Here is a 64807-nt window from a genome sequence, read left to right as displayed (position 1 = left end):
AAAAATATGAAATTATTAAAAAAAGTTTTCTTACCAAGCAGTAACAAAAATTTCTTTAATTCGTGAATACGAAAACGCGAGAAAAATGTAATATTTTGAGTTACGTTTTTCAAAGATCATTATGGTGATGATAAATATGTGGAATTTAAATTGTTATCAAACTTGGTCTCGTTTAATTGTAAATAATAAGAAAAAAACTCAACGAAAATTGTATATCCAATTATGTTTATATTATTGTACAAATTGTTAATAAAAAGAAAAAAAAATTCTTAAAGAAACAATAATGATAAGAAAAAAGAATTTTTTTTTTAGCGATCAAATAAGCATTAAGCATTATGAGCCGTGTATTTTTGAATTTTACAAATTTTTTTTAATTTTTAATAAATAGTTACTCACCCAGAATCGCCCTAAATACCTGTGGGTCTATTCCAACATTTTTGTTCAACCGAGTGCCTTTTGCAGAAAAATTAGTGATTTCTGATTGATATATTTCCAGTAGTGCTTCTTTCACCAGTGCCTTCCAATCTGATATATCCGGAGATATGGAGGATTTTCTTTCGATATAAGAAATCACGTTTTTTGGAAAATAGATGTTGTAACTTTCCCAGATTTTAGTCTGTCAAATTATTGAATAAAATAAATAATTGTGTTTAATTTTACATAACCTCAGAAAATATGCAATTTAATCATAAGGTCGTTTGTTAGATGTATAATAAAACATAAAGTGAAGCTTACCTTACTCGGACCAGGTTCCAGGAGATGATGCACTGACTAGAAAAAGAAGAAAATGAAAACGAGAAATCAAAATCAAAGTTTCCAATTATTACCTTATCTTGGGATTCAGAATCACCCTGCCAGGTAATGTTCTTCTTTAGAGCAATCACAATTTTTTTGAAAAATTTGAGATTTTCTTCAGAAACTATAAAAAAAAAATACCCGTTACAAATTTATAAAATTTCATTAAAAAAAAACATCCTTACTTTCATCAGGAGCAACGGCGGTTTCTTTTGTTCTTTTCTTCCAAGCTATGTTATTAATTACTGTCGTGTAATTTTGTCTAGTTATTTTTTCGGTGGCGAACCTTGATTGAACCCATTCTATAAAATAAAATGTAACATTATTAATTATCTCATTTAATATAATACTTCAAACAAACTTACTTAATAGCGTCACATAGAAATTAGAATCAATGCCTGGATAATCACAGCTTCGTTTACCGTTGGCTGAATAATGCCCAATCGTATCACCATAGACTTCTTGGATCACTAACGCAACGAATTTTTTCCAGCTAGGATTTCCTACTTTGTCGACAGAATTATTAATGATATAAGTAATTCTGTCTTGAAGTAAGAACACTCCAGAACCGGTCAATATTTCAACCTGTAAATTAATAATAAATTAAATTTACTTCAACAATTATTAAAAACAATTTTAGTAAATTAAAAAATAAAAGGATATCTTTTTCGATAAATTTAATATAAAGATATGTTAAATAAAACCTTGTTATCTCCGGGCGCAGAAAAATCATTTGGTATCTGTAAAACGTATTTTTGTCATTAGTTATAAAAATAGTGATTATTTTTTTCTATTGAAAAAAATTACATAATGCGATTTCGAATAAAAACATTGAATTCAAGAGATAAGTATGTTATCATTACATACTAACTTTTACTACTATGAATTAAATTTTTTATTAATAATTATTAAACTCTAACATAGAAACAATATTAAAGACAAATTTTTAATGCAGTAGTATTATAATATAAAATAATATTGGTTTGAAATTGTATTATTGTTTATTTAGAAATCATTTTTTTCCATCTTAATTAATAAATTATTACCTGAGTAGTTACACATAACTTGGCATTATTTTTACTTTGGTACTTATGTGCATCTTCAAGACCAGCGTAAACTTTAAGAAAACTCCGAACATCATCTTCAGTAACTAAAAAAATCAAAGAAAACCCGTGCAAAAAAATACATTCAATTTGAGTTAATTATTATTATAAAAAATAATTTACAATCATTAGGCATAAATGTATGCAGTGCTCCAATACTAATATCATGCGCCTCAATATCTTCAATTCTCTTCACTTCGATTCCATCATTCATAATTGTTTCTCCAGAAAAGGTAGATGCTGCGCCAGTTATATCTTCTTGTGTAGATTGTAAACCAGTTGTTTTTTCAAGAAGAGATTGTTCATCAGTTATTTTTTCAGGAGTACCTGGTGTACCAGATTTCTCAATTGTTGAATTATTATCAGCAGTTGTAGTTGAAAATACAGTTTCATTGGCTTTTGAAAAATCAAGTGGTTCTATAGTTGACACGTCATAGTTTACTTTAGAATAGTCAATCAACTGAAATTCCCGATTGTTCGAAGAAGAGCTCACTTTGCTTTGAGTATTGCGTAATGATTGAGACTCATCCAAAATCATAGAATTACCAATCACTTCAACGTTTGTAACAACCGGACCAGCACTTACTTTCGAAACTGGCAATTTAGATGATTTTATGTTTGACTGAAGTCTTTCAAACAAAGATGGAGTAGTTGATAATTCATCTTCAAGACTATTTATTCTTTGAACTTTAGATTTTTTTATATTTTTATTGTCTTCAGTATTTTTTCTTTTAAGCTCTAGTACTTCTTTTGAGAATAATTTATCGTTAAAGTTACGAATATTGCCTTTATCATCGAGTAATATATTATTTAACTTCTCATAATTAGCTGTAAAAAAATCAAATTATTAATATGAGCATTGGTTAAGAGAAAAAAAAAAAAAATCCAAAAAAAATTCCCACAAAAAAATAGGAAATATAAATTTACTAATTAAAAAATTTCATGTCACAAAATTATAATTACAGAAAATATTCAAAGTCTGACGTAAATTTCATAAAAATTCATTTGATATTTTAGAGGTTAGAAATATCAATACCTAAATTTTGTAACAAAAATTAATTTAAAAAGAACATAACTTACTGTCAAATGCAATAATTTTTGCATCATGTAATTCTACTTTTTTTTTTTGGAAAGTTTCCCACTTCAATTTTACTATAGAACCGATTGTACGGTTTTTACGGGGTAACTTTGATGCTGGTATTATGTCTTTACTTCCTTCTTCAACCCACCATATCAAAGTGAAAGATTTTTTAGACACATTATTTTCGCCAGTACGTTTTTTGGGGGGCATTTTTAATAAATTTAATTATGAATAATTTATATTTATATTATAATTTATAATAAAATCTGAATATAAACGTAAGATGATGAGCGTCACCAACGATTGCTTACAGAAAAATTGACGCCATATTTGCCTAACAAATACTATATATTTTATGGTAAATAAATATCGAGAGTTATCGACTATCGATGTTTCGGTAGATAATGCAGTGTTGCGCCGGCGCATACAGCAAATTTTTCTTATGTTGTCATGGCCGAACAGAATCTTGTTTATATTAATAATTAATATACAACTGTTGTTGAGTAATTAATTTACTAAATTAAAAATTTACAAAAACTTAAATCATTTCACGATGAATAATCGAGTCCCAATTCCGCGAAAATCTTTCTACCAACTTACAGCAAAACAAAAACAGAGAAATTTACAGTTGATGATTAATAACGGTCAGCAGGAAAATTTAAGGTTAAATATAAATCCGCCAAGAGTAGAAATGTTAATGCAGGTAAGAATATTTATATTAGTACATTACTAAATCAATTATTAACAAAGCAATTTCTATATCAGATAACTGGAATTCTAGCAATCATTCATTTATTTTTTTAATAAAAAAAAAAATCCAAAAAAATATAAGTAAATTTGAAATAAAAAAAATGCACACTTACAAAAATAAAAGTATTCTTATCTCAATTATTCCGGAGTTCAACTTTTTCCATTGTTAATTTATTTGTTTATCTTTCGAAAATTTTTTATGACATTAAAGTCAGCAGTCACTTGACCATTTTTTAATTTTTTTTAATAAATAAATTTGCTCCAAAAAATTATTTCTAAAAAATTTGATTTTTTATTTTGTTAATCTTCTAAATGTCAATTTTTTTTCTCATTTTCTTTGACTTAATTTATTTATTAAAAAAATTCTTAAAATTATAAAATATCTGCTAAATTAATTTTCATAAATTTTTTTGTCTTTTCCATTCACTCTATCGTGAAGTTAAAAAAAAATTCGGAGTGTAGACAAATTTTAAAAATATATAGATAAATAAACTTTCATTTACGATTACTAAAATTGTCGTTAACTTTTTTTACAATAACATTAATGTGAAACTTGATCTCTCAATATAAACGAAAGGCATCAGTTTAAAAGAAAATAAAATTAACCAACTATCTAAACAAATTCTCTTTCAGTACAAATAATAATTAAAAATAATAAAAATATAATGAAAATAATAATAATTAATTAATAATAATAAATAATAAATAATATAAAAAAATAATAACCTGTACTATAAAGATTTTTTAGTCATTTACAAAATTTGATTGTTAGTTAAGAAGAAGCTTGTAAAGAGTCTATTAAAAGAGTTTTATAACATTTGGTAAGATTTGTGGAATTCGAAAAAATACTTAAAAATTTGATGCCTAAACTATTGTCATTAGATAAAAAATCTCAATAGTACAATGAGTGAAATAATAAATAGTAAAATAAAAAACCCATTTTGCTAAGTTCTTATATTAAGATTTACTTTACATTTATATTGCAAAAATAATTTTCATTTGTGTATATTTTCTTATGAATATTGTATTTTTTCAGAATGAATTTGTTGAACACATGGATGATGAAGAACAAGATAATTTATTTGAAGAAGAAAGAGTTGAAGATATGGAAGAAAGACTTCATGAACCAGAAGAAGATGAAAATGAACGTATGGCAGAGCAGATAATTAATGAAAATGAAGAAGAAGAGCAAGCAGAAGAAGAGGAACCAGAAGAACATGAGGAACCAGTAGAACAAGAAGAACGTGCAGAACAAGAGGAAGAAGCAAGAGTCTTCGACAACGATGACGAAGATGATGAGGATGATGATGAAGATGATAATAATATAAACAATAACCGTCGTAACGTAGAAAATGACTACGATCCACCACTGTATACAAACTCTCCATTAACTTTGAGTCAAAGTATGTTGTTGATTTTGACTGTGTTTCTTAATCATAATATTTCTCAATCATGCTTATCAGATATTATTACAATTATTAATATGCATTGTATAGGAGAAAACTTACGGCGTAATAGTTTGTATAAATTAAAAAAATTTTTTATGTTCAAAAATAATCGAGCACAAACAGTGATAAAACATTATTATTGTTCGCTGTGTTTAAATAGTTTGATTTCTGCTCGTGATGCATGTGCTGATTGTCAAGGAATGAAAGGTTATAAAACTTTGTATTTCATCGAACTTTCGATCATTGAACAATTGGCGGAACTTCTAAAACGGCCTAATTTTTACAATAATTTACAATTACGCTTTCAAAGAAATGAACTCCAACCTAATACAATAAGTGATATCTACGATGGAAACTTATACAAAGAATGGAGAACTGGTGAATTTTTGGCTAATCCAAATAATTTGTCATTCATGTGGTATACAGACGGTGTACCAGTGTTTAAGTCTTCAGGTGTTAGCATATGTCCACTTTATTTAACAATCAACGAGTTACCATACAAAGAAAGAATGAAGAAGGAAAATATGATACTAGCTGGGTTATCATTTGGAAAAGTGAAACCGAACATGAACAGTTTTGTTTTCAAATTACGTTCACAGTTTGAAACACTCGCGAACGGCCATCAATTTATGCTACCTGATGATCAAATAATTGATGTCAAAGCCATTTTATTGATAGGAACATGTGATATGGTCGCTAAATGCCAGATGTTAAATATTATTCAGTTTAATGGAGAGTTTGGTTGTCCTGTCTGTAAGGTACCAGGTGAATCTTTTCAATTAGAGTCTGGTGGAACGACGCATGTATATCCTTACACCATCGATTTACCTCTCCGAACATCTCAAGAAGCTGAAGAATATGGAAGAATAGCATTGGAATCGGGTATACCAGTGATGGGCGTAAAAGGGCCGTGTGCGTTATCGAAGTTTATGCCAGATTTTATTGTTGGGACAGCAATCGACCGAATGCATTGCATAGATGGTGGAGTTGTTAAGAAGCTATTAACACTTTGGTTCGATAGTACTTACAGTGCTTTTCCTTTTTCCTTATATCACGTAAAAGATATAATTAACGAGCGTCTTTTGGCTATTAAACCACCCAAATTCATTCATCGTATGCCTCGTTCGACAGAAGAGCTTACTCACTGGAAAGCTTCGGAACTGAAAGCATGGTTTTTTTATTATTCAGTTCCCGTATTACATGAAGTAATGAGAAATGATTTTTTTAATCATTTATTACTATTGGTTTGCGGCATATCATTTTTAAGTGCAGATTCTATCTCTGAAAACATGCTGGAGCTTGCTCGAATTTTTCTTGACAAATTCGTTAGACAATTCCAGGAACTGTACGGACAGCAATTCTGCTCGATTAATATACATCTAGTACAGCATCTTCATGAATGTGTCCGAAACTTAGGACCTTTATGGGGATATCAATGCTATCAATATGAAGATTTGAATGGATGAATTTTGGCAATTATTAATGGAACAACCCATATTGATTCACAGATCGTTACTGCTCATTTTCAGTTACTCAAAATGGAGAAATATAAAAATCAACTCCCGGATGGTGATGTTCGTGACTTTTGTTTTGGTCAAAAGAAAAAATTAAAAATAAACGAACGAATATTGAATAATTGTTATAGTGTCGGAGCTTATGAAACGATTATTCATACTGGTTTGCCTGATTTTGTGCAAGAAGCAATAAGATTTTTATTACCAGCACGACGCATTCGCAAATATTTACGATTATTGAAAAATAGTAAAGTCTACGTTTCAAAGGAATATTCAAGAAGTCTAAAAACTGAATCTTCATATATTACTTATCAAAACAATGATGGTATCATGCATTATGGGTCCGTTTTTTGTTTTATTCAAATAATTAATTGTGAGTGTGAACCTATTAATGATTGCATCTGCAATAACTTACACTATGCGATTGTCAAAAAAATCAGACTTGTTGATCATTTTCAAGTAAATAGTGATAGTGACATCAATTGTATTCTTCCTTACCTTCACAGATGTGAAGAATCAGATGATTACATCACTATCCCTGTTTCTTCTTTAGAACACGTTTGTTTCTATATTTTAGTTAACAATTATATTTATTTAAGTCAGCCAATAAATGAAAAAGAGTTGGAGTAAAAATTTTTTCATTGTTTTATTTTTTTGCCTGTTTGTCAAGCTTAGCAAAATAAAAATTTCTAAGTTTTAAACTCTGTCTCAACCTGGACGGTCTAAACCTGTAATAATCACACTAAACCCTAGCTCAACCTGATTTTGGACGTATAAGGTTGAAACGGAGTTTAAGAATCCAAACTAAATTTCGCTCCACCCTGACTCCAGGCAAGTTAGGTTGAAACAGAGACTTAATATTCAGATTAAACTCCAGTTCACTCTACTTCACCCTTATTTCAGACTAGTTAGGCTGAGACTGGTTTTTAAATCAAAGCGGCAAACGTCCAGATCAAAGGAATCAGTGTCTACAAGGATCAGCTAGGGTTTTAAAATTTCGACTCGGGTAGCGTTGATATTGTTAGCTATATCGTTCTAGTAATTTTATATGGATTTGAGATCAAGTTTGTTAATTAAGTTTACGGTTTATTGAATAAATACCGATTTTGTTTTAATGATAAATTTCTAGTGTTGCGTATAAAATTATTACAATTATGGATCCTCTCTACCCGAACCACCCCCTCTCTCCACAAACCAGCACACTGAGCGACCCCGAGGTATTCCGTTGCCATTCTGATTTTTGGTCTTTATTTTGTTGTTTTCTGTATTTTCGACTTAGTTTACGTTTTAGCTAGTTTGATAATTTCTAGCGAATAAAAATTATCTAATTACGTTTGAGTTTAAGTTTGAGTTCTGATATTGTTTGAGTTTGCGTTTAAGTTTAGCTAGTTTGAGAATTCCTAGCGAATAAAAATTTTTTACGTTCCGTGTCCACTAGTTTGGTAATTCTAGTGATTAAAAATTACCTGGCGCCCTATTTTATCGAGACTAGAGACCAAGAATCGGAAAGATAACGAAGTATAATCCAGATTTTACTTTTAGAATTAAGTTTAGTTAAGTTCCCGTATACCCCCCTTGAAAATTTGGTTATAATATATATATATATATACGATATAACGCGGCTTGTCACCACGATAGCGTCGTCAATTTATAATGGATCTTTACCAAACTCAACATACTTATCCTACAGATAGATACTGAAGTCAAGTTCGAAGATGAGCTTAATCGGTCAAGTAATTTAGAAATGCCATGATTTCAAAATTTTCAAAATCATAAAAATTCATATTTCTTCACTTTCTTACTCGAATAACTTTTGAATGGGATAACTTATTGAAATTCTGTAAAATACATCTGAAAGCTCTTTAAATAAGCTTCAATTTGAGTACTCTATCATATGTGTAGTCTCAAAATTATGTCCTATTCCGCTATGCCAATTATGAAATTTTTAGTAGATTTCATAGAAATCTAACTATTGCAATGGTCCTTATGACAAAACTTTTGAAAAATTTTGCTATATTCCGACTTAACTCGACGAGCTGAGTCAGAAAATACATATGGTTCAAAAGTTTATATATGTATGTATATATATATATATACCCGTGAAAAAATATACTGATCAAGCTTGATATGAGCTGATAAGGCCATATAAAATTTTTTGATATGTTCATATCTGGCCTGATATGATCTGATATGTCCATATTTAATTTTTGATATGCCCTGATATGGCCTGATATGAAAATTGGCCATATCAGGCCTGATCAAGCCTTATCAATTTGATATGTCTATATCAGACTTGATATAGCTTGATATGCTCATATCTAATTTTACATTATTTTTTAATAGGTCCAGATATGCCCTGATATAACCTTATAAAGTTATATATACTTTAATAAACTTGAAAAAAAAATCCCTGATCAGGGTTGATATAACTTGATATGGATTCATATGGTCTGATATACTCATACCCTTACCAGCACATAAGCAGTCTTATGTACTCATATAAAGGCATACCCGAATAAAAAAAACTATTTATCATTATATATGATTCATATCTAATTATATAGAAGCATATGTAATTCATTTATAATTATATAGATGTGTATATAATTCATATAAAATTATATATGAATCATGTAGAATTCTATAGAATTTTTTTTACTCCATTGAGTATTTTGTGATTACCATAAAACATCCTCTTTTTCTATCTAAGAGTCTGTTACTCCAATGATTAACAATCTTTTAATATATAGTATTTTTCGGATGAAATAATAGGAATTAAAAAAAAATTTAATTTCACAAAAATTATTAGTTTTGTCAAGTTCAAAAATTGTTAGCCAGGCCCTCCAGCAATATAAAGTTCCATATACTGAACAAATAATTCCATTAAAATTCAAGCTTTCAATTCTCATTTTACCTCGATTATTTTTTTAATTTCAAAGAAATTATAAATTTTAAAGCAACAAAGTACCTGAACAATATATCGTCGAATCATTTTTGCGATTTCATGTATACATAGATAATTTTATAAATTTACATATAGATACCATTATTATATATAAATATTGACAGTTAATAATTAATAAATTAGATAAAAAATTTTGTTCACTACGAATCGATCACGTATACGATTCGTATTACATGTAGTTATAATAAACTCTGTTCTCCAAGTAAGTCTCTTAGGTAAACGGGTAGTGAATTAGTCTTTCAAGCGGTAGGTCTCCGGTTCGATTCCCACTCGCGCCGATTTTTTTTTCCTATGGAAATAATTATATATAATTATACCTAATTATACATAATTATATAGGGCCATTTTTCATTTATAATTATGTAATATAATGATATATAATTTTTTTACCGGGGCGGGTACATAGTCTGATATACTTATATCAAGGCATATATAGTCTGATATGGCCAATTTCCATATCAGGCCTGATATGGACGATTTATATCAGGCCTGATATAGTCTGATCAGAAAATTTTTTCACGGGTATATATTAGGCTTTTTAAATTCCTTACTGTTTACAGGAAAAAATTTAGGTGTGAAATACAACAGCTAGAGCACATCCAAGCAAGCATTTTTGAATTTAAAAATAAAATAATACAAGATCATGGATATTCTTATAAATAATTTTCTTGATTCAAGGATAATTTTCTTGAACAAAGTTTATTTTTATTTTCATATGAACAAACTATTTTCAATAAAGTTAATAATATTTAATAATGAATTGTATAATTTTTATTTTTTACAATTAATGTCTCTGTAATTTTTAATTAAAAGAAAGAAAATTTTTGGAACAAGTCATCGAAAAAGGTAATGTTTCCTCATTAAAAAAATATTGTAATTATTCAGTAAATTATGACAGAATACTTTGTCTGTAAATGTCACATTCTTTCTTAATTACATCTCAGTGAAACAAATATTTTATTAAAAAATTGTTATCAATGAAATATCATAATTGTCAATGAAGTATGTTAAGTTTGAAAAATCATGGCATTTCTAAATTACTTGACCGATTAAGCTCATCTTCGAACTTGACCTCGGTATCTATCTGTAGAATAAGTATGTTGAGTTTGATAAAGATCCATTGTTAATTGGCGACGCTATCGTGGTGACAAGCCGCGGTCGTTTCCGATCGCAGTAATTTTTGGATTTTCACACTTATTATGAAATCTACTTCCGTTTCGACTGCCGAATGGTCTTTTTGTAGTTGCGATAGTTGTAAATTTAAATTTAATACTTTAATACTTAATAATTTAAAAACAATATCAATGATAATAATAATAATAAATCGTATTATCAATTTATTTTTACCATTATAAATATTTTTAGTATTATCCATATTGTCATTGATAATATTTTCGTTATTATAATTATTATTATTTTCATTATTATTTAGTGTCAATATCGTATTGTTGTTAGTAAATATCACAGTTCGTAAACTTATAAATAATATTCGTATTATGTAAGAAATATCATCGTTTTAAACTTCGCTTAATTAACAAGTAGTGCCACCTACAGGCTACAATCATCAAGACGTTTGTAGTATCTGTACAGTGCTCGAATAGAATTACTCAGATCTTGATCAGCTGACTTTTCCGAAGAAAGAAAAATCAAACAATTCTAGCTCTTTTAAGTATTGACTCTAGTTACTAAATGCAATTGAATTAGAAGAAAATATATTTAGAAAAATACATATGGAAAGTTATTCACTAATTAATTCTAGGGATTTTATATTAAAAAAAATTTTTAACATTATTTGTTATTAAAAAAATTTTCAATTCAAAGTTTGTATTTTTCCCGCAGAAATTGAATGTTTATAAAGTTTCAATATAAATCAATGAAAGTATCACTTATCGTACAATATTTAGCAGCATTAATAAAATTTTATATAAATAAGCCGCGAATACTCTTTGGCTTAGATTGATAAACTAAATTATCAATTGTAAGCTTTTAATTTTAGATAAATTTAAAAAAAATTTTTACATTTTTGTAGTTGTGATAGTTGTGAATTTAAATTTAATACTTTAATACTTAATAATTTAAAAACAATATCAATGACAATAATGATAAATAGTATTATCAATTTATTTTTACCATTATAAATATTTTCAATATTATCCTTATTGTCATTGTTAATATTGTCGTTATTATAATTATTATTATTTTAATTATTATTTAGTGTTATTACCATATTGTTGTTATTAAAGATCATAATTCGTAAACTTATAATTAATATTCGTATTATGTAAGGAATATCATTGTTTCAAATTTCGCTCAATTAACAAGTACTGCCACCTACAGGCAACAATCATCAAGACGTTTGTAGTATCTGTACATTGCTCGAACAGAATTACTCAGATCTCGATCAGCTGACTTCCGAAGTAAGCAAAATCAAACAATTCTAGCTCTTTTAGGGCCAGTTTTTCAAATCAAGATAAAATTTTATCTAGGATAAAAGTATTACTGCCAGTATATTTATATATATGAAATATATAGATATATTTTCATCATTAGATAAAATTTTATCTTGGATTGAAAAACTGGTCCTTAAATATTGACTCTAGTGAATAAATGCCACTGAATGAGAAGAAAATATAATTAGAAAAATACAGATGAAAAGTTATTTAATACTTAATTCTAGGGATTTTATATTAAAAAATATATTTTAAGATTTTTTGTTTTTAAAAAAATTTTTAATTCAAATTTTGTATTTTTCCCGCAGAAATTGAATGATTATAAAGTTTCAATATAAATCATTTTAAGTATCACTTTTCGTACAATATCTAGCAGCATTAATAAAATTTTATATAAATAACCCGCGAATACTCTTTGGCTTAGATTAATAAACTAAATTATCGATTGTAAGCTTTTAATTTCACATAAATTTGAAAAAAAATTTTAACATTTTTTGTAGTTGTGGTAGTTGTAAATTTAAATTTAATACTTTAATGCTTAATAATTTAATAACAATAATATTAATAATGATAAATATTATTATTACTATTATTTTCATCATTAATTTATTGTTACTATTATGACAACTTTCAGTGTTATCTTTATTGTTATTGTTGGTATTGTCGTTATTATTATTATTTTAATGATTATTTATTGTTATTATCATATTGTTGTTAAGAAATAACACAATTCGTCAAACTCATAATTAATATAAGTGTTATGTAAAGAATATCGTCGTTTAAAACTTCCGCTCAATTCGATTGAAATGTCATCTACAGACACCTACTACTGAGATATCGTAGTTCTGTACACCGCTCGAACAGAATTACTTAAGGAGGTCCTTTCGCCGCCAATGTAAAATAAAAAATATTAGATTATGAGTAAATTTAATTTTTTTCTAATAGTTAAGGTCCTTATTTATCTTATAGTGAGCTTAAATTATGCTTTACCGGACAAATTTTTGAAAAAATAAAATTTTTAAATGTTAGTATTTGTTCAGAGTCTTACGAGAAAATCAGACGTTTGCAGTATTTCTCGAATTATACTATCAGTCATGGATTAGATGAAGTAAAAAAAAACTAAAAATCAGATTTTCGAAATATTCAGGTTTCTTTTTTTGCAATAAAATATATCAGTTACCGATATATTTATTGAGAAATTAATATTTAAAAATCACAAAAAATTCTCAAGTTACCTACAATAAAATGGAGTCAAAAGATTTGGCAACGTTGCGTAGCGCGCGAGCTTCAGACCATTCAATAAATTCAAACTAAACTTTAACGCGCTTATGTTTTTCATGCATACTTATTAGTTAATTTATTGTTAACAAATTTTCATAATTCATAATTGAAAAATAAAACAATAATTAAAAAATACTAGCATTCCTGCCATGAGACATTAGAATGTTATGGTTTTGTGACTAAAAATTTTTAATTAATTTATTTATTTACACTGTCTGCAGAAAATTAAACACGGTTAAGGTTATATTGTGCAAATGAAAATGTAAACAACCGAAATAAAGCATTGCCAAATCACGAACAGGTTACTAACAGCTGATTTACAACAGTCAAATTAATTTTTGTATTTAACTATTTTTTTTTTAATTTTCAAAATTTCAACGATTAATGCCTCATATACTATTTATTTTTTAATTTTAGGAATTTTTATGGGTTTTGTATTTTAATTTATTGAAAATTTACTACTACAGTTGTTATGACTCAACTGGAGCGAAAGGACTTCCTTAAGGTGCAATTTCATGCTGACGCTTGACGCTGATTCTTACGAACTAAACAATGTTTAGTTTTGACTGACGCTGCATTAATTTAAGATGGCGCTCCAGTCGAAACTATATACAATTTAAGCTCATTTGACGCTCTAAGCCAGCGTCAAGCGTCAGCATGAAATTGCACCTTAAGACTTTGATTAGCTGACTTTTTTTATGAAAGCAAACCCAAACAATTTTAGCTCTTTTAAGTATTGACTGTTGTTACTAAATAAAATTTAGCCAGAAGAAAATATGAATAATTTTAAAAAATTCACATGTAAAGTTGTTTGATAGTTAATTCTAAAGATTTTATAATAAAAAAAATCTTAACATTTTTTGTAATTAAAAAAATGTTTAATTCAAAATTTGTACCTTTCCCGCGAAAATTAAATCCCGCGAAAATTAAATGTTCCTAAAATTGTAATATTAATAAATTAATCTTTATTTTTCGTACAATATCTAGTTGCATTAATAAAATTTTATATAAAAACGCCGCATATTTTCTTTGGTTAAGATTAATAAACTAAATTATCAATCAAAATCTTTATATTTCATATAATCGTAGAAAAAAACTTGATAATTTTTGTAACTCAAAAAATTGATCATTTAATTTCAATACTGTTTTGTTGGAAATTAAAAGTGAATAAATAACAAAATAATTGCAGACAAGATACTTTAGTTCATTAACATTTGTGAGAGTCTCTAAGATTTTAGTTTACTTCATTTATTCTACAGTACCAACTTTAATATTACGTTGGCTGCATTTTTCTTTTCATGGAAAACTATTTCCATTAAGCTATACTTTACGTAAAAATAATTCCAACGCACCCCGGTATGTGTAAATGCAGGATGTGAAATATCTTTGGGTGCGTTCGCGTTGGATGCATTAAGCGCTTACAGCACCACATTTATAACACGTTATACAGCGACATATATATATTTATAATATACACACGTGCTCACAGCGCATAAGCTTCCGTCGCGTATCCACCTTTTTTTTTAACTATAGTTTCATACTTTTCTATCATCGGGAGGTTATGTTCCCCATAAGAAAAAAGTTAAAATCTAAAAATCTGGGTCGCTATAGTTTGTGCCAGTGAATTTTATGAATTTTAAATAGAATTCATATTTATCACTAACTATAATTAGTTAATATTGATAATATAAGATGTAACGTATTATTATAAAGTATTCTTGAAGGAAAAAAAGGTCTGTAAAATTAATAAAATTATGCAACCTCAAAAAACCGTTCTGCTTACGGTATATACACACTCGGTAGTCTGGCGTTCCGTTTGAACGGGACTTGGCGCCAGATTCTACCGAATCTGTGGATTCAGAAGTATGATGGCGACAAGCAAGATATAATAAGTCACGGCCAATTTTATCTTCTAATAATGCACATGCGCCATTAAAACAACCTAAAACAAAGAATTAGTTATTGATAAACTGTTATTTAATTATCAGTTATTCAAATTTTTGACTCAGCTTATATTTTAACTCAACATTCGTAAAAATAATTAAAAAAATTAATCAAATTCTTATTTGAAAATTTCTTCCCAAGTCAAAAAACAAATACTGTGATATAAATTCATTCAACCACAACATTAACTTACCGGTATTTGAACTAGTTGTATCAAAGCACATTGCTTTAACATTATCGCAAAGATCCCACTCTATCAGCGTTTCAAAAATGGCTGAAGCTTGGCTTTCACCTGTGCCATCAGAGAGAATCGGAGTTTTTAAATTTTTATCAGTATTTATTCCGGTGACGTGTATTGATAATCGTTCTGCTTTTGGTTGACCATTTCCCGCAGGAAGCATCTTTCCATCCCAGTGCACTACGAGAGAGTCGTCAAAAATTTCTTCTTCTTTGATCGTTTCGACAATTTCTTCTCTTTTTGAAATACGCGCATTGCGAATAGTGGAGTAACTTAAATTATATTTATCAATCTCAAGTCCTAAACTTTGAATAACAGCAGAAATGATGTACATCGCATTTCTGTTACTAGTTTTAGTTCTATCTAGTGCTAATACTAATTCCGAAGTCAGAATATCAATTTTATTTTTCTTAGGCGCTGGCATTGTATCTTCAAAGTCTGAACAAGTTCGCTTCAATTCACTGGAATTTGATATGGAACTACAGAAACTATTTAAGGACGACTGTTGGGATAATTTCATTCCTGAAATGAAAAATGTTAACAGTGAATTAGTAAGCATATTAGCTGAATGTTAAACAAATCAAATATAATTAAACAAAACTATTATAATATTAGAACTAACCAATTTCCTTATTCATTATTGGGAGTTTCTACTTCCATCGCAGACAGATTTCCAGAAGTTTCTTCTGGTATAACGTCAATTGCTGGTAGATGGATATTTCTATTTCCTTTACGACAATCTGTCAAAAATTGCTGCAAATTTTTCGGTAAATTTTTTAGTGCAGCACAATTTGCAATGTCAAATAATTTATCAAGACGTTTGCTAAACTGTTCCACATTTGTTCGTTGTCTTTTCGATGTCTTTGCACGACTTCGATGATTCTTCACTTTCATGTAGTCACTGTGAATTTTTTCCAATTTTTTAATACTGTGCTGAGGTCGAGAAGTTGGAATCAAAAGATTAGCCCAAATAGCATTCGTATCACTGATCACACTACTAGCACTTGCTCGTATACTTAATTTTAAGGATTGATGTTTGTACATAAAGAGATTCAATACATCCCTACACGAAGGTAACTTAATATTATTAATATTATGAATTTCAAATCCAATTAAATAATTATAAACTCTATTTCCGATTTGTTCAGACATCTTTGACAAGAATAAAAATGATAGAAAAATGTAACGCAACGTAAAGCATACAAATGCGACGCGAGTACATTCACTGAGCTTTGTTCTCGATATTTGCGGCATTAGTATCACACAATAAAGAACAAAGAAAGCGCTGCAATTAGGTGGGCGATTTATTAAACTAATTCAAGGTTACGTGAAAGAGAGGATTTTTGGAGAGGAGAGAGGCTTTCGATTTGCGGACAATGACTGAGCTTTCGCTGGTCGCGTACTTTTTGTCAAACGTTGTTGATCAAATGGTGGGGGAATCACCGCGATGATAGTTACATCGCAACGTTGCCATTAGATTATTAAGTACCTACTGACGGAGAAGAAACAAAGAGAAAAGAGTTTGATTAAATGTTTATTATCATTTAAGGTTAAATATTGTAGATTATTAATTTCGCTTTAATTTTCTAGCCTTAAAAAAATATATTGAAGAAAAAATATAAAAAACAGAGAAAGTAAACAAGATATTAATAAGTTTAAATCAATGATCGGCCAAAATTTCACGAAAAAATATATTCAAGGCTTAATATCTCGCTTAATATTGATGGATTTAGTCCATAGGACTTTTTTTGTTGAAAATTGAATTCTCTACAAGTTTGTCATTTACATTTTTTCCGTAGCTCTTGATATTTACAAGATAAATGCGAAAAAACGCCAATTTTATGAAAAAATCACGTTCAGTGGCCCGTACTGCCTCGCCAGTGTGAGTTACGACTTTGCGGCAATGGGCACTTTTGTAGAGCGTTCAATTCTAAGAAAAAACCATCTTCGATCAAAGTGATCCCATGAAATGCCGCTGAGCTTTAGAAATTCAAAAATTAAAAATCAAAGTTTTTGTGTATTTTCAATGGGAAATATTCACATGCCTTGGTCGAGGACGTTCATTAATATTAAGAGCTCAAACTTTCAGGGAATTTTTTTTTTGGGTATTTCCAACAAGAATTCACGATGGGACCGAAAAAAAAAAAATAAAGTAAAAAAAAAATCACCCTAGTAAGCATAGAACTTGCTCTTTTCATCCATAAAGTTGGTTATTTCAGCATCAGTCTCTGCATAGAGTATAAAAGACTTTTGTATGAAATCTTTTGTAGGATCGCAGCGGTCACCTGGTTTTTTGGATTTGAATGACGGGGTAGGTAGCAACAACGGCAAGAGCAAAAATCCTAGCAACGTCTCCTTATCTGTCAAGAATAAAATAAATATTAAAATTATTAAGTAATTAATTCAAATAGAAACTTTACAGAGAACAAGTTGAAAAAAAAAAAAAAAAGTTTATTTTTATCATAAACCCCACCTGTGTTGATAAATTTATTAAATTTTTTTAAGCAAGTTTTAACATGAAGATTCTTTTTTTTTTATTGGCAAGAATTAAGATTTTTTTATTGACTTCAGACCACGAATTTATCAATAAATCACTCTTTGTTTTGTAAACATGATCGAAATCTAACATTAACTGAAAAAAATAAAGCACACTTAATGTCGATTATCAATATTGATACGAAAAATTAAAGCAAATTTAAGATAATTACCAATTCATATCCTTCTGGACCTTGTAAGCATGGAAAAGTATTAAAATACTCCTCAATTGTTTTATTTTTTCATTCCAAACGGTTTGTAAACGTTTTTTTCCATTTAGATGTTACGTCCTTAAATAACTCTAGATTATTTTTTAACCAAGTCACGTCGTCACTTTCACTTACGGAAGCTACAATCAAAATTTAAACAAAAAATTTTTAATAAAAAAATAAATAGATTAATTATCAAATAAAATATTAAAAATACAAGTTAGATGTATTCATAAAAAAAAAAAAAGAAATAGATAATATTAAGTATTTTAGGCTAGCAGATTAAATAATTAAGATGATGAATTAATAAATTGCAACATACACTGCTCAGTATTTTTTTGAATCTCATAATCGTTCAACAATCCAGCATGGGATATTAATCTTCGAAATTCATGATAAGTATTATATAGACAACCTCGAGCATTTAAGACTGTAGATTTACTTTTAGTAGATGGAATATAATACAAGTCTCTTTCTTGAGTAGGAAAAAGCTGACAAATAGAATCAGTTATTTCCACAAATCTATTTTTCATGATTCTTTAAAAATGAAATAAATCGGTCAAAATTTAAATTATATTTCAATATACTCAGAGTAAAGTAATAATCAGGTGCAATACTTACTTGAAATTAACACTTGAACTCAATTCTCTTTCGATTATAAGACCACATAACATGGATTTGTCAACTGTCGAATACTTCTTATATATTTCTAAAATAATTTGTCCTTTTACAGAAGATTTCAGGAAACTCTGAAGAGAAATCGCTCTTGACGCTATAAGAAATCAACACAAAACAAAATTGTTTATATGAATAAAAATTTGGAGCAGAGTATCAAACAAAATTAAAATTTCTTTTTTCGCTAGTCAAAAAATAAAACTAAAACCCTAAACAAAAAAAAAATGTCTAGTATTAATTTTGCTTTGGACATATAATATGCAGACAAAAATAACTAATTGGTTTTCACAATAAAAATGAGTTAAAAAATAGAAAATTGGAAGCATTTCCTACGTGGAACGGAATGGATTTGGAAAACATTATTATCAGCAGACGTTGAAGGACGAGGTATCTCAGGATTATTCAATTGGTTATTTCCAATCAAATCAGTAAATGATTTGCGTAAGCTGTGAGAAAGTTTGTCAATCTCTAAATTACTTGATTCTTTTAATTCACTGTCTTCCTTGTATTTAACATACTTATTATAAAATTTATCTCGCCGCCCCCATTCGGGAATTATTTCTTTAAGAGCTTCTGGAGTAAGAGAGAAAATAATTTCTTCATCCACAGCGTGTTCTATAAAAATTGCATTAGCGTTTAGTATAAACTTAGGTTAGAATAAATTACTTACTATGCTGTTAATATATATTCTCACTGTCAAAATTATCTATCAACACTTGCAAATTCCATTATTTCAAAATATTTTGCACAAAATAATCCATCAAGATGATTATGTTCTTGAAATCGCAACTAACAAAACAAACAAAGCAACTCGTAAGCTGTTCCCAATGATCAGCTGACGCACGTGTACAGTGTGAAGTTCGGTACTTGACTTCAGTGAAATAAACACTGTGGCGCGCTTTGCGCATGTGCTATGAATGTGCCACGTGATTGGTTCAAATTTAAATAATTTTTTTTTGTTAAATCATTCCAAAACGCAATTCATATAATAAGAATTTCGTCAGTTTATTTTACATATTTTTTTATATTAATTACGAAAATAGGAATAGAAAACGTTTATATATTATGGCAATAAAGTAAGCCAACATTTGAAAATTTTTAGAATTTTTTTTATTAAAAATTAATTGAAAAAATTTTACATGTAGAAAGTTTTAAAAATTATATGTGCAATTTCGTAAAAATATTTTTTTTGTTCTCATTTAATTGATAAGAAAAAATTGAAAATTTCTGCAACTCCACTAAATATAAATTGATTATCATCGCTGCTTTTTAGCAAATTATTGTTATCATTATCATTATTATTATTATTATTATTATTATTATTATTATTAGTATTACTAGTAATTTTGCAGTCACTATGTGACTGACGTGACTTGTGAAACATAAATAAATAAAATTTTGCTTAATAAATAATTATTTTTGTTTAAATTGCATTGTACTTGCTTAAATAATCACGTTTTGGAAGATATAAGCTCATCCCGATGTTACATTCATCAAGAGCTTTCATTTGAGTACCCACACGCTTTTTTGATATATTTTTCATATATATAATATATAATATATATAAATATATGAAAAGTTAATGTGGGTACTCAAATGAAAGGTCTTGATGAGTGTAATAAAGGGATGAGCTTATATCTTTAGAAATGGCAGTAGTTCACCAGATGCAAGATCATTTCTTGATTATGTATCTAGAGATAGAGCATTTTCGAATGCAGCCTTAATTCTAATCATAATAAATTGACTATTGGTGAGAATGATATGAAACCTTGAAAAGGCACAACTCCAGGTCAAAAACCCATTTTATCATATAAATACACTGGCCACAAAATTTTTTTTTATTCTCTTAATAATATAGATTATTATTATTATCATTATTATTATTATTATTATTATTATGTTATTAAATGCTCAGGGGGGTTGTCCCCGGAGTCCGATTCTCCGAGGGCCCAGCCTGAGCTCCATCCATTACTGCTGGACCACTCCGCACAACAAGGCGGTTAGTGATCACAGCAGGCCAAAGTCATTTTCCTAAGTAGACGGAGGGAACCTAGTATGACAGCCTTCTGCATCCTGACCGCCATGAATTCAGCTTTTGATGAGCAAGCTGGAACTCTGGCAAGTGAGGATACAAAAGACTGTTTCATCCCTCCGAGGACGCCAACAATCAGGACGACGAGCTTGACACGGTAACCTGGGTAAAGTTTGCCAATTTCAAACAGGAGATCCTGATATATCTGTCTTTTGTGCTCTTCTTTGGCTGAGATGTTGTATTCAGCCGGGGCCGAGAACTCAATGACATAAATGTCACGAGTAGCCTTGTCGAAGAGCACAATATCAGGTTTGTTGTGATCTATCCGCCGAGTTGTTGCAAACGGCATGTTCCAATAAATTTTGCAACTGTCATTCTCAACAACCTGGGGAATATCTCCTGGCAGATAAGGCAGCACCGGTGTCACGTCAATACCGTAGCGGTGACGAAGATAGTAGTACAGTACTCTCAGGGCAGCATTGTGACGCTGGATGTATGCACCTCTCGCCAGCACAGGACATGCTGACAAAATGTGCATAAGCGTCTCCGGATGTTGTTTACACGCCCTGCAGGTCGTGTCCGGGAGCTGCACCTGGAGCACCTTGCTACGGTACTCTAGAGTGTTAATGACACCATCTTGGCAAGCAAATATGAACCCTTCAGTCTCGGACATCAGGCCAGCTGACTTTAAGAAGGAAAACGTCAGCTGGGTGGACAAGCCATGATCACGCACGTGTTTGAAGAACACGCTGTGCATAGACTTGTCCATCAGTTTGCCTAGGAGTAGTTTTTCCTCGGCGTTCCTGATGGCGCTCTTGAATTCCTCCTTTCGGAGTTCCATAAGAGCGTTTATTTCTCCAAGACCAAGGGTTCTTGCCGCATATATTGCTGCCTTATATAAGAACGACCCCTTATGCGCATTCTCATGTTTATGAACAATTTGCATAAGAAAGTCATCCTCATCTGCAGTGAAATTGACAACTTCGTGTGTTAAACCCAGGACTAAACGATCGTGAAGCCGCTCCAAGCTCTGCAAACCTCTCCCTCCGATCGACCGGGAGAGGTATAATCTGGCGACTGATGAATTGGGGTGCATGCTCCGGTTCATGTTGATAGTCTTACGGGTTCTGATGTCGAGATCTCGCAGATCCTTTCGGGCCCATTTTAAGACACCGAAAGAGTATAGTAAGACTGGGACAGCGAGCGTGTTAGTAGCGGAGACTTTATTTTTGCCGGAAAGTTCGGAGGACCAAATTTTCCGGAGTCTCCTAACATACTCGCTACGGAGAGTTGCTTGGACTTCGGAGACCGCATGCATGCGGTGCTCTTCAATTCCTAGATATCTATACAACTCTCCGGCGTCTAATTGTCTTAAAACGCTCCCATCTACCAACTCGACATCATCACCTGTAACAGAGCACTTACCCCTCGCCAGATGTACGACCGGACACTTGTCCAACCCAAAAGACATTCCGGCATCCCGCGTGTACTCTGCTACGATGTTAATGGCCGCCTGTAGATGATCTTCATCAGCACTATACAGCTTCAGGTCATCCATATAAAGCAGATGGGTAATCGAGTATTTTCGATCACCCGGAGGCCCCACAGAGTACCCACGAGTTTTACGGAGAGCAACAGATATAGGCAGCAGTGAGATGCAAAACAGCAGAGGGCTCAAGGAATCACCTTGGAAGACCCCTCGTTTGTACTCTACAACTCCGGTTATGTGCAATGCGTTTCCACTTCCAATGTGAAAACGCGTTCGCCAGAGCTGCATTGTACGCCGAATGCATTCCACTATTTCAGGATTGACCCCCAGGCATTTGAGGAGATATAAAATCAACTCATGAGAAGTTGAGTCAAATGCCTTGCGATAGTCGATCCAGGCCATTGACAGGTTGCGTTGATAGTAGATCGCATCTTGTGTGACACATCGATCAACTATCAAGTTCTCTTTGCAACCTGACAGGCCTCTTTTGCTGCCACGCTGTTCATATATCTGTTGCCATACAGGTTCTATCTCATGAAAAATACGGTTGTTTAAAATTTTTGTAAAAATTTTATAAACCGCATTCAAGCAGGTGATAGGCCTGTAATTCTTTGGGTCAGACAAGTCACCTTTTTTTGGTATCAGTACGGTTTGCCCTTCCACGAGCCAGTCTGGAATCGGTTCGTCAGCTCTAATGTACGATGTAAATATACGGGCCAGATGGAGGTGGGTAGAAGTAAACTTCTTCCACCAAAAGACATTTATGCCATCTGGTCCCGGGGCAGCCCAATTTTTGCTGCCATTTAGAGCTGAATGAACTTCATTCACACTGACTGCAGGGCTCTCTTCATCAGCATTCTGTCTACGGTGTTCCCGACAGAATGCTTTAAAGTCGTGCAGAGCTGGATTATTATTATTATTATTATTATTATTATTATTATTATGATCATTATTATTGCTGTTTTAAATATTATTGCCTGCCACATGAAAATCATGTTGCTGTCACATGAAAATCATGTGGCAGCCACATGAAAAAATCATGTGGCTGCTGCAGGAAAATCATGTGGCAGTCACATGAAAATCATGTGGCAGCCACATGAAAAATTCATGTGGCTGCCACAGGAAAATCATGTGGCAGTCACATGAAAATCATGTGGTAGCCACATGAAAAAATCATGTGGCTGCCACAGGAATGTATCATGTGGCAGCCCCAATTTTTTTTTTTGCGTGTAGGGCAATAATAATTTTAAGTAGTATTTACGGATTTTTTTTTTAACTTATTGATTACTAACTCATTGATACGCTACTAAGCCTGTACAGCCCGGCGTGAGTTATGAGCACTGATGTTCACTGAAAATTAAATTTCAGCTCACACCGGGACTTGAACCCACGCCTCACCAGTCTCAAGCAAGCATGACAAGCGTTGTACCGCTTAGCCATGGGACTGTCTACTAAATGGTAGTGAGTTTGAATGAATATTTTTAGACAGGGGCAGGTAGTTTTTAATTAAAAGTTGATGAAATTTTCTTTTATATTTATACCATTATCATTAAGGATGTTTTTCATGGTATTTTGAAATATCCTGATTCTGTAAAAAAACATAATTAAAATTTTAATTTCATAATCTTTCGTTCATTTGTGTTTGTCATATAAATATTGATATAATTATTAAATTTATTAACTGTCGAATAGTGTTAAAAATTAAATATTTTTTTCCTTGGCCTTGCATTGATGATATACATGGATTATTTTGAATTTATTATCACCGTGAAAAGTGACGTGTTATTTTTTTTAATCGAGCGAAAAAATATTAATTTTTAAATGAAATTTTTTAAAGCGTTTATTTAAAAAATTTTTTTATTCTGAAAATTAACTACAAATAACTAAATTTAATGTGAAATATCAATAGAGTTCAGCATTCTACACTGTTTATAAAATAATAATTGAACAGCATTTACATCATTTGTCCGGAAGAAAACGAACGAGTATATACGGTGAAAAGAAGGTGATTTTACCGTGAGTTGACGGTTGAACGATCGTCGAACCGTAGTAGGTCCACAGTGATATCACTATGAGTTTATGAGGTATTTACTTTGAAAAAATCATTTTTCTGCAGTAGAAGCATGCCATTCCGACAACAGAAATGCTAGTTCCACGAATTAGGAACGGTCTTTTCACCATAGAACTGCTGATAAGTCAACATTTATTTACCATCCGTAGTTAGTGACGCAACAGAACGAATATACTGTTTTTCGAAAGTGACTTCACCGTACTACAACCCTAACTAGATAGTGAAATAGCCGTCACGTAAAACGACCGTGAATCGACCATCTTTTCACTATGAAGTCACCGCGGATTTACCGTAAGCATGAAACCGCCAGGGTATGTAAAAAGTGACATGCCACAGACTAAATAATTCGAGAATGCATGGTAATCTTCCAATAGATGGGAAACTACAGTTAAAAAAAAACATTTCACAGCTTGCATCTACATTTGCCAGGGTGCGCTGGAATTGTTTTTACATAAACTGTAGCTTCAAGGGGATAGTTTGCTATAAAAAATGCAGCCAACGCGAGATTTAAGTTGGTACCAATTGTAAATTTTTATTATAATTGCAAAAAATACTAAAATCCGAATAAAAACAGTTTCACTGTAAAAAAATCACACACAATGACGCACACCAAGTACGTTCCGAAATTTTTTTTTTAATGTTCAAATTTACAATAAAATTTTTTTTAATTTCCGAAAATCAAATATATTCATATCGGTTACTTGGATTTTTTTAATTTTTTTATTTTAAATCTTTTTGTAAAGAAAAAAGAAATTTTTTTTTCTTAATAGTCTTATGAACGTGGACTTGGCGCGATTTTTTCACAGTCAAACTGTTTTTGTTCGGTTGAATTACGTCTACCATGGCGTCTGCATTTTTATTTGACATTTTTCTATGACAAACCGAATTTTCAGACTTGACTGAATATCAATGATTTTAAGTAATTTTTTATGTTTGTTTTTCAGATTATTGAAATCATTACTGTTGTTATTATTCAAACAAGATCAACACGTCCTAATTGAATTCGAAATATATTACAAAGTTTATCTTCAATTATCGAGCTTGAGTACAGCATTAAGATATAATGATTCTTGATCGTCCGAAATCAGACTTCGCGTCACCATGTTTGGTCCTTTGGTTTAAATCATTTAAGCAGAATATCGGAATATTATCGGATCGTACTGAAGTTTACAGTAACAAGCGAACAGCTTTCAATGAAAAGCGCAAAACTTTCAGGTAAATATGTGCGAATGATCTCTCTTATCGAAAGTTTCTCTTTCATCAGGTTTGAAATAGAATGAAATAGAAAAATTGTTTCGCCAACAGTATTATCTTTGGAGTAAAACACTTCGATTTTAGTGCGGAATTGGAAAAAATTGTACTATCTTCTAAATATATCTTGTCGCGCTTCTCACAGCAATTGTATGAGTACATTAAAATTTGCACATTTGCATATAAGGTTGTACTGTGAAAGTGAATTGACAAGCATAGTTCATACTTACTCGTACACTACTTCTATCCCTCAATGTTATTGCCAAATATCTATCCCTCTCCCAATGTCTACGTGAGCTGAGTTATATCAGTCCCAGCTTATCGCAATTTCGAAAATGTTTGATGATCTTCGTGACTTCGTAGAGATGTCGGCTAACATCTCGTCGCTGGGTACATGCTCCAATCACAGAGTACCGTCTTATATCTTTTCCCTGATGAAGTGATGACAAATGTCTATATGTTTTGTCCTTAAGTGATCAGTTGGATTCTCTGCTATTGCTATAGCGCTCTGACTGTCACTGAAAGTTGTGCCGTTCGTGTGACCACCGCTTCTGCCCAATATGATTGAGGTAGTCCTGCCTTAATCAATATGCACCTCGCTGATTCCAGTAGCGTTCTATGTTTTTTGCTGGAACGTATACGGCGCTAACAATCTTTTCTGGATCCCTTCGCGTTTCAAGTATTCATTGAACTTGTAACGGGTACTTTTCGACTAATTTTTACCCCCGGCTTGATTTAAGCTCGCCAGAGTCCAGGGTTCTAACGAGGGTAATCCACAGATTCGGTAGAATCTGGCGCCAAGTTCTGTTCAAATCCGTTGTAAACGGAGCGCCAGACTACCGACTGTATTTACTGTAAGCAGAACGGTATTTCGAGGTTGCAAAATTTTATTTAATTCTACGGTACTTCTTGTTCCTAAATTTCATATTATAACAGTAATTTATGCTTTATTTTACTGATATTAATTAATTATATTCAATTATAATTATTAACCTACTTGAAATTATTAAATTTTATCAGCACAAACTATAGCAAGCTCAAAAATTTCGATCCTGACTTTTTTTCTATGTAAAAAGTGACATGCCACAGACTAAGTAATTCGAGAATGCATGGTAACCCTCCAATAGATGGGAAACTACAGTTAAAAAAATAAATTTCACAGCTTGCATCTACACTCGCCAGGGTGCGCTGCAATTATTTTTACATAAACTGTAGCTTCAAGGAGATAGTTTGCTATAAAAAATGCAGCCAACTTGAGATTTAAGTTAGTACCAATTGCAAATTTTTATTATAATTACAAAAAATACTGAAATCCGAACAAAAACAGTTTCACTGTAAAAAAATCGCGCCAAGTCCACGTTCATAAGACTATTAAGAAAAAAAAAATTTTTTTTTCTTTACAAAAAGATATAAAATAGAAAAATTAAAAAATCCAAGTAACCGATATGATTGTATATGATTTTCGGAAATTGAAAAAAATTTTGTTGTAAATTTAAAAATTAAGAAAAAAAATTTTGGAATGTACTTGGTGTGCGTCATTGTGTATTTCAATTTTTTTAAAGTCCTAGTAAATAGATTTTACGAATTTCATTAAAAGTAAAATATTTTGCAACCACGCACACTAAATACGTTCCAAAATTTTTTTTTTAATTTTTAAATTTACAACAAAATTTTTTTTAATTTCCGGAAATCATATACAATCATATCGGTTACTTGGATTTTTTAATTTTTCTATTTTATATCTTTTTGTAAAGAAAAAAAAAATTTTTTTTTTCTTAATAGTCTTATGAACGTGGACTTGGCGCGATTTTTTTACAGTGAAACTGTTTTTGTTCGGATTTTTAATTAACTCAACTTGAAAATTTAAATAATATTAACAAAACAGAACCTCTTTATTACAATAAACAAAACAAGAAACATTTAATTTATACACATCATAAATCGACGACTAATCAATCAAACCTACACATCCGCGTCATATATAATTTTCATTACCACTGTCGGTAATATCATTCTCCTGTCGCTTATAAATCGCGTGGCTAATTACCCTCCGTCGGCCCTCTAGTACCCAGCTCGTGACGGGTGGCTAGTGCAGCCCCGCAGGCCCTACTTCGCGACTTCCGAAGGGAGAGTGAATAAAATCCACCTTGCCCTCACCTAATCGGCTGTGGTTGCCTACCACCTTTTGGCTTAAGGCATCCAGGTGGAGAGTCGCCTTTGGCTCGTGGAAAAACAAGTTCACTTACCTGCGTTGTAGTCCGCACCAGGTAAAGTGGACCCTCTTCTAATTCCTCGGCCAGAAGTCTTTAGACAAGAAATTAAACCCAGAAAAAGGTTGCCTGACAGCGGATAATTTTTGGGCTTTATCAACCCGAAAGTTCTTACTAAAAGCGATAGTTATTCGCGAATTATCGCCACCTATCACACGCTGTCGAACTTCGGGAAATTCCTGAAAAATTCTAAGTTTTATGTAATTTTTCAATAAATTAAATAAAACTTTCATTCGAACAATTCGTTGATTTCATCAATTTCAAACAATCTACAGTTCCATACTAATTACTCTCTGAACGAATTGTTTCAATTAATTATTCTAAACGACGTTGTAAACGATAATTAATTTAATATTTTTTAAATTAACAACTAATAATCATAATAATAAGTATAATAGTAATAATAATAATTATTAATTAATAATAATAATTATTAATTAATAATAATAATTAACAATAAGCAAAAATAATTAAACTCATGAACAAAAATTAAACCTAACTACATAAATACCGTGGCATGGGTAGTCGACGCGGTCGCGGTAGCGCTGGCTCGCGTCTATTAACAGTTTAGTCAACAAGTTCAAAAACGTGAAAAATAGAGATAAAGGTCCTAAAAATATGAGCGATGGCTCATTCGATTCGGAATCACCTCTAGAAAAATGTTTTTGAAGGATTTTGGTGCAGGTAAATAATTGCAATTGTTATTAACAAAATAAGATGAAAAAAAATGATATTTCATTTTTTGTTAATAACTCGAAAAATATTCATATTTAAGCAATTTCGAAAAAAGCTCGTTAATGAAGAGGAAATTTCCAATAAAAAGTCTAAGCTTCCGGAACTCTATCTCCATTATTTATAATTTTAATTTGACGTTGAAAATAGGGCTCCGCGCGGCTGTTACGGCATGCGCACGCCCCTGCTAAAGAAAGTTCAGCAATAAAAATAATTTCTTTATAGCATAAAATGTGATTTTAAAAATTTGAAAAAATTCTAGTATCTTCTAAACACTTGAAAGAATCGAGCCCTGAAGAAAAAAAAGTTTAATCACCATTTTTTAAAAAGTTATTCAATTGTTAACTAACAAATTTTTTCCCAATCTCCATTGGCATAAACAGTGGGATGAAAGGTATAAATAATTGGCCTATAAATTTTAAACTTCGTGGAGCCCTTTTGATATATATACTTTATGAGATCTTGCGATAAATTTTCATAAATGTTTATTAATTTGTTAATTATGATTTTTTATAACTATTAAAAAATTAAAAATCTAAAAAATGATGATAAACATTTTTTTTTCAATTAATAATTAGCTATGTCTGTTTTCACATTAAACAATGGCAGTAATTAAGGGTAGGTGTCGTTTACGCATATCCTGATGATAAATATGTATCAATTACCCAAATATCGATGATACATATAATTAATTATATATATATATATTAAGGTGTGCCAAAATGTAACTTCCGTGGAAAACCTTTTAAAAATGGAATTTTGAGTTGCGCTTTTAACAGGGGCTGCGTTTGGGCATTTCCTGAGATATTTTGGTGTGAGACGATGTATTTGATTTTCATAGAATTTATTAACAGAAGCTTAGTTTGGGCATTTCCGGTGAAAATTCGAAATTTTGCCGGAAGTACCCAATTAAATATCCTGTTAAAAAGTTCTATGAAAATCAAATACATCATCTCACACCAAAATATCTCAGGAAATGCCCAAACGCAGCCCCTGTTAAAAGCGAAACTCAAAATTCCAATTTTAAAAGGTTCTCCACGGAAGTTACATTTTGGCACAACTAATATATATAGCTATATATATATGCTATATATATATATATATATATATATATATATATATATATATATATATATATATATATTAGGGTGTGCCAAAAAAAGACGATATTTTTTTTTTTTCACTCTTAGCCCAAAATATGATAGGATATGTCTAAACAAAAATTCTGTCAAAAGGCCATCTCTTAATTTCAATTTTAAGAGCTCCTTCATCGAACTTTAAGTTTTCCCACATAAATAACATGGAAAGTACGGTCTTAAACAGTATTTTACCCTGCAAGCTGTGAAGAAAATTTTTTTTGATAAAATGAATGATTGGACCTTTTTAAGCATTAAATTTCTGAGAAAAAATTTCATTGAGTCATAAATCAATCGTCATTATTTAAGTTTTTACGGATCTTTGAAATTTGAATTTTTGAAAATTTTACGTTTTTGCATTTAACAGCCAAACTATTGGAGATAGAAAAAAAAAAAAATTAAATGGCAATTTTGTAGTTCGTTTGATGCTCTATAACAAAGTTCTTAACAATTTTTTGTATAATCAATAACAAAAAGCTACAGACCTACAAAGTTTTGTTTTTATTATTTTTCACTTTTTCAATTGAACTATCGATGATATAGAACAAAAATTTAGTATAAATTTTTTAGTATATCAAATTTGCAACAAAATTGTATAGGTGAGATTTTTCGTATTATTGATGGTTAAAAGTTACAGGCTCAACAAATTCTATTTTTATGATTTTTCATCTATATCATGTAGTATATCAATAATATATATAAAAATTAATAAGAAATATAAAAGTACATTCAATTTTTACAAATTTATGCTTGGTAAACTTTATATACTGTCTGCAGTTCAATATCGTTACAATATTATTGTTACTTCAGTAATGTTTTGCGTTAAAGAAATATTCAATGAATACAAATTGAGTGATTATCGAGACAAATGGTTAATTTTTTTAATCAGCAAGATTGAGATTCCTAGATCTAAAATTGTTTACTAAATTCCAGTAAGAATCAGAAAAACTACAATAAGAATTTGTGAAATAGAACCCTCCTTCAAGTTGATTACTATGACTAGATTATTATAATTTTGGTTCATGATAAAATTTACACGATTAGATTAAATAATGATGATAATAAATTTATAATCACTTAATAAAAATAACAGACAAAAACGATTATCATAGTTTCAATCGTGTAGTTAAATTTTTTTTGATTTCTTTGAATAAGTAGCTACAATTTTATTTTTGGTAACGTAAGGAAATTTTTTTCTGTGTTCTTCGACAACTTGCAATAAATATTGTTTTTGTTCTTCATTTCTCGTTAAGCAGTTGTTGAAGTCCTGGATTAATGCAACACCTCTTTCAGCAAGATCGTTGACAACTTTTAAGTCTGAAAACACAGATTTGCAATGTAGATAATCTTGATCAAATGCCCAGAGCTCTGGATCCTTGTCCATAAATTGATACGGTAATTGATACTGCTCAAACAAAAATAGAGATTGTTTGCTAGCAAAATCTTCGATGTTTTTCGATAATAATAAGCTTACGTCTTTGACGATAAATTTTTTTGAATTCGAAGCATTACTTTCTCGCGTTTTTATTGCAGTTACGGTTTGTCTCTTAGCATGTAAGGAAACTCTGTCATCAAACAAAGCTAACCCGACCAACTCTTCTGACAAGTACCATAAGTGTCTTGAAAATGTCACCGTTGCTGCTTCAGACATTTTTTTATGGACAGAACGGAATTCATAAAGATTTTTGATCAGATTCAAATCTTGATAGGATGACTTTATCGCAAAAGGTGCATTGAACCATGAAACCGTGTAGAAATTAACTAGAAATAAGCAGACATATCTCAGTCCATTTACTTCAGTTGCATTGACTTTAAACTGTTTTTTAAAAATGAAGATTTTTAAAGCATATAGAGCCTTAGCCATCCATCTTTCATGATGATTTGGTCCTGGAGCTCTAAATTTGATCCCGTTTTTCGGAGTACCACCTAAGAATATTAACACTAATTCCAAAAGCTCTTTATAATCATCTCTGTCATGCTTTTTCTGGAATATAAAAATGTTCATTAAGTTTTAGAAAATTATTTCAAAAATTACGATCAAATTATACATTACAACGAATAGTCATTTGTTATCTGAAAAAACCACTATGATCTAGTATTAAATCTCATGTCAGTTTTCAGTATTAGTTAAATTCGACTACTAGTCAAAAGTCTAAAGGAGCAAATGAATTTTTTTAATTTTTTAGTGATATTTGAAAGGCGGTACTTTCATCAATAACTGCTTGAACGAGAGACAAAAAATAGTATTTTGAAATGTTGAGTTTTTAAACGGAGAGGTTAAATTGCGATTAATTGATATTGAAAAGGAAACATATTTCTTTAGAGTCTAAATATATAATCAAAAGTATAAAAAACTTTTTTATCTGTTTTATTTGCAAAGTAATTATAAATTTATTATCATCATTATTTAATCTAATCGTGTATATTTCATCATAAACCATAATTATAATAATCTAGTCATAGTAAACAACTTGAAGGAGGGTTCTATTTCACAAATTCTTATTGTAGTTCTTCTGATTCTTACTGGATTTTAGTAAACAATTTTTGATCTAGGAACTGCAGACAGTATATAAAGTTTACCAAGCATAAATTTGTAAAAAATTGAATGTACTTTATATTTCTTATTAATTTTTATATATATTATTGACATACTACATGATATAGATGAAAAATCATAAAAATAGAATTTGTTGAGCCTGTAACTTTTAACCATCAATAATACGAAAAATCTCACCTATACAATTTTGTTGCAAATTTGATATACTAAAAAATTTATACTAAATTTTTGTTCTATATCATCGATAGTTCAATTGAAAAAGTGAAAAATAATAAAAACAAAACTTTGTAGGTCTGTAGCTTTTTTGTTATTGATTATACAAAAAAATTGTTAAGAACTTTGTTATAGAGCATCAAACGAACTACAAAATTGCCATTTAATTTTTTTTCTATCTCCAATAGTTTGGCTGTTAAATGCAAAAAACGTAAAATTTTCAAAAAATTCAAATTTCAAAGATCCGTAAAAACTTAAATAATGACGATTGATTTATGACTCAATGAAATTTTTTCTCAGAAATTTAATGCTTAAAAAGGTCCAATCATTCATTTTATCAAAAATTTTCTTCACAGCTTGCAGGGTAAAATACTGTTTAAGACCGTACTTTCCATGTTATTTATGTGGGAAAACTTAAAGTTCGATGAAGGAGCTCTTAAAATTGAAATTAAGAGATGGCCTTTTGACAGAATTTTTGTTTAGACATATCCTATCATATTTTGGGGTAAGAGTGAAAAAAAAAATATCGTCTTTTTGGCACACCCTAATATATATATATATATATATATATATATATATATATATATATATATATATATATATATATATATATATATATATAGAAAAGAAAAACAATTTTTTATTTATTATCGGTTTTAAGTATATTAGTATGTTAGCAAAAAAAAGATTTATAATGAAATCGTAGAGATGGTGCTACAATTGATAAAAAAAATTTTTGTAACTCCTGCTTCCAAAGTTCAACATTCGAGCCTTGATCAGCCAACGCAAATTTGCGTATTCTCGTGATGGTTACATATACTATAGTAGCATGCGGGAAAGTAGGCGGAGTCAAACTTCCCAACTGCTTGACCGTGCGGGAATGAAAATTAACTACAATAAATGTATAAGATTCAAAGAATGTATATGTCCGCCACTACCACTACAAATCAAATTATCAAGCATACTGAGACTAATTCTAGCACCTGCGCATACCAAATAACTACACATGAATAGCAGCTTGTCGATCATATGTTCAACTCTGTGCAACTACTAACCATAACTGCGTGTATTATTTATATTATTTATAATTTTTTGATAACTGATATAGTTCAGCTTATTACAACATTTCTTTGTAAATGATGATTTCTCTCTGCTGAACCTTGAAAGCAGTCGTTACAAAAAATATTGTTCGATACATATGTCCCATTTGAGGCATTCACAGGGCTTAATTAAGACACTCGCCAAAAGAAACGACAGGTTTACAATGGGGCCGAGTACGCAGATTACCCCCACGAGCCGTTAGGCGAGTGGGGGTAAGCATACTCGGTCTCATTGTAAACACGCCGTTTCTTAGACTCGTGTCTCAATTTTTAAGCCCTGGGAATGCCTAACTTCACACATATGTATTGAAAATATCTATTATAACCATTGAAAGTTTCCTTGCCGCTCTTCCCTCTTACTGGCAATCATGATAAACTGTAACAATAAAAAAATTTTTTCATTATTTCTACGGGTTTATATTACGGATTAAATAAAATATCCAATAAATAAAATGTCAACATTCATGGAATTTTAAATTTAAATTTCAACTAAAATTTTTTGAGAAAGGCACTGAAACCAAATATGGAGCAAATTTACACCATTTATTTAAAAAAAAATTAGGAAAACGGTTGACCCTAAAGGCCATCCCTGCAACTTCTCGCTGATTCCATTAATACATGGCCGTTTTTTTTTTTTGCGCTCTTTGAGCTCAAAAATACAATCTGTGTATTGTTTTGAGCTCTCCGAACTCAAAATGATATCTTTTCTATGCTTTTGAGCTTTTAAGCTCAAAAGTCTGATAGAAGTTTCATAGAACACTATTTTTTGAATTTTCAAACCGCAATAACTTTTGAATGAATGAACCAATTTTTACGAAGTTGGCAGCATTCTACGCAGTTTTTTAAGCCTCATAAAGAATTTCTAAGTTTTAATAGGTCAAACTAAAATTTTCGGAGTAACTCCGAAAAAACACTTTTTTCGGTTTTCTTTCGTTCACGATATCTCTCGAACGAATCAACCGATTTTGACCGGATTGGAAGCGATCGACGTGGTTTTTCACGGTTGAGAGCTGATTAGTTTTTAGAATCGATCGGAAAAGCCGTTTAAAAGATATTCCAAAAAAACCACTTCTGAAAAAATTTTTGTTCCTATTTTTTTTTTAGATTTCTCCAAATTTATCGAAATCTATCGGTCCAAATTGGTTCAAATTTTCAGGAAATCTAAGTTTGGCAAAGCCCTTTCGAATGGCACCAACCGCGATGAAATTGATTGAACCGTTCAAAAGTTATAAGAGGTTTACATACTTACACACACACACACACACACACACACACACACACACACACACACACACACACACACACACACACACACACACACACACACACACACACGCACACACACAAACACACACACACACACACACGCACACACACACACGCACACATACACACACACACACACACACCTCGTGTCGGGCTTGCTGGGTCCCGCATCGGGCGCCTCCTAAGGTGGTGGATAGGGGAATGCCCGGCATATCTGCACGTCAGATGCGTCGGGTACCGAGGAAATAGAATACAGTACAGAGGATGGATACCTCAGTGCCGGCGAGGTAAGGCGTGCAAACGGGCCTAAACTCGTCGTTATCATGCGACCGTTTGAACAGTGGAGTAGACACCATGGCTCTGCTGTCTAGCTATGCTAGCAAGGTTACAGGGAGTACGAAATCAGCCCAGATGGCAGAGAACGGACAGCTGAGCAACATTCCTTCAAAAAGTGGAGGACCTTTTGCTCCTGCCACTAATCAAACCCACCGAGGAAGAATGAACTCTCTACCGACCGTCACCGGCCAACAGTCACCAATGGAGAGGCTCGGCAACAAGATTGATAAGTTAGCCGACTTCATAAAAGACAAAAAGAATCTCCACCATGAGATCAGAAAATTGGTTTCGTCTATTAGTACGGCATATAAGCTGGCCAACAAATCACCAACGAAGTCGGCGTCAACGACTTAAACATCTCCGAGTATGAACAAAAAATCACAGCCACCTCTGACCACTCCTAAGAAATTACCACAGCAAGGAGATGGCAACAAGAAGAGGCCGCTGTCCACGCCCAGCCCTTCCTCAGATATTGACAAGCCAGCACAGAAAAAGACAGCCCGGGATGATGCCTGGACCAAAGTGACTCGGTAAAACAAGAAAAAGAAAGAACAGAAGCCAGTGACTCAAGCTGCTACAGCCCAAAACCAGCCAAACAGCGGTGGCTCCAAGAAACCAAGGAGGAAGAAGATAAGAACTAAAACTGTCCTAGTCCAACCAGCTGATGGGCGAACATACGCCGATCTCCTGAAGGAAATCAAGGCCAAGGTAAGCCCTGTCGATACGGGCGTAGACATAAGGTCTATTAAAAAGACGAAACACGGAGGCGTTCTCCTTGAAATGGCTCGAAAGACCGAAGACAGCAAGGCATTCACCGATGCAGTAAGGGCAGCCACTGCAAACATCGGCACAGTCAAGATGCTAACACCAACAACAACGATCGAGATCCTCGACTTAGATGAAATCTCTACCGAGAGCGAAGTCCGTGAAGCACTCAAACGTGAATTCACTGACAACCTGGAGGTCAAACGGGTAAATTTGAGAAAACCCACACCACGAGGTAATCGGGCAGCCTTCTGCGAACTAGACGAGCCCAGTGCGATTAAGGCCCTTGACAAGGCCCGTATACGGATCGGTTTGGTGAACTGTCGTATACGCCCAGTAGTAAAAGTAACACGTTGTTTTAAATGTCTTGGTTATGGACACCAAACACGTCAGTGTGCGGGACCAGACAGGAGCAGGTGCTGCTACAAATGTGGCGGAGAACCACAAGGCCGTAAACTGCACGGAGAAGTTAAAATGCTTCCTTTGTGCTTCGGACAAAGATGCCCAGGGTAGTCTATGCCATATTTCTGGCACTGGAGCGTGTAAGGCATTCCGCAAAGCACTTGCAGAAGCCACGAAAGGTCATAAATGACACGCATACTACAAGGCAACCTGAATAGGTGCGCCTTGGCGCAAAACCTGCTGCGCCAGCGTGTTTTCGAAGATAAAATTGACGTCTGCTTTATCTGCGAGCAATATCTAAACATCGAAGGTAAAACATGGTTCGCAGACGAAACGGGCACGGCAGCAATTTGGATTGTGAATACAAAGAACGTTACCGTCAACAACAGCGGAGGTGGAGCAGGTTTTGTCTGGATTCAAACCCCCACAACCTACATCATGAGCGTCTATCTCTCACCTAACGAAGGGATTAGTGTGTTCCGACAGAAACTCGCAAATATAGAAAATGCGGTCACTAAGTTCGACGGCGAAGTTATCGTAGCCGGAGACTTCAACGCTAAATCGGCTGAGTGGGGCGCTGCTTTCTCCGACACCAGAGGAAACGAGGTCGCTGACGTCGTGGCTAGACTCGACCTCATAGTGCTGAACACCGGGAGCACCACGACCTTTAGAAGACCAGGGTACCAAGAATCCATCCTCGACATCTCATTGGCAACTCCAAGAACTGCCAACATGATTGAAGACTGGACAGTATCCGAAGAATACAGTGGCAGTGATCACCAGTTTGTGACATTCAGCGTTGGATTAGCATTTGCTCCGGTTTCACAACGCGACGTTTCTAAGCTGAAGTGGAATGCCAAAACGCTTGATCCAGAGGCATTGCAAGCTTCACTCGCACGAAGCTGGTCTATCCTCCAGAACAACCCGACACCGGATACCTGCAGCGAGACGGAAAAGGCAGTGCTAAACACGATGAAGGAAATTACTGCCGCATGTGACGCCTCTATGCCGCGGCTGAAAAACCAGAGCTTCCACAGGCCGGCGTACTGGTGGTCAGCAGACATAGCAGAACTTCGCAAAATATGCCATCAGCTACGTCGCCGAGCAACGAGAGCTACGAAACGCTCCCCAAGCCAGGACTTGTATTCAAAAGAGTACAAGCAGGCCAAGAAGACGCTAAACCGAGCCATTAAAGCAAGTAAAGCGAAACTGTGGAAAGAGATCTGCAACGATCTCGACAATGACCTCTGGGGTAAAGCCTATCAAATTGTCACCAAACGACTTGGAAAGGCTTCACCAGAGGCACCGAAGTCTCCTGCCTTGATGGAGAGCATTGTAACGGAGCATTTCCCCAAACACCCACCGCGGGAGAAGAAACACTACACTAAAAACAGCGAAGTAACACCCTTCACAACTAAGGAATTACAAGACGCGGCCAAGTCACTCAAAACAGGAAAGGCACCTGGACCTGATGGCATCCCGGCATCGGTGATCAAAACTGTAGCCCTGGAATACCCAGACATACTCCTGAACACCTACAACGCACGCTTGGCAACTGGCACGTTTCCCGTGGTCTGGAAACGGCAGAGATTGGTTCTCTTAGACAAAGGTAAGGGAACCCCCATAACACCTTCGTCGTTTAGACCACTGTGTATGCTGGACATTGCTGGAAAACTGCTCGAGAAGCTCATACAAGGGAGACTTCGCAACGACATAGACTGTACTGGAGGTTTTGCCGCAAACCAACACGGCTTCCGGAAAGGACGTTCAACAGTCGGCGCGATCCAGAAAGTCGTAGCGACAGCGAGAGAAGCATGGACTGGTAGCCTCAAAGCCCGCAAGGTGTGTCTTGTTCTCACGCTAGACATTAGAAATGCCTTTAACAGCGCAAATTGAAGAGATATTTTGGACGCCTTGGAGCACAGATTTGACGTGGAGCCGGAGAATCTGGCACTAGTCGACAACTACCTTGACGAGAGAAAGCTGATAGCAGAAACCACGGAAGGTCCACAAGAATACGCCATAACGGCTGGCGTGCCGCAAGGCTCAATAATGGGGCCCGATCTATGGAACGCGGACTACGACGAGCTTCTGGAAATCCCGTTGCCAAAGCAAGTGGAGCTAACGGGCTTTGCAGACGACGTCGCGGCCACGATAATAGTAGACAGCGTAGAGGAGGCCGAACTACTCGTTCGGGAAACCATTGATGCTGTCGAGACTTGGCTCGATAAACACCACCTGAAACTCGCAAAACACAAAACCGAGATGGTCGTTCTGACTCGCCAAAAATGGTTCCCAAAACCATTTGCTGTGGACATGGGAGGAATAACGCTAACGTCAACAAGGGCCCTGCGCTATCTGGGGGTAATGATAGACAAGAAACTATTTTTCCGCGAACACCTCGATAGTGCATGCCAGAAAGCCAGCAAGACGGTGTCTAGCCTAGCAAGAATTATGACGAATACTATGGGACCAAGAACCAAAAAGAGGAGAGTCCTTCTGGAAGCAGTCCATTCGGTACTGCTTTATGGAGCGGAAATATGGGCAGATATATTAAAGCAGAAAACCTATCGGCGGAAAATGGCAGCAGTGCAGCGGCGAGGCGCTCTCAGAGTTGCCTGCGCCTACAGCACGATTTCCGAAGCGGCTGTATTGGTCATTGCGGGAGCTGCGCCCATCGACCTATTAGCGTTCGAGAGAGCAAGACTCTACGACGCTAAAATCGGTGGCGAAAACATAAAGGAGGCAAGAACGAGGATAAAAACGGAAACGCAGCAAGAGTGGCAGGACCGATGGTCGTCGGGAGAGACAGGCAGATGGACAGCGCGACTGATCCCAAACATCAACGTCTGGCTTTCTCGGAAGCACGGGGACACGGACTTCTTTCTGACCCAGCTACTGACGGGACATGGGCAGTTCAATGCCTATCTATTCAAGATGGGTTTGCACAGCACACGAACGTGCAAATACTGTCCAGACAAAATTGACAACGCCGAGCACACGTTTTTCGAGTGTGATCGATGGAAGGACGATAGAATCTGCACCGAAGAAACAATGGGCACCGCGCTCTCCCCTGAGAGCTTGGTAACCTGCATGATCAAAAAAGAAGAAAACTGGACAGCTGTAGTAGCCTACGCGCAGCGTCTCTTGAAAGAAAAAATCGCAGAAAGGGATTAGAAACCAGTAATAACAAGAAGTAGCTGTCGTGAGGCACAACATGGACTGGATTGAAGTAATGCTAACGCGGTCCTGATCCAGTCTTCCCTGTAACATCTATAGAGAAACGAGAGAGGAGGATGTTTAGTCGGTATTGTTGCGAAATAATTATCGTCTTCTGAGTCCGACATACCCAGGCACCAACACCTAGTCCTGGCAACAACACCAAGTCTTGGCATACGTAAACGTATTTTACCTTCTCTATAAAAAAAAAAAAAAAAAAAAAAAAACACACACACACACATACAGATATAGTGACACCCTCGCGGCGATAGTCAGGGCAGCTTTCTATGACCCTCAAACGTCGAAATCAGATGAAAACGCGATTTTTGTAAAACCGGGTAAAACCAATAACTTCCCGATTTTTGAGCTTATAGAGTTAGCTGTTTTATGCTTTTGAGGTTTTCGAGCTCAAAAATTTGATAGAAGTTTCATAAAACACTATTCTTAAAATTTTCAAACAGCTATTACTTTTGAATGAATAAATCGATTTTCATGCTATTTGCAACATTCGACGCAGTTTTTCGAATTCTATGATTTACTACTGAAGACAAATGCTAAACACAAATTGATCAGACCAAAAAATTTGGAGAAATTAAAAAAATTCACTTTTACCAAATTTTTTCAACAACGATAACTCACAAACCGATCAACCGATTTTCACGTTTTTGGCGGCGATCGACGTAGTTTTTTAAGCTCTACAAATCATTTCATGGCATCAAAAACGATCCAGGAAGAAATGTCGGAGTTATATAATAAAAACACATTTTCTCAAATTTTTCGTTCACGATATCTCGGGAAGCAATTAACCGATTTTGATCGCGTTGACGGGGATCGATGCAGTTTTTTAAACTTAGAAGCCAATTAGTTTTTGGAATCGATCGGTAAAGCCGTTAAAAATTTATTCCAAAAAAGCAGTTTTTCAAATTTTTTATTTTTGAGATTTCTCAAAATCTACTGCTCCAAATAACCTCAAATAGTATATAATATCTAAAGGCAGAGAAACTCTTCCGATTACCGCCAATTTCGTTCAAATCGGTCAAGCCGTTCAAGAGTTATAAGAGGTTTACATACATACACATACACACACACACACACATACACACACACACACACCATCGCGGGAACAGTCGGGGAAGCTTCCTAGGACCTAAAAACGTCGAGATCTGTTGATAACTTGATTTTCGAAAAACAGGGTAAAACCAATAGCTTCCCGATTTTTGAAAATTTTTAATTTTCTTAGCGGGAAGTTAAAAAATTTATTCTCACTGAACGTTTTGAAGTTGTGACGCCAGATAAAAATATTCGATATTTGAATATACCAAAAGTATCTAAAATCAATTGACTGTATGGTAAGAACAGTCATCGAAAACTTTCTTACCGACGTACCATAATACCGCTTACAAATATTTTCAGATTGTGAAAAATATTTTTTTTTAACTTACATATGTATTGTTTATGCATGTAATAATCATAATAAAGAATTTTTGAAACTAAACATTTGTCTTATGAAAAATAATTTGTATATTTATCATAACAAAAATAAAAATTTCAAAAAATATTATTATTGTTAACGATAATAATAAAATTATTTCTATAAATAATAGATAAATGTATGTATTCTATAGTTAGAAAAGAAAAAAAAAAGAAACTTATGTTATATCAATTATAATTATTAATTAAGAAACTGGATAATTTTTTGTTCATTTAAATTTTGCTGCGTCCTGAGCAAGAATTTTTGTGACGTCACGAGTACCCCGGTTGCACCCGTAAAACTGTCAAATATATATACGGTGCTGGTGTAAAACTATTACAGAGTGATTAGTATTATCCAAATTAAAAATCAATTTTTGTGATAATTAAGAAAATAAAAGTTTCAATAAATATTACATTTATAAATACTTCGAGGTTACTATCTGGTTTATGTTTTAAACCTTTTGTTAATTTTATATAAATCATTAAAAAATAAATGTGGATATAAACTTGGCGGCTTTGTTTATTTCTGGTAAGTTGTTTATAACTTATTTAACGTTAACTGTGTAATAAATACGGAATAAATATGTTTTCAAAAAATTCGCTGTTTTTTTTAGAATTTGTTAAATACAAATTTTGATTTTTTTAATTTACACTCTATTTTTAATTAATTTTTTCATCATTTACCCAATAATAGTACGCGGCTCTAGGCGCTAGGGGGCGATAGTGTTCAGGGTTAAAAGTGGGAGAAATCTATTTGCATTGACGTTAAATAGTAAAAAAAATTATGAATACATAGACGAAGAAAATTTTGAGTTATTATTAATATGTATTAGTAACATGTGTGTTCGTGAATTACGATAGTTATTTTGATTATTTTACTGTAATTATAAAGTTATTTATGCTAAAAGTTTATAAATGAAAGGATAAGATTAAGTTTCTCTACAGACTTAAGACCGATTCTCAATACAATCTACTATAGTTAACACCTTATATAGAATAATATTAAGGCAGTTAAATGACCTAGTCGTGACCCCTAGTACTGGATAAGAAAACTCATTCAAATTTAAAATTTAAAATACTACAATGAACAAGAAATATATCTGTAAACGGTGTAAAGGAGACATTAAAAGAATCGTTGAAACTTGTCAGACATGTTTGATGGATTTTCATCCGGCTTGCACTAAAGATCACAAAATATACAATAATAAAGGAGATAAGGTAATTTGTAAAGGCAATTGCGAATTGTTTAATTAAACTGTAATCGGTGAGAAACATTATAGACGCAGTCGGAGATGGGATAGAGAATATCACGATGAAGAATTGGACATGGGTCCTGATTTTGCTGACAAACAAAGTGAAAAATGTCAAAGTAAGAATAATGAGAATAATGATGATAATAGTAATAGTATTTCAAATAGTAAAGAGGAATCAAGTACTGGTGACCACAAAGATCTTGAAAGTTTCTTTAACAAAAAAATTAGGAAAACGGTTGACCCTGAAGGCCATCCCTGCAACTTCCCGCTAATTCCATACTTAGGCGCTTAAAATTGCACCAATGACATTTTTGAGCTCTTCGAGCTCAAAAACACAATTTATGGGTTATTTTGAGCTCTCCAAGCTCAAAGAGATTGTTTTCCTATGCTTTTGAGCTCTTCGAGCTCAAAAGTCTGATAGGGATTTGATGACACTATTTTTTGAATTTTTCAACCGCAATAACTTTTGAATGAATAAACCGATTTTCACGCGGTTGGTAGCATTCGACGCAGTTTTTTAAGCCTCACGAAGAATTTTAAATTTTGAATCGATCGCGCTAGAAATTTTGGAGTTATTCTGAAAAAACACTTTTTTCGGTTTTCTTTCGTTCACGATATTTCTCGAACGAATCAACCGATTTTGACCGGACTGGTGGCGATCGACGTGGTTTTTTGAGGTTAAGAGCTGATTAGTTTTTGGAATTGAACCATCAAGCCGTTTAAAAGTTATTCCAAAAAAACCACATTTGAAAAAATTTTTTTTTTTCAGTTTTTTTAAGATTTATCAAAATCTATTGATCTAAAACGGTCCAAATAGTATTCAAAATCTAAGTTTGGTCAAGCCCTTTCGAATGGCACCAACCGTGATGAAATCGGTCAAGCCGTTCAAAAGTTATAAGCGGTTCACATACTTTCACACACACACACACACACACACACACACACACACACACACACACACACACACACACACACACACACACACACACACATACAAACACCGTGACAACCTCGCAGGGATAGTCAGGGAAGCTTCCTGTGACCTTCAAACGTCGAGATCTGATGAAAACTCGGTTTTTGCAAAACGGGGTGAAAACAATAACTTCCCGATTTTTGAAAATCTTCGATTTTCGTAGCGGGAAGTTAAAAATTAATTTCATACTAGAGAAGCTAGATAAAATGTCAATAGATATTACAAATACACTGAAAGTAGTTATGAAAAAATACATTTCTGATCAATTTAAAGAAATAAAAGAATATCTTTTTGAAGCGGTAAAATTACAAGTTTCAGAGGAGTTAAAGTCTGTGAAAGAAGATATTTTGACACTTAAAATGAAAATATCTGAAAATCAGAAAAATTATACCGAGTTGGGTCAGAATATAACTTACAGTGCTGTATCAAGAACATCTACAAATAATAAAGGAGGTCGTATTATTGTTAAACCTATAAAAAAACAGCAAACGAAAGATACTGTAAATCAACTAAAAAACAGTTTCGATGTCGCGTAACTTGGTGTAAGTGTTAATAAAATAATACCTGGATTAAATGGAAATGTGATCATTGACATAGGAAAAGAAGAGGATAGACTAACGATTAGTAAAGAAATTCAGACTAAATTTAGTGATTCTTGAGATAGCAGAAGTACATAAAAAAGCTCCGAAAATTAAAGTTCTTAGTATGGAGAAAGAGTGGATAAATATGGAGGAAAGTGCTCTCATCGATTCAATAATTAAACAAAATAGTTTATCTTAAATTAATGAAAAACCAGGCATTAAAATAGTTAAAAAATATTTGACTAATCATAACAAAGGCTCTTTAATTTTGGAAATGATACCATTGGTTCATGAGAAAATATTGGCTTCGGGAAGACTAAAAGTTGGCTGGAATAGCTATTGGATTTTCAACCATGTCAACATACTAAGATGCTTTCAATGTTGGGGCTTTGACCGTATGGCGAAAAATTGTGAGAGAAATGTTGTGTGTAGAAAGTATGCTGAACAACATAAAGAGGAAGATTGTCATAACTCATTTAAAAAATGTGTAAATTGTGTTCGAGTGATAGATAAAAATAATCAAGCTGACATTAAAACGGATCATGTTGCTACGGATTTGCACTGTGGATGTTTTAAAAAAATCCTTGAAAATGAAGATAAAAAATCAACAAGTAAACAATAGCAAACCAAGAACCGTGAGTTGAACATAATAGTCTTAAATATATGTGGGCTCATATGCTATAAAGATATCTTTGAAAATTGGACTATATCAGTTGGACCAGATGTTATCGGTTTAACAGAAACACATGTCAAGGAGGATGTCATGGACCATGAAATTCGCCTGTCCGGATACAACATAGAACGCACTGATTCAAATAGCAACAGGACTGGAGGTGTAATAACGTTTGTAAAACAACATTTAAAGTATGAAATATTATTGAATACTGATGATTATACTGAAGGTACCTGGTTAAATATAATAAAGTTACAGGGCAAAGAACCTGTAATTTTATGTAATTTATACAGGTCGCCAAACTCAGGTGTGATTAGTAGTTTTTGTAGGAACATCATAGCTTTGTTAGACGATATAATTGATAAGGGTAAACTCATAGTAGTAGGAGATTTTAATATAGATGTTAAAAGAGAAAATTACTACGCTAATAAATTAGTTAAAGAACTCAGACTACTAGGTCTAAAACAAAAAATTGATGTTCCGACACGCACTACACTAACATCTGAAACAATAATAGATCTTGTATTTACCAATTGTAATATTAAATTTAATGTTTTATTTACTCCTAAGATCTCAAATCATAATATTTTGATAATTAAATGAAATCAACAAATTGACTATCACTTTAAGCGTAAAATTATATCAAAAAGAGACTTTAAATCGATCGATTATGACTTGTTTGACAATAGGTTAAAAGAAAATTTAGCTTTTTTAAAAGATGAAATGAAAATTTCTAATAAATTATAGTACAATTTGCTTGTAAATAATATAATTATAGAATTAGTGAATACTGTTAATGAAGTTGCTCCAATAAAAAATAAAATTATAAATAGTAAGAGGGAAAAAGTAAAATGGGTCACCAAAGAGATATTAGATCAAATTAAAAATAGGGACGAGGCATTTTTTAAGGCCAAAAATACTAAAAACATGTAAGGTGAAAGTCCCTATTATGAGATAATGTCCCCATTTTTGATACACATCTGAAATATACGATAAATAAAAAAAAAAGTACCCAAAGGTCAATGTTTAAAAAAGTTATGGCTACTTGAAAATAAAAAAGCCATTTTTTTGAAAAATTCATAACTCTTTTTGGGTTGGATGAAAAAATTTTAAAAAATGTCTCAAAGGGTAGAAAAGAATAGAAAAGTTTCAGCTAAATTTAAAGGAGTTAGGTTTAAAAATGGTCGATTTGGCATGGAATACCTCATATTTAAATATGAAGCTTCTATGAAACTTATATAAATTGAGTTGATTAATTCAATTTTATAACAGCTGTAATTATGTTTTTTTAGTTTTTTTAATGCCATAAGTCAAATAATCGGCGCCTATAGCAGGCTTTTGTTGGCGTTTAGGTCGTCCAGGTGACTTTATTTTCTCAACGATAATTTCATTATTCGCAGTAGACAATTCCCGGTCATCATTTGATGGTTTTGGAATAGGTTTTTTTTTTTTAGTGAACACGGTACTGCATTATGAGAATTCTTTTGAGACTTTTCTCGTAAATTTGAACGCTGAAGGTGTGATGATGACATATTGCGGTAACTCAGTGAATGTTGCGGTGACTCGGTTGACAACGAAAGGTCAAGATGTACTGGAAAATTATTCAGTGAAAGCAATTGTTCATGCGATGATGAATTACTCGGTGAGATTGGAAGATGTAATGGAGACTGATTAGCTGAAGGTAAAAGTTTGAGATGCGCAGAATCTTCGTCAGATTCATCTGAGGAATGTGGTAGATTATCTAACTGTTCAAATTCTTCCAGTAAATTTAAAAGCATATTTTTTTTCATTGGAACTGTCTTCTCATCATAGTCAAAACTTTTCTTTATCCGCTTCACGATTTCCGAAACTAAAAGCTGACTTTCAGAGCTGTTTCCCACATTTTTAAGAGTAAGCTCATATCTCTTTTTAGCCTGTGTGTCGACCACCGAACCTAGAAGACTTTTTTTTTGTTATGAGCAGTTTCAAATTCATCATCAGAATCTTCATCGTTCCTCGCCGTGTCTTCACTATGACCATAACTGCGTTTCACATTATCATCATTATTTTCCTGTCAACAAAAGAGGACTATTTAAGAAATCCATTTTTTATCTAACGAATAAATATACTTAATGTTACTGAGAGTTTCTGCTTAAAAAGTTAAATTAAAATCTTTTGTATGTTAAAAATTATTATGTTAGCACTACTGTGCTTAACATAATTTCATCAAATTAATGAACAAAAGTGTAGAATATTGGATATAAATTTTATATTATTTTATTATATTATTATATTATATTAACTGTTATTTTTATTGCCTGGTTTATATATGACTTACTGGTGAATGATTATGTTGAAAAACCCATTTTTTGATGACCAGTACTTTTTTTTTTTAAATTTGCTGTTACGTGAAGCACAACGGGACAATGGATTTTTTTAGATCTGTAATAAATATTAAATATAAGTATATGGTAAAATGTAACATTAAAAAATTAAAATCCAGATTATTTTAGTCCAAATATAATAGCACAACTGATAAATTTTGATAAATAAGTAGTTATAAATATATACTTACTTAGTATTCCGTGATTTCGCACCTTCTTTTTTTTTTCGGAATATACGTTCCACCTCTACTACATCGCATGTAGCGATAATAATATTTTAGATTGGGATAGTCATCAACATTTTTATTATTATTCTCACAGTGAGTCTTCATTGATTTCGAATCACTTTTACCAAAAGTATACTTGGTTTTGTTTACATATTGACTCACCAAATCATCAAACACCTTCGAGTCTTTAAATTCTTGGTTAACTCGAAAAAGGTGTGCCATCGTAGCATTCAAGAGACAAATTAATTAAAAAACGTTTTATTTTCTTCAATTATGTCAATGGTTAATGTTCATAAATAAGTATTAAATAAGAGTGAATAATTTTTAGATTTTTAACCAGAATCTAGTCTAATATATAAAATTCTCGTGTCACAGTTTTCGTTGCCATACTCCTCCGAAACGGCTTGACCGATTTCGATGAAATTTTTTGTGCTTATCCGGTATCTATAAGAATTGGCCAACATTTATTTTTCATCCCCCTAAATGTTAGGGGTAGTCCACCCCTAAATTTTTTTTTTATTTTTTAGACAAAATTTTTAATTTCTATTTTTTTAATGATAAAACATACAAAAATACATACAATCCTCAATTTTCACCCTTCTACGATCAACCCTTATTTTTTAATAGCCATTTTAGTAATTTAATCATTTTTCCTCTCCGGTCGAAAACTGATCAATCGTCATTTAATTAGTTATCCCCGCCAGATGTCTACAGGTGTCACTTCTGACCCAGTAAACAGCACGGAGTAGGGATGAGAACGAAGCCGGTCTCCTTTCTTTCTCACTCCCTACACAGTTGTCGGCCATCATTATTGTTTATGCATCAAGTGTAGTAGTAACGTTGACAATTATTATTTTGCTATCTCAGTGTAACTCTCATATTAACTTTTAATCATTCCTATTTTATCAATAATAATTAAATTATCAATTTTGAGTGTATTTTGCACGATTAGTTAATCAAGTGATTTTATAACCTCAAAAGTACTCAACACGTGACACGAGCTTCCAATAACAACGGATTTTGTGTTGTAAGTATACTTTTTTTATTTATATCGAAAATGTTGTTGATCTTATAAAAATGTAATTTTAATTTAATTTTATTAAAAAAATGTAATTGAACAATTAAGATTTTCATAGTTTCCAAAAAATCAATCATTATGAATCTTTATTTTGAAATGTCAATGGAAATATTGGTTGTATGAAAAAATTATAAGAGACAATGTTTTCATAAAATTTAATTTTTTACTTTTGTTTGAAAAATTTTTCCATAAAACTTATATTTTTGTTATAATTTCATAAATTAAAACTAATCATTTCAAAACTGCGGCAAAAATCCTGGCCCTAATTATACTTTTAAGATTTTTCATCAGTAAATAATTTCATTAATTCTATTTATGTATGCTTTGTACAGTGAGCAATGCCAAGAAAATGCAAAGGGGCTGATTTGAGCCGCAGTACAAGTAAAGCTCGAAACTTGCGAAATAGCAGATCCGAAAGAACGGAAGAACAAATACAGCAACAAAATACTGATGCACGTGTCAGAATGGCGCAATTGCATCAAGAAGAGCCAGAAGATACACGAGCTGAACGCAATGAAGTCAGAAGATTAGAACAACGACAATCACGCCGTTTCACAGTCAATAGAAGAAGAACAAATGACCAACAACGACAACAGGTACATCGAGCATTTATATCTGATTCATTCCTGCGTCTAGCATTCCAGTATGAGCCCGATATTGAATATTATGCTCATTTAAAAGTGGTAATTGGTGCTATGGACAAGGAATGTCCGCATTGTCATGCTCTGAAATTCAAAAATGAGCCAGCTGGGATGTGTTGCACGTCAGGAAAAGTGCAACTACCTGACATTAAAACACCACCTGAACCATTGAACGGCTTACTTATCGGCACGGATCCAGATTCTAACGTGTTCCTGAAGTCAATTCGAAGATTCAATTCATGCTTTCAAATGACATCGTTCGGAGCAACAGAAATAGTTCGAAATACTAATGCAAATGGTCAACAATTCAATTCTACATTCAAAATCAGAGGCCAAGTTTATCATAAAATGGGCTCACTGCTGCCAATGCCAAACGAACCACATAAATTCTTACAAATCTACTTTATGGGCGGCGAGGATTCCGGAAGCGCACGTGCAAATCGCGTGAATGCACGTTGTGATTATAATAACCTTGATTCATTTTATGCCAGGCGCATCGTCAGCGAGCTAAATGCTCTTTTGAACGAGCACAACGAGTTGTTGAAAATATTCAAATCACATATGCACCAATTATCTTCAGTTCAGTGCTGACGCACATCGTTCATATGACGCTCTCCAATATCCGCTAATATTCTGGAAGGGACAAGATGGATATTGCATAAACATAAAACAACGAGATCCCGTATCAGGTACTTCATTGATTATTAATTAGATCATTAATAATTTAACAAAACAATTAAATTATTGAACGTAATAAATTTAAATTAATTTTTATGAACAAATATTACAGGAGCTGAAACAAACAAGAACGTTAGCTCAAAGGATTATTATGCGTACCGATTAATGATTAGACGTGGCCTGGACAACGTCATTTTACGATGTCTTGAGCTTTGTCAACAATTCATGGTCGACATGTACGCGAAGATTGAGAGCGAACGACTACGATACTTACGATATAATCAATAAAAGCTGCGCGCGAAAGAGTACATTCATTTGCGAGACGCTTTCAACAACAACGCCGACGTCGCCGAAATTGGTAACCATGTCATTTTACCATCATCGTACGTAGGCAGTCCACGTCATATGCAAGAATATATACAGGATGCTCTAACTTTCGTGCGCGAATATGGACGACCATGTTTATTTATCACGTTCACATGTAATCCAAAATGGCCAGAGATTACATCTTTGCTACTGCCTGGCCAAAATGCAATACATCGCCATGACATTAAAGCACGTGTGTTCAGACAAAAGTTGAAGTCTTTAATAAGTTTCATTACTAAATCACATGTATTTGGTCCCACACGTTGCTGGATGTATTCGGTTGAGTGGCAAAAGCGAGGATTACCTCATGCACACATTTTGGTTTGGTTCATCGACAAAATCCGTCCTGAAGAAATCGATAGTATCATTTCTGCGGAAATTCCAGATCCATCCACTGACCAACTGCTGTTTGATATTGTTACAAAAAACATGATTCATGGTCCATGTGGTACTCTTAATAGTTCATCGCCTTGCATGGCTGATGGAAAATGTACTAAAAATTTCCCTAAAGATTTTACCAATAATACGTTTAGTCACAAATGTCGACGGATACCCAATATATCGTCGAAGAAATCCTGAAAATGACGGACAATCATTTATTAAAAATATCATCAACACAGATATTGATATTGACAATCGTTGGCTCGTGCCATATTCGCCTCTGCTGAGCAAGACATATAATGCTCATATTAATGTTGAGTTCTGCAGTTCTGTGAAGAGCATCAAATACATTTGCAAGTATGTCCATAAAGGCAGTGATATGGCTGTGTTTAGAGTGGAAAATACTAATGTGAATGCTCCTCCAGTGAATAAAAACGATGAAATAACGCTCTACCAAATTGGTCGGTACATCAGCTCCAATGAAGGTGCTTGGCGTATCTTTGGTTTTCCAATTCATGAACGGGATCCAGCAGTTGTTCAGTTAGCCATCCATCTTGAAAACGGTCAGCGTGTATTTTTCACGAACGAGACAGCGATTGATCGTGCAATAAATCCACCTAAAACTACACTCACTGCATTTTTTGAATTGTGTAATCGTGCGGATGATTTTGGTGCCTTTGCACGAACATTACTCTATTCACAAGTACCACGCTATTTCACATGGACTCAAACAAAAACATGGATGCCCCGCAAGCAAGGCTCACCAGTTGCTGCATGTCTCAATTTATTTAAATCAAACGCCTTGGGGCGATTATTTACAGTCAATTCAAGACACACGGAGTGCTTTTATCTTCGACTATTGTTGGTTAATGTTACTGGCCCATTATCATTTCAAGATATACGTTAAGTGAATGGGCAACAATATCCAACGTATAAAGATGCATGCCTTGCACTCAGCTTGCTGAAAGACGACAACCAGTGGGAATGCATGCTTGCTGAAGCTGCATTGAACTGTACAGCAATACAAATTCGTCTACTATTCGCTATAGTGTTGACTACATGTTTCCCAGCGCGAGCACAGATATTATGGGAAAATCACAAAGATTCAATGACTGATGATATATTGCATCAACATCGTATACGGTGCCCCGATCTAACTATAACATTCAGCGACGAAATGTACAATGAAGCATTGATTGCTATTGAAGATCTTTGCATTGTCATTGCCAACTTACCACTTAGTAATTTCGGTATGAATTCGCCAAATAGAACTGCATCTGATTTAATGAATACTGAAATGAATCGTGAACTGCAGTACAGTACTGTAAAAATGGCAGCGATTGTTGCCCGCAATATCCCACTAATGAATGAGGAACAAAGAACCATTCATGATCGCATTATGCTCGCAGTTTCAGCTGGACAAGGTGGGTTCTTCTTTTTGGATGCACCGGGTGGAACTGGCAAAACATTCGTTATTTCGCTAATTCTTGCTGAAATACGATCAAATAATGGCATCGCATTGGCCGTTGCATCATCGGGCATTGCAGCAACTTTATTGGATGGAGGTAGAACAGCTCATTCAGTATTTAAGCTGCCACTAAATATTCAGAATAACCCTGACGCAGTATGCAACATTAAGAAACAATCGTCCATGGCCACTGTGCTGAAACGGTGTAAAATTATTATTTGGGATGAATGTACTATGGCACACAATCATTCACTTGAGGCGTTGAACAGGACATTGAAAGATATTAAAAACAGTGATAAACTATTTGGCGGAACTCTGTTGGTCCTTTCAGGTGATTTCAGACAAACACTTCCAGTCATTCCACGTTCAACATACGCTGATGAGATCAACGCTTGCTTAAAATCATCTCCATTGTGGCGTAATGTTGAAAAATTACAGCTAAAAATAAATATGCGCGTTCAAATGCTTCAAGATCCATCCGCTGAAACATTTTCAAAACAACTCTTAGATATCGGTGATGAAAAAGTTGCTATAGATGAAACTGGATACGTAAAATTACCGACCGATTTCTGCACAATCGCTGATTTGCAAGATACTCTCATTGAACAAATATTTCCCGATGTACACACACAGTACATAAATCATGAGTGGCTTGCAGAAAGAGCGATTTTAGCGGCAAAAAATGTAGACGTTGAAAATTTAAATCTGAAGATACAAATGTTGTTGCCAGGGAACTTGGTATCATATAAATCTATTGATACAGTTTGCGACGACAGCGAAGCAGTAAATTTTCCCACAGAGTTTTTGAACTCACTGGATTTGCCAGGCATGCCACCGCATAATTTACAATTAAATGTTGGATCTCCAATTATCTTGCTTCGTAATTTGAACCCGCCCCGGCTGTGCAACGGTACGCGATTAGTCATTCAAAAATTAATGAAAAACGTGATCGAAGCCAGGATTTTAAATGACAAGTTCAGAGGTGAAAATATACTCATACCACGGATTCCTATTATACCTACAGATGTGCCAATTCAATTCAAACGTATTCAGTTTCCGATTAGATTGGCATTTGCAATGACTATCAACAAATCCCAAGGTCAAACGATGTCTGTTTGTGGATTAGATTTGAGAACACCATGTTTTTCACACGGACAATTATACGTGGCATGCTCTCGAGTGGGTAAACCATCCAGTTTGTTTGTGTTAGCTAAAGATGGACTAACAAAAAATATTGTTCACGCTATAGCATTAAGAGATTGATATTGTTTAATAGTGTTACTGTCGTAATTGTTTAATTAATGATATATAATTTTAAGGAATAAATTATAATAACTTAAAAATAATGTTTGCCTTTTGTTATTTTTATATTCCCTCATCGTTCACAGCGCTCCATGCTTATTTCACGCATATACCACATTCTTACATACATACAATATACACATTCTAACATACATACATACTTACAATAAGTAAGCTATTTCTTGTCTACACTAGAAATCACTAGGAAATTATTTATATGTCAAAACAACGTTTGCCGGGTCAGCTAGTTATTATATATTTTCCAGAAGAAGTCTAATAACTTTCATCTATTCTCACGTAAATAAACTTTATCCACAATGAATGCAAAAATAGTAGATGTAATATCCTTCTTCTAGTGGCGCAATAATGAACTATTTCTTAATATTTATGATCTTACTCTTGAAATTATAAATAACTACTTTACTCACCGATCAAAATATAGTTTAGTATAGCAAGATTGTATTATAACATCTGTGCAAATTTAGCACCTCATCCAAGGATTCGCGAAGTAAAAATGACCTTAATCGATAGGTCTACGTTAGGTCCGGATAGGTCCACCAAAATTTTCGTTAGGTCCCTCATAGTTTTTTTACAAAAAATTTTTTTAATTTTTACTAAAAAAAAAAAAAAATAGCACCTCATTCTATGAAAAGCTGGCTAATTTTATCAAAATCGCATTTTTTATCGTTAGGTCTGTATTGGTCTATGTTTTTTTTTTATATTAATGATTTTATTGTCGTTATTAATAATTATAAATTAATCAAAATCTGCGCATGCGCACATCGCATCTAATACGGCGCACAATTTAATGTATATCCCAGTAAACACGTTTACGTCAATGTGACGTCAAAATGACATTGGGCTATGTCAGGATTTACGTAAGATACAAGTCACGAATGAGTCATATATGACTCATTATTTCACACTTCTTGACGTAAGATTCTGACGTAAAAATATGACGTAGTCATGACGTCAGTATTATGTCTCAATGACATTTATGACGTCAATATGACATACCTGTGATGTCTATATTATGATAATGATGTCATTATGACGTAAAAGTGATGTAAGTGATGTAAGAATTGTACCTCAGAAAAAATATTTTTAAAAAAATTTCTCAAAAATAAAAAGATGGCAATTATGAAATTAATTATAGTGTTGTGGACTTATTACAAAGTTTGAAACACTAGTTATATGTTGATACTTGATGAAAAAATCCTGAAATATGCTGGGCTCGAACTTGGGTCCTCACGTATCGAAGTCTGGAACGCTGCTCACTTGTCCAAGTAACGGTTCATGTCACGAAGTAAATAACTTATGTGATAAGCCTTACATGACGAAAAATGCTTATTTCATAATTTTTTCTGAGATTAAATGGATTTTAAGAGCTGGAATTGTATAAAATTCAAGTCTAATAATTTATACAATTTTATAAAATTTCATTAAACTCATGAAATTTTATAAAGTTCTATAAAACTTTGTAAAAACTCTTATAAAAGGCTCTCTAGTGAAACTTGTGGTAATGAATAGGCAATTTATAAATTTTCATAAGAATTGATTGAATCTTACACTTTCAAAAATTTTCGTCTAAAAGCGGACACAGAGAACTTTAGACTCTCTGCGGACACAGAGAACTTTCACAGAGTGAAATTTTTTCAGAGTAAACGATGTATCCGTGTCATTTGAATATTTTTTAATACTTATTGATTTCTCAAGACTCGAATTTTTTTTTTATTTAATTTTTTCCGAAAATTTAGTATTTTTCATTTGGATTTTTCTTCTTCAAAATTTCAATTTACAAAATTTAGATTTTTTTTTTTAATTTCAACTCTTTTAAGTATACAATTTTTTTCTATATTTCTTTTTATTTTTAATTTCAATTTTTTTCGAAATTTGAATTTCTTTAATTTAACATACTAACAACATTATGAAACTTGATGTACACAGTAAAAATTTTGCGTCATTGTGTCAAAATTTTGTGTTAAAAATTTTATGTTAAATATTTAACATTTTTTTATGTTGATTTAACACAATAAATGTTAAATTTACACTTAAAAAGTTAAATATTTAACACAAAAATTTTTAACACTAAAGTTTTTGACGCAATGACGCAAAATTTTTTACTGTGTAAAATACTATTAGTCTCGTCAATAACAATCATGGAACTGTTTGAATTATTTCAAATACAATGTTTCATAAGTAGCAGCACTAATGTCAGAAAATTATTTTTCAAGTAATAGTGCAATATTTAAATGACTGACATTTAATTTCTTGACGCGAAATCATAAGAAATTATATGTTTACTGCTTGACGGTTTAAAAATTTAGAGTTCATGCCACATAAATTGAACTCGGTATTTTGTTATCAGTTTCACACCAAATCATTTATACTGAATGAAGTCGAAAATATTTTTACAATGGATAAAAGTACCTAAATTCATGGAAAAATATAAGTGAGAAACATATGCAACGAAAAAAAAGTATTTCTTGCATCAAGAAAATTTTGACGGAGGCCGAAGTTATATTGGAGCAAGAAGTGTTTTAGTGTCAAGAAATTTTGACTTCATTCACGAAATGTTCAGTCATTTCTAATATATTCTTAGTCCAAAGAAATTAACTTTGAAGTCAGGATTTTTTTCTGCAGTGTATGGAACCATAGAAGCATAGATGTAAAAAATTTATATAACACATGTATTTAATTTGTATGTTTTTTTTCTTAAAAACGTAAATGAAAAATATTTTTTATGTTATTTGCTAATATGTTAGATATATTCATTAATATTATAAATTATGAATTTTTGTTATTAAGAGCGGATTCTAAATTTGCAAGGTACCAGCTTAAATCAGCTGTTTACCTCTTCCTGATTCTTACTAAATTTTAAACCAATTTTCATTAATATTTAGCGATTAATTGTAAATTAGACATCTTGTTGAAGAAGTTTTATATTTGATAAATTTTGATCAATCGATAATATTAAAAAAATACATCCCCCAAATTTTATCAATATTATGGAAAATAATCGTTTGTCACTGATTTAGAAAATGACTTTCAAATTACGTCAGTATTATGTACAATTGTGACAAATTATTGATGTTAAATAATGACTCACAGATGGTATCGGTATTACGTAAGACCGTGACTTGTCACTGATGTAAACGCATGATGTTAAACTTACGTCGTTATGACATACAATGATGGCATTAATGTTACGTAATATTGTAGTTTATATATTATGTCAGTTGTACGTAATATCTAAGTCATTTCCGTTACATCATGGAGAAGTAATAAACTTACATCAGTATGATGTCAAAAATATATCATATATTTTTACATCATAATTGGATCACAAGACAGGTCAATTTTACGTCATATTTACGTAAAATATTGTGACATTCCTATGACTTATAAATGACGTCTTATTGAAGTCATGTGTTCACTGGGTACCCGTTTTGATTTTTCGACTTTTAATAATTCAATTGAAAAATATATTAATTCATGAACTGCTTTCAAAATGATTAATTAATAGCACTTAAATGAGCTTATACCTTTAAAAATGTCCATAGTTTGCAAGATACAAGGTAATTTTTTATTTATTTACATTTTTAAAAATATAAACTCATCCTGATATAATACACTCATAAAGAGCTTCGATTTGAGTATCCATATGCAATTTTGATATATTTTATATTGTTTACTGATAATATATTTAAATAATATTTACGTTATTTTAATTTTTTTCTTATTTCGCCTAAAACGTCAACTGACATGTTTTGCCGATATATCAGTAGTAAAAATAATTATTTGAGTTTAGAATGTTGAAACCTTTTATGCTACAGCTTGTAGACTCTGTTACTGCTTAATGAACAGTAATGATCTTGTATAACATCATTACATATGTAAGTAGTTTAAAGTTAATGACCACGTGTTTTGGCTTATTTGTAACCAATAAATAAAATAATTACGATTAAATAAAAGAATAATAAATACGTCAATAACGCCAAGAGTAGTGTAAGTATTTTTCATATATTAAATCAGTCAAAATTTTTTTCATATAAAGTTTATATTCGTTGATGATTAGCGCTTAAGTATGGAATTAGCGGGAAGTTGCAGAGATGGCCTTTAGGATCAACCGTTTTCCTAATTTTTTTAATTAGATACAGATAGTAACACTAATCAAATCATTTCAATTTATATTTCATGCTTGGAAGAAGTGAGTTATTAGCCAAAAGTAAGCAAGCTGATACAAATTTGTATTAAAAAAAAGGTCAAGTTTATATGACGAGGTAAAAAAATAAAAAATTTTATTTTTGTGATTATTTATAAAAGAAGCTAACAATTGACAAAAATGCCTTTTTTAAAATTTAAAATACGATCATTTGTATTGTTTATATGACATGTTAAATTTTTTTTTTTAAATTGAGAAAAAAAAGGTGGGCACCAACATGTAATAACGCAATCATGAGGAGCATACTTTGAAATAATCTTAAGTTTATTTAGATTACCAGAATCCCATGTTAAAAAAGTTTTTTGAATATAATTTTCATACGGTGAGTTAAAAAAAAATATAATTAAGGGCATACTTACTGGTATTTTTTTAGTATAAGCTGAAAGCACCGGTTGGTTTAGTTCTGCAGAAAAAGCACGATGTACTTTCTTTCGAAGGTATAACTCCAATTGAACAGTTTTGTAAAAAGTATAATGCTTATCAGTTTATGTTTGTTTCGAATAACAAAAACGCCCTCATAATCTTATAATGGATAGAACGTATGCACTTTTAGATTTAATTGAAAATTACAAAGACTTAAATGAATTTAAAACGGATAAAATAATAGCTCAATTTAAAACGATGCTTGTGTTTAACGGAGATTTATTTGAAAATAATGATTTGTACAGTAGTATTAAAAATAGATATATAGATAGATTTATTCATGTATAGTAGTGAAGACTACCTTTTACATTTTTTCATACATTCTGCTGGAATAAATATATATGTATATATAAGTACTACATTGTTTACACTGCTGTATTTATCACATATAAAAATATATCTTATGCTTTGTGCTGCTATTCTTATGTTCATCAGCTGCTTGAAGTTCTTCCCTCGAGGGACTTAACTGCCTCATTTTGTGATGCATCTCTTCCTTCTTGGACTTCCTTTGCAAATTTCTAGAATTTACCGAGGAATTGACAGATTTCATTGACTGGCTCTCCTCTGAGAGTCTGTCTTATAGTATTAAAAATATTTTAATTGATATGTTTCAACGAAAAGCCATTAATGATGTTAGGCTTTCAAGATTAGAACAGGTACTCAGCTTTACAGCTGTAGATGGCAAAATTTATTTAAAAAATCATAAAGTGAGTTTATTGTTATTGATTGCTGTTGGTTTATTTTTGAAAATAATTAATCTGTTGATTTTTTTTACAATTTTTTAGAGTTTCATTGAAGAAATCTCGCAGTAAAGTTCCCAAATTCGAATTGGTGGAAATTAGACCGATCATGGATTTAATAGTTAGAAGAACAAAATTAACGTCTGATGACTTGTAAAAGCGAACGCGTGGAAGGCCTAAAGAAATCAAACCCAAAACGAAGAAAATATCAACTCTGACACTTTCTGTACGAAGTATGGTAGAATCCGAACAAAAACAGTTTCACTGTAAAAAAAAATCGCGCCAAGTCCACGTTCATAAGACTATTAAGAAAAAAAAATTTCTTATTTCTTTACAAAAAGATATAAAATAAAAAAATAAAAAAATTCAAGTAACCGATATGATTGTATTTGATTTTCGGAAATTAAAAAAAATTTTATTGTAAATTTGAAAATTAAGAAAAAAATTTTGGAACGTATTTAGTGTGCGTGGTTGCAAAATATTTTACTTTTAATGAAATTCGTAAAATCTATTTACTAGGACTTTAAAAAAATTGAAATACACAATGACGCACACCAAGTACATTCCAAAATTTTTTTTTTAATTTTCAAATTTACAATAAAATTTTTTTTAATTTCCGAAAATCAAATACAATCAAATCGATTACTTGAATTTTTTAATTTTTTTATTTTATATCTTTTTGTAAAGAAATAAGAAATTTTTTTTTCTTAATAATCTTATGAACTTGGACTTGGCGCGATTTTTTTTTACAGTGAAACTGTTTTTGTTCGGATTTTAGTATTTTTTGTAATTATAATAAAAATTTACAATTGGTACCAACTTAAATCTCGCGTTGGCTGCATTTTTTATAGCAAACTATCCTCTCGAAGCTACAGTTTATGTAAAAACAATTCCAGCGCACCCTGGCGGATGTAGATGCAAGCTGTGAAATGTAGTTATCCATCTATTGGAAGATTACCATGCATTCTCGAATTATTTAGTCTGTGGCATGTCACTTTTTACATAGAAAAAAAGTCAGGATCGAAATTTTTGAGCTTGCTATAGTTTGTGCTGATAAAATTTAATAATTTCAAGTAGATTAATTATTATAATTGAATATAATTAATTAATATCAGTAAAATAAAGCATGAATTACTGTTATAATATAAAATTTAGGAACAAGAAGTACCGTAGAATTAAATAAAATTTTGCAACCTCAAAATACCGTTCTGCTTACAGTAAACACAGTCGGTAGTCTGGCGCTCCGTTTACAACGGATTTGAACGGAACTTGGTGCCAGATTCTACCGAATCTGTGGATTCTTCTTGGAGTTCTAAAACTTGATAAAATACGAACAAGAAACATGCATGGTCTAAAAAAACAAGAATTCCGAAGGAACAAATCACCAAAATAAAAAAACAAAACTTGTAGAGGATAATCAAGACAACTGATAAATATTGGGAAAAATTCATTATATATTTCGTTTTTTTAATGAAAAAGTTTTGTAATTACATTTTGTTTCATTTAATCTTTTACAAAAGTCCAAATAGAAGTTTGTTTAATCCTCAATCATTAAAAATTAAATATAGTCATTAGTATTCAAGTACAAATTGTAACGGGTGTTTTTCCGCTCATTGGCCCCTTAATTAATTTAATAGAAATAAAACAATACCCAGCAAAAATGATTCTAAATTAACAAGGGCGCCACCAGGATTTTTCAATGCGGTTCCTGGAACCGGAAACCAGAGCTGAGCTTAATAATCTACAGGGAGAGAGAGTGGAGGAAGGTGGTCTGAAAGAAATAAATCTTTATTTAACAACGGCACCAAAATTTATTAACAAAATAAAATAACAACCCGTGCACTTGCACGCACTCCAACTCACTTACAACTCACTCACTTAATACTATGACTTATTACTACGGTTTTCTTACTTCACGCTTCCCACCGGGAAGTCGCTACTACAACTTATATCTACCTATCAACAAGACACCTCGTACAAAGACGTCAGTGTACGAGGGCTGTCAATAATGCCTGGCTACAGAAGCAATAGCCTAGTGACTGCAACGTAAGCCAAGAAGCCTCTGCAGCTCACACACACACTCCACACTATTCTTACGTTGCGCTGTCCACCGGACCCTCACGCTCTATCAAAATTTTTAATCCTGACGGTGCCCTCTTATGGAGCGTCTATACCGCAGTTTCTAACTAAGTCGCGCTGTCCAGCGGACCCTCACGCTCTATGCCAGCGAAACACCTCGCAAACGGACTGCTCGCTTGCGAAGGGACGCTGGTAGCACTCACACACACATAACCCACACGTCTCGCACACACACTGACTCTACTTTACTTTTATTTTCTGGATTACAAAATTACTCCAAAAAATTCAACGTTAAATTATCACTAAAAATTCCTTCAGTCATTAGCTCGAGATTAAAATCATAAACAATTTTCACAATTAATAATTACTACTTAAAATTTCCGACTTAAAAATCGACGCCTAAACTTATTTCAAAATTACCACGAGTTTAATACTCAGCACATTGTATAATCCTCAGAATATTCTCTATAAAATTAACTAAATTTCTCGGACGTAATCCACACTGACAAATAGTTTTTATAAATAATTTTACCGGAATAATGGTATTAAATTTTACTTATTATAATTTTCACAGGCTTCAATTTCAATATAAGATTCAACCGCGTGGAATTTCCGACTAAACAATTATTATTATTGTTATTGTCGACTGGATAATGATTAACACCAATTTTATCTCGATGTAAAAATAAATTCCGAAAATCATCCGCGGTTATTTCAATTTCTAATTTCGTCGCAATTTTCTCAATACTTAATTTTCCAATAATAAAATAGTATTTTTAAATAAATAATGTTATAATTCAATGAAAAATAATAATTAATTGATAATTCAATTGCTATAATTTATAATAATAGTCCAGTTATTAATTTTATGAATTTACTGCGTCATAAAATTCACAAGGAATTTGCGCGCTCAAAAATGGACTCCGTTGTTCGTTACAGCGTACTAAGCTCGACCTCGGGTACCGAAGCTTGACCAGTCGTGAGTTGCTGATTGGAATAATTCTCGATGTTCAGAAATTAACTTAATTTTGATTTATCAAAAGATGAATTTAATTTAGCCAATCTTAAGATGTTAATAATTATTAACTGGCCATTTCAATAATCTAATTACTCACGACTATTAACCCAAGAGGTCTAGAACATTCCTCGGGTGTAAAATCCCCAGGAGGAAATGTTCACAATCAAGCAATTAACGAATCAATTCAATTAAATAATTAATTATTATTAAGCAAAATTATTAAACAATTGAATTATCCAAACTTGAATAAATAAAATGAGAAGTAGTGTGTTTGATGAGCCGGGTATATGGCCCCAAGGCTCATCATTACCAAAGTCCAATACCTGCTGTAAATTTGGTTGAAGAAACTCTATGGTTGATACTCGCTTTCTTCTTTGGACTTCTTGATGTTACTCGTTCCAACACTTTACTACTTCTGCGGACACCACGCAAGGCTCGTCTATATAACGACCCCAAAAATACCCCCTTCTGCTGTCTCTCTAGGCCCGAAGATCGATGCGCTCAAATGCTAGTCGAAAAGTTATCGATCTCTGGCGACTTATCGATTAAGGGTAATTTACCCTGTTACAAAATATTTTCTAAATTATCTTTATTTTAACACCATGGGCTCCTCTTTTTTTTTTTAACTTCATCATATGCATCTAATCACTCTTTACTCTTAAGACTCTGGTTGAGACTTATTTCGTACAATAGTTCTAAACCTAGCTAATGTTTTATTTGTACATACTTTCAGGATCAATTACTCAAAGACAATAATAAAATCAATTGTTATGAAATAATTCTTGAAAAAAGTAGTTTTTATTTGGAGTAAAACAAACACGGAATCGCCATCGAAACTTGTATTTATGCATATGTATATATTTCATTCCATGAGCGCATGCGTAAGGAGCTTATTAAGGCGCACGTGCATCTGCCTTACATTATGTTAATCACCATTTCAAATCATAATAATTAATTTTAATTAATTAAAAATAAATAAGTAGAATTAATTAATATCTTGCATAGAAACTGAATGAGTAAGAAGTAAGTAATTCATTGAAAGCAAATATCATGAGAAAAGTTCAATGCTTCTCAAATAAATCGAGAAAAAACTATTTGTATATTTTATTGTTAATAATTAATTAATACTATCAGCGAATACAGATGTTAGTTGAGTAATTATTGAATTATTAAAAGTCTAAAAATCAAAACGGTTATACTTTGAATTTCCCGTCGCATTAGATGCATTGTGCGCATGCGCAGATTTTAATTAATTTATAATTATTAATAACGACAATAAAATCATTAATATAAAAAAAAAAAACATAGACCAATACAGACCTAACGATAATGAATGCGATTTTGATAAAATTAGCCAGCTTTTCATAGAATGAGGTACTATTTTTTTTTTTTTTTTTTAGTAAAAATTAAAAAAAATTTTTGTAAAAAAACTATGAGGGACCTAACGAAAATTTTGGTGGACCTATCCGGACCTAACGTAGACCTATCGATTAAGGTCATTTTTACTTCGCGAATCCTTGGATGAGGTGCTAAATTTGCACAGGTTATCATAACAGTCTAATCAATATATTTTTCTCGGCAAATAAGGCTTAGACATTTATTATCATGAGAGTTGTTATCTCAAGTCGATAATGAGTTCAACCACATTCTCATAATCAAGTTAAACCACTATATTTTTCACTTTTATATACCAACCTCTACATCCGGTTCTTAAGGCAATTTCAAAATAGTGACAAAGTAGCCATAATATGCCGATACCCAAACAGTGCTTCAAAACTTTTAAGTGCTTAAATTTTCTAACATTTCTATACGATAATTGAAAAAAGTTTGGAAAATCCTAATGTGCATGCCGCAGGTACTCATGTTTTACATAAATTATCGAAATTTGAAGATTGTATGCATAATCTGGTTTTTATTGTTTTATTTTACATTATTTTCGAATCTTTAAAAATAACTAAAAGAAAAATATTTTTTGAATTTAACTAAAAAAATAATTAAACAAAGAAAATATAAAATTAGGAAAACGGATGACCCTGAATGAAGGCCATCCCTGCAACTTCCCGCTAATTTCGTACCTTAGCGCTAAAAATTGCATTTATGATATTTTAAGCTCTCCGAGCTCAAAGAGATAGCGTTTCTATGCTTTTGAGCTCTTCGAGCTAAAAAATCTTATCAAAGTTCGATAAAAAATGATTTTTTTAACTTCCCGCTAAGAAAATCGAAGATTTTCAAAAATCGGTAAGTTATTGTTTTCACCCCGTTTTGCACAAATCGAGTTTTCATCAGATCTCGACGTTTGAAGGTCACAGGAAGCTTCCCTGACTATCCCCGCGAGGTTGTCACGGTGTCTGTATGTATGTGTGTGTGGGTGAGTTTTTTTTTTTTTTTTTTTTTTCCTTAGGGGGGGGGGAATCCTTTTTACGGATTCTAGGCATAGCTGTTTGGCCTGGATATGTGGCGACTCGACGCAGCGTCATACTAAAACTTGAGGCTAACGCTCCTACCCACTAAACCCTAAACCCCTTTCCTCTTTCCTCTAATCCCTCATGGGAACCGCCGTTAGGCATTACTTCGTGAGGTGAGGATATAGCTACTGCTCTTTCTTCTAGTAGCTAAGGTGTTATTTTACCTTTCTTCTAGTTGTTGTCATTTGCTCTTCTTCTTTCGATGGAACGCAAGTCTATGAGGACTTTTGTTGCAAATGTGCTGATGGCGTTCCAGGAGGCTCTTGATGACAACATTGCTTCTACTATTGTCTCTGGTTGGATTTTCTTCTTTAGGATCATCTCCAACTCATCTCGCTGTGGATGAAATCGTGGGCACTCAAAGAAAACGTGCTCCGCGTCTTCATTGATTCTTGGGCAGGACGGGCACTCCGTTGAATCATCATGCTTGAAGCGTTGAATATACGTCCGAAAACATCCATGTCCTGACAACATCTGCGTCAGATAGTAATTTACCTCGCCATGACTTCGGTTTAGCCAAACGCCGATCTTTGGTATGAGACGGTGTGTCCATCTTCCTGTTGTGTGTGTGTG

At 32.5% G+C, this 64807-nt stretch overlaps 3 protein-coding genes, 1 long non-coding RNA gene and 1 pseudogene across 4 annotated transcripts; 1 reads left to right on the top strand and 4 right to left on the bottom strand.

Moving 5' to 3' along the window:
• Positions 1-1472: 1472 nt before the first annotated feature.
• On the bottom strand, positions 1473-3189 carry LOC123273361. The gene is made up of 5 exons (XM_044740764.1): positions 2979-3189; positions 2676-2726; positions 2022-2585; positions 1842-1945; positions 1473-1535 (listed from the first exon to the last, which is right to left on the bottom strand). The coding sequence occupies exons 1-5, from the start codon at positions 3187-3189 to the stop codon at positions 1473-1475; spliced, it is 993 nt and encodes a 330-aa protein (XP_044596699.1).
• Positions 3190-9521: 6332 nt separating this feature from the next.
• Positions 9522-16787, bottom strand: LOC123273360. The gene is made up of 4 exons (XM_044740763.1): positions 16192-16787; positions 15525-16091; positions 15184-15329; positions 9522-9557 (listed from the first exon to the last, which is right to left on the bottom strand). Exons 1-4 carry the CDS (start codon positions 16205-16207, stop codon positions 9522-9524), a joined length of 765 nt encoding a protein of 254 aa, XP_044596698.1. The 5' UTR covers positions 16208-16787.
• Positions 16788-31095: 14308 nt separating this feature from the next.
• On the bottom strand, positions 31096-32019 carry LOC123273359. The gene is made up of 3 exons (XM_044740762.1): positions 32005-32019; positions 31444-31953; positions 31096-31374 (listed from the first exon to the last, which is right to left on the bottom strand). The coding sequence occupies exons 1-3, from the start codon at positions 32017-32019 to the stop codon at positions 31096-31098; spliced, it is 804 nt and encodes a 267-aa protein (XP_044596697.1).
• A 3203-nt stretch (positions 32020-35222) lies between these two features.
• On the bottom strand, positions 35223-48502 carry LOC123272867. Its single transcript, XR_006511188.1, has 3 exons — positions 48490-48502; positions 40056-40194; positions 35223-35248 (listed from the first exon to the last, which is right to left on the bottom strand). It is a non-coding gene; the product is annotated as an uncharacterized LOC123272867 (long non-coding RNA).
• Positions 48503-50403: 1901 nt separating this feature from the next.
• Positions 50404-58970, top strand: LOC123273358 (annotated as a pseudogene).
• Positions 58971-64807: the final 5837 nt, after the last annotated feature.

Source organism: Cotesia glomerata, linkage group LG10, assembly GCF_020080835.1.
Source record: "Cotesia glomerata isolate CgM1 linkage group LG10, MPM_Cglom_v2.3, whole genome shotgun sequence".
Classification (NCBI taxonomy): domain Eukaryota; kingdom Metazoa; phylum Arthropoda; class Insecta; order Hymenoptera; family Braconidae; genus Cotesia; species Cotesia glomerata.
This window is presented reverse-complemented; position numbering and strand designations above follow the sequence as displayed.

What these genes read in the sequence shown, in the direction of transcription:
- LOC123273359 (XM_044740762.1), bottom strand. An exon ending in AAAAATTTATCGTCAAAGAC is followed by an intron (nt 31,375 to 31,443) that starts GTAAGCTTATTA and finishes TTGTTTGAGCAG; the next exon opens with TATCAATTACCGTATCAATT.
- LOC123273361 (XM_044740764.1), bottom strand. Translation starts at nt 3,189, where the DNA reads ATGCCCCCCAAAAAACGTACTGGCGAAAATAATGTGTCTAAAAAATCT. An exon ending in AAAAATTATTGCATTTGACA is followed by an intron (nt 2,727 to 2,978) that starts GTAAGTTATGTT and finishes ATTTTTTTACAG; the next exon opens with CTAATTATGAGAAGTTAAAT. An exon ending in TACATTTATGCCTAATGATT is followed by an intron (nt 1,946 to 2,021) that starts GTAAATTATTTT and finishes TGATTTTTTTAG; the next exon opens with TTACTGAAGATGATGTTCGG.
- LOC123273360 (XM_044740763.1), bottom strand. An exon ending in TACAACTAGTTCAAATACCG is followed by an intron (nt 15,330 to 15,524) that starts GTAAGTTAATGT and finishes TCTTTGTTTTAG; the next exon opens with GTTGTTTTAATGGCGCATGT. An exon ending in ACGGAACGCCAGACTACCGA is followed by an intron (nt 9,558 to 15,183) that starts GTGTGTATATAC and finishes TTATTTGTTCAG; the next exon opens with TATATGGAACTTTATATTGC.